The 72,089-nt window shown below is 39.4% G+C and overlaps 2 protein-coding genes across 2 annotated transcripts; both read right to left on the reverse strand.

The window, feature by feature from the left end:
* Positions 1-1,728: 1,728 nt before the first annotated feature.
* On the reverse strand, positions 1,729-12,768 carry LOC128468615 (transient receptor potential cation channel subfamily V member 6-like). Its single transcript, XM_053450364.1, has 15 exons — positions 12,629-12,768; positions 10,306-10,403; positions 8,622-8,744; positions 8,034-8,174; positions 7,441-7,539; positions 7,036-7,208; positions 6,770-6,916; positions 6,467-6,679; positions 5,707-5,793; positions 5,093-5,169; positions 4,324-4,489; positions 3,902-3,968; positions 3,125-3,393; positions 2,554-2,654; positions 1,729-2,007 (listed from the first exon to the last, which is right to left on the reverse strand). Exons 1-15 carry the CDS (start codon positions 12,718-12,720, stop codon positions 1,782-1,784), a joined length of 2,079 nt encoding a protein of 692 aa, XP_053306339.1. The 5' UTR covers positions 12,721-12,768; the 3' UTR covers positions 1,729-1,781.
* An 8,914-nt stretch (positions 12,769-21,682) lies between these two features.
* LOC128468714 (transient receptor potential cation channel subfamily V member 6-like) lies at positions 21,683-31,361 on the reverse strand. The gene is made up of 15 exons (XM_053450475.1): positions 31,231-31,361; positions 27,552-27,649; positions 26,990-27,112; positions 26,714-26,854; positions 26,148-26,246; positions 25,721-25,893; positions 24,734-24,880; positions 24,435-24,647; positions 24,266-24,352; positions 24,102-24,178; positions 23,552-23,717; positions 23,388-23,454; positions 22,989-23,257; positions 22,354-22,460; positions 21,683-21,989 (listed from the first exon to the last, which is right to left on the reverse strand). The coding sequence occupies exons 1-15, from the start codon at positions 31,359-31,361 to the stop codon at positions 21,683-21,685; spliced, it is 2,205 nt and encodes a 734-aa protein (XP_053306450.1).
* Positions 31,362-72,089: the final 40,728 nt, after the last annotated feature.

Genomic DNA, 72,089 nt, shown 5'->3' on the forward strand with positions numbered 1-72,089 from the left:
ATACCTCTTTTCTGTAATGTTTCGTGTTTCTGCTTACTACACGCTTTGCGTGAAACATGTTTCTTCACCCTTTCTCTGCAATGCCTCATTTCATTAAACCTACCACAGCAAAGTATTTTTAATTGAAACATTTCCCAGCATGCATTGCTTTGCGTTTAACCCCTTCTCTGCAGCACGACGCTGAACATACACCCGCTTCAGAATTCTTTATTTAGCAAGAAATAGGTTTCTAAGATGTGATACTTTATGTTAATAAGTCAAAGGTTAAGCATTTTGAAATTCCCGTCATCATTATGATGATCTTGCGTTCCTTTTAAGGATTACTTTTGTGGAAATAAAGAATTCTGGGAATTGGCTGCGTACCTCGGCCCTGGGCCTCGACTCTAAAATGTTGTTATTTTGGGTATAATAATGATTCTTAAGGAGACGGTGCATACATTTTGTCTCATTAGTCATTTTTTGATTCTAGGAATATTTCGTTACCTTAGCATAAAACAAATGTGATAACCATGTGGTAAAACTGGATGCTGCTTTATGGCTTTCCCGTGTGGCCACAATACCTTAAAGGACATCTCCCTCCATTTTATTTTTATCAGGTTAAAAAGAAGTTTTCAAAAAAAATGGGCTTTTCTTTGCCCCATAATATAATGTTTTCAGGCAGCTGAATATCAGCCATTTGTATGATTCTCGCTCTGTTATCTGATCCCCGATCTACTAAACACCCACCCGACTCCTTATCATACTGCCTGTGGGGAACAATAGAATGCCTCAGTCTTAATCACCCAGACCAATGAAAGTCTATGGAGGAACGGACTTCATTAGCATCGCCATAAAGCATCAGCTCTGTGTGGTGATTAAGCCGGAAAAGTCCTATATACTATATACAGCGCTGGGGGTTATATTACTGTATACAGCGCTGGGGGTTATATTACTGTATACAGCGCTGGGGGTTATATTACTATATACAGCGCTGGGGGTTATTACTGTATACAGCGCTGGGGGTTATATTACTGTATACAGCACTGGGGGTTATTACTGTATACAGCGCTGGGGGTTATATTACTGTATACAGCACTGGGTGGTTATATTACTGTATACAGCACTGGGGGTTATATTACTGTATACAGCACTGGGGGTTATATTACTGTATACAGCGCTGGGGGTTATATTACTGTATACAGTGCTGGGGGTTATATTACTGTATACAGCGCTGGGGGTTATATTACTGTATACAGTGCTGGTGGGTTATATTACTGTATACAGCACTGGGGGTTATATTACTGTATACAGCGCTGGGGTTATATTACTGTATACAGTGCTGGGGGTTATTACTGTATACAGCACTGGGGGTTATTACTATATATAGGGCTGAGGGTTATTACTAAATACAGGGCTGGGGGTTATTACTGTATACAGCGCTGGGGGTTATTACTGTATACAGCGCTGGGGGTTATTACTCCTTATAGTGCTGGGGGCTATTACTGTATATAGTATGACGTAGAGAAAAAGCTTTTAGTATCTCAAAATACACTTCAGATGGAAGAGACCTACAAGGTCTTGAAAGCTAAGCTTTCCCTGCTTTATGTCGGCCCAATAAAATGTATCAACTTTGGCCAAAGAAGACTCCATCTTCTCTATGACTGATAGGACGATATCCAATTTCTTGAGAGCAATTTATTTCACCTATGGATCATTTAAATGCGCTCCCCAAATGGACGCACATCGTACTATGATAAAAAGATTGGAATGTGAAGAGCGCTTGTGCAATTTCTAACAGAACTCTATAAGTGGAATATCTCTTCTTCCGTTGTCGTATCATTTATTGGATTCTCGCTGTTCCCGTCCTGAATGATAACAGCTGGTATTCTGCGATCGTCACTGATTGTGTTACAATTATTATTATCCGTTCCCTTTTCTTTCGGCAAATCTGTGACATCATCATCTGATTCTTCGCTAGAATCACTTCCATCCATTGATGGGAGAGGATGCCATTTTCTCTCCTCAACACTGCAACAGCAGAAGAAAGACTTCCATGAATTAGACTCTACTGTAAGCACATACTTAAAACGTAACAGTGGTGGTGCCACCTGCTCTGAGCCGACTACCTAGGCTACCTTTAGAGTAGGAACGGCTCCGCCACGTCCGTGTAGCAAGATTTAGGGCGAGGTGGGAAGGACTGAGGTATGGCCACCTGCCTGGTCGTGTCAAATGGCGGCCATTTGGGAGGTTCAATTGGAAAATCAATCAATTAGGCCGGTCAGGGGAGACCAGATGATCTCCATAACAGGTCCATGCTCCCATTGCTTTAAAATTGGGACAGTGGAACAGCTACCCAGGACAACGGGACAGAGCCTAAAAATCAGGACTGTTGGGAGATATGCTGCTGGTACCTCTGTTTAATTCAGAGTTCAGCCAACTGGGATATGTGTGTCAGTGGGATCAGGAGTTTTTACTCATGTATTTGTGCCTGTATATTTTTTTCATATATTTACGTGATCAGTGTTGAGGAAGCCACAATGGCCGCCACTCTATGTTTTAACCTTCTATACAGACCTGAGATATTGCTTTCCTTCCAATTCTTCCTCAATGGATCTGGAGCCGAACATCAAACCCCTTGGGAACTTTTGTTCCATGGTTACTGTAGCACTGGTGATCTAAGAGGCAGAGGTGGGAATGAAGAATGAGATGAAAGAATGAGGTGAAATGGTATTTGCCCCTTACCGATTTCTGCTTATTTGTCACATTTAAATGTTTCAGATCATCCAATTAATTATCGTTTTATTTATTGTAGATAAAGAGTTCATCAAAATCTATTTCAACCATGTGAAAAAGTAATTGCGCCCCCCTAAGCCTTTGACCTGATTGTGTCATCCTTGGCATTCTTTTACATCGCTGTGGAGGAATTCTATTCATTTTTCTTGGCAGAATTATTTTTTTTCGGTTTGCAAGTATTTAGGTGTGACAAATACGCAAAAATAGGGAAAATCAGGCAGTGTAGATCTTTTGGGTGGATCTGATGGGCTCGTGTTTTCCTTTAAACCTAAAATACTATGTTACTATGTAAAGTATACAAAGTGTAGTTAGGAAACATCTAGGACGGGCCATGGATTTCTGGAGGTCTCACCTGCGCCATCCATAACTCCTCTTTCTTCTTAGTCATGGCTGCCTGTGTGTCTCCCATCATGGCGATGAGCAAATTGAACATGAGCAAGAAGGCAATGACACAGAAGGACGCGTAAAGGAAGCTGTACATGTCGGGGAGGTCAACGTCATAGTTGTCAGGTCCATTGAGAACATTCAGGAAAAGCTGGTAGGTGCTGATCAATGATATTGGGTATGGACTGAACGCTCCCAGGGCTTCTGGATTCACTGTCTGGAAGACGATATAGAGAGCTGGAACGGAAATAAAGAAGGAGATGGATAGGACAAAGGAGGACAATGATTGGCTTTCGCCCTTCAATAGAGAGTAAGAAGTCCCACACTGTAAGGTGAGTATATTTCTATAACCATTAAAACACATTAAAATTACTTAAACTTAATTCCTTTTTACTCTTTTTGACCCCCCAGAAAAAGTTTTTCCTGGAATTGTTTGGAATTGCAAAAATTTCACTGTAAATTGTTGGTGCTCTATAAATAAAAGATAATAATAATAATAATAATAATAGTAATAATAATAACAATAATAATAATAATAATATTTTTATTAATAAGTGTAGCCAACAGTAAAAAAAAAAAAAAAAAAAATAGAATGTATTTAAAGGTATAAAAAATATCCTTAATTCCAAAAAGTGAGAGGTGGTGTAATAGGTTTTTGGTCTGCACAGAGGTTACAGTTAGGAAGGTTCTATAGGTTACGTTGTAAGATCGTCGAGTTCCAAACCCTTTTTTCCCCCCCACATACCTGTGCTGTACCCAAACACAACCACAGCCATCAGCCAAACAAATTTGAGCAGATCACTTGCTGCCATCTGGAATGAAGAGAGACTCGGTGTCAGAAATAAGGATAACAGTTAACAATCACACGACATTAGATTTAGAATAAGAATGATGTAGACTTGGACTAGAGCTGGTAGTAGCTTCCAAATTAACTATTTTTTTTTCATCCCTTTACTGTTTATTCTTTAAAATAAAGTAGAAAAGACTTTGAGTGAAAGGGAAGATTAGTAACAAAGTAACATTGTAGTAACATAGTAACATTGTAGTAACATTGTAGTAACATAGTAACATTGTAGTAACATAGTAATTTGGGTTGAAAGAAGTCCCATTGAGTCCATCCCGTCTTCCTATCCCGCCTGCTTTTCATCCAAAAGATTGTCACTGTACCTTTTGGATAATGATGGTGAAAGGTCCGAGCATCTGGAAACCTCGGGCAAAGTACATGACGTAGCACCATCCGAGAACCAACGCCATGGACATGGGGACCACCTCTCCGTCTGTGTTAGTGAGTCTCAGAATAAGGGTCACCAGGATCAGGATGGAGAAAGAAAACCTAAAAGGACACATATTAGGATAATAGTACATATTCTTACATTATTATATCGCATTTCTACATTTAATTTATATATATTTGTTAAATTAAAATACATTACATTGTTTTCCATATTTTTAGGAACTCCATTCTAATACTATTGTGCAGGAAATTGTAAGAAATAATAATAATAAAGTTATAATAATATCTGGAATCATGTGCTTTAATTACAGTGATCGTTGGCAGATATGTTCATATTTTACTCCAAAAAAAAAAAAAGAAAAACATTTTAAGCTGCTCCTATAAAACATTATAATAAGCATGATTAATCCATTTTATTTTTAACTCTGAAAGTTAAATTGCATGAAAAAAATGCAGGCTTCTAAGAATTTTTTTGTTGGAAACAACATATCGGTTGCCGCTTAGATGTCATGTGACAATTAATATTTTCTGGCAAAAATTACAAATTACCAGGCAAAATTTGACTTTTTTAAAATAATTTTTGGGACTGGTTCGTGTCTCCTGCATTACTAGAGGAGATGTTCTAATGCCGCGATTAGTTATAAAAGAGTAGGTGTTTTGTGTTACAGAATAGTTTAAGGAGTTTAAAAGTTACAATCTCACCTGATGACATGAAAAGGCTCCTCCCAAATCTTGTAGGTTACAAAACACCTGAGTCCTGCTTTCCACATCTGTACGATCTGAAGAAATATCCGGGTTACAGCATTTTTGAAACTTGCCAAATTCCGAATATATATATATTTGCGGTCTAAATTTCTGCAGAATTTTATGCTTTTTATCGCGGTATTTATTGAAATGTAACTTTATGGCGTGGACCTCACGCAGAGATAGCTACGCAGAATGTCTCAAATGTATCTGTGCATTTTCTAGTAATTTGTTTTGTCTAAAGAACGTTAACCATTTGGCTTCTATCTTTTTTAAAATGAAGTTTTTTTGTAGGCACCGTTGATATATTGTTGCTTTTAGTGACTGTGCAGTCATGTTTAGGGGTTGGTTTTACCCCCTGCCGAGGCTTTAGTGGGAAAGAACTTGGGGACAAGAAGAGGAGAGTGGGGGGGGGGATCTGGGTTGGCCAAACAGCACTTTCATGGCCGGAAAAAGAAGAAACTTACCCCGGAGACCCAGGTGAGCAGCGATTCTCCCGGAGACTCCAGGTCGTACCCGGCAGTCCCTAGGTCTTTCCTCCAAGGCTTTGGTTCAGCCCAGGGAATCCTTACCTCTATCACTATGAATAAGATGGCTCCGATCACAGATATGATCTCCCCACACAGTCGCAGAAGATCCTCGGATGTCACGTATGATTCCTACAAAAATGTATTAAACCTTGTAACGAGAAACATATTGTACTCTCAGCTTATATACCGTGTGCGCAAAACCAATTTAGAACGTATACGGTACATGGTATGTATGAATTTGGAGATACATTGTCTTTTAACTTGTTGTGCGATGGCGGCTCACTGATTTTGGGTAGTGAGTAGGGTGAAGGTCTGGTCAGACCCAGTAAGGTATTCTGGTGGGCTGTATTTAAGAGCAATGTCCCTGGAAATGGTTATTTAACTAAACAAGTGAGTTTCGAAGGATTGGCCCTTATTAAAATTATTTTCCAGGAGGGTGTAGTTGGAGACGCAGTCCTCTTTTCTAATGTTTGCTATTAGACCCTTTTGCCCTTGTTATCCTTGCTTTTCTCTACGTGTACCAGACTCCAGCTATCCTTGGCGTGTTCTCTCTGTGTACCAGACCCCGGCTATCCTTGGCGTGTCCTCTCCTTGTACCAGACCCCGGCTATCCTTGGCGTGTCCTCTCCTTGTACCAGACCCCGGCTATCCCTGGCGTGTTCTCTGTGTGTTCCTGTGCTCGGCTATTCATTTACTGCCGCATTGCCTGCTTTTTTGGGTTAGTTTACACCAGTTCCCCTTGCGGAATAACTCTGTGGTTCTGTTAATGGCATTATTTTTGTTATAAGGGATTTTATCGCACCTGTAGCGATTTCTTCACATACTGAGTGATGTCTCTGGAGCTGGTCGTGTTGTCTTCTCGCGGTTTAAGAGGTCTGTTGGCACAACATAAGGACACGCAGATCATATACAGCACGTAGGCAGCCGTCAGGATCCAGAAACACGGCCTCCCTCTGTGACGCCATTTCTTTTTTAGCAAGCTTTTAACTGGGGGGAAGTTCAGGATTTTTCGAGCCTTTTCGTAAAGGAAAATAAACAAACTTAGTTTTTTGGGGGTTCAGAAATGATATTTTTGGGGTACGTCGCTCTCTGTAAACCCCCTCACCTGACTTTTGTTGGAGGACACTATGAGTTCCAGAAGAGATTTCTCTTTTTCCACAGAGTCGATTTCTGACAAATCATAAAACATGGACGTAACGGGACCGAATGCCCTCTGTAGTTTCCCCTTCTTCTGTACCAAGTGCTGAAACATCTAATAGAAGGGAGGGATATTTTTTTGTATTTCATTATCATTGTATCCATGGTCAAAGTCAATCTTTCAAGTTTTCCACCAAAAAAAAAAAAAGCCTATGGATGGTCTAAGGATCTCACCGTGACATTCCCCTCGATAGCAGCCATCTTCAATGGTGTGAGCCCCTCTGCGTTCGGAATCTGGCACAGGGATGGTCCGGTTAATCGAACTTCCCGGGAGAGCAAGAAGTCCAACATCTGGCAGGAGAGGACCTTGTTTGGTTGGAGAACCAGGATGTGCAGAACGGTATTCCCTGGGGAGTAGAAGACATACATTGCAGCTCGTTTAGAAAAAACTACTATAAAGTGGTGGATTTTCATAATATAAACATTTATTAGATACCGTTAAATCCTTAAACCTTTACAGTTCCATGAGGCTACTAGAGGAAGAGATCACTTTGTCCCACATCTCAAAGTCTTCCATAGGAATTTAGAATTGAATCTGTAATAAGTCATCCTTGTGGAACCTCGGTTGACCCTCCTTACCCCAGCTGTCTTGCGCTCGTGGGTCAGCGCCATTATCCATGAGTAACTCGGCAATGTCGGTGTTTCCCACACAAGCAGCGAAGGTCAAAATGTGTTCCCCTGCAGAGTAAAGAATAATATTAAGCCAGGGTTAATATATATAATATATTTATTTTATATATTATATATAATATCTTTTATATTATATATAATATATATAAAATATTATATATAATATATATATTATATATAATATATTTATATTATATATAATATTAATATATAATATATAATATATATATATATATATATATATATATATATATATATATATATTAATATATATATATATATTATATATAATATATTTATTATATATAATATATTTTTTAGGTTTCCATACAGTATGGAACCTTTACCCATGTTTTTTTTTTTTTTATTAAAAATTATGATTTATCTTTCGTAATTGACTAGAAGGCTTTTTTTTTTTACATTTAGTTTTTTGCGCATTGTGAATTTGCTTCTAGATTCTCTTTGTGAATGTTGACGAAAGTATTTGTTACATATATCTTGTTTCTTGTTTCGGGGCATCTGCCTGATCTGAGTTTACTGACCAAAGTAAAAGATGTTTGTGGACCTTAGAGCAAAAAAAGTCCCCGTAGCGCGAGGCGAGGAGACATCAGCGTTTCCGTCTATCAGGAGCCGGACCAGATTGATGTTCTGATTTACACTCGCGATATGCAAAGCGGTTTGTCCTGGGAGGGAAGACAAAGGGAAAGAATCTTCTCTTGGTTCATGTTATTCGTCATAAGCAATGTAGAAATGTGTAACATCTAGAGATGGAAGATTTCTGGAAATTTTGAAGCCGTGGTAAAAATGCAGAGTGGAGCAAATAAAAAAGTTACACATTCTGGAGCGAATGTTCCGTATTCTATTCTGATTTATCTAGTGATATCTAAGCATTTGTTCACGTGTATATCACAGTTGAAATCCCTGCTTTAATACAGAATATTTAATTCACAATATCTTGACCTCTTAGCTTTTTCCAAAGCCTATTATTAGACCTTTTGTGATGGTCTAATAAAGAGTTAAAGTTATTCAGCAACCTTAGTAAATTCCTCAACATAAAGATTAAGGGATAAATGAGAAGTAGAAGCCAGGACCGGTACATTTAAGGAAAGGAATTCAGTTAACGGTCTTACCCTGATAGAGGTCCGAGGTCATGGGTTGGTTTACAAGATCAGGAGCTCTTTCTATGAGAATCTTGGCCGCTTCCAGGTGATTGTGCTGGACGGCAACATGAAGAGCCGTTTCTCCCACAGCCCCTAATGATACAATTTAGCCAAATAAACATTACAACAACAGAGAACATATCCTTACTATACGCATAATGCGAAGGACCACAGAAACCAGGGCCGGACTCGGAATGAAATCCTGTCCTTATAACCCGTTATATCCCTGTATATTCCTCATATTATATATTATATACTCTCCGACCCGTATAACTAATCCTGTCCTTATAACCCGTTATATCCCTGTATATTCCTCATATTATATATTATATACTCTCCGACCCGTATAACTAATCCTGTCCTTATAACCCGTTATATCCCTGTATATTCCTCATATTATATATTATATACTCTCCGACCGTATAACTAATCCCGTCCTTATAACCCGTTATATCCCTGTATATTCCTCATATTATATATTATATACTCTCCAACCCGAAATAACTAATCCCGTCCTTATAACCCGTTATATCCTGTATATTCCTCATATTATATATTATATACTCTCCAACCCGTATAACTAATCCCGTCCTTATAACCTGTTATATACCTGTATATTCCTCATATTATATATTATATACTCTCCGGCCGTATAACTAATCCCGTCCTTATAACCCGTTATATCCTGTATATTCCTCATATTATATATTATATACTCTCCGGCCGTATAACTAATCCCTCCTTATAACCCGTTATATCCTGTATATTCCTCATATTATATATTATATACTCTCCGGCCGTATAACTAATCCCATCCTTATAACCCGTTATATCCTGTATATTCCTCATATTATATATTATATACTCTCCGGCCGTATAACTAATCCCGTCTTCATAACCCGTTATATCCCTGTATATTCCTCATATTATATATTATATACTCTCCCCCGTATAACTAATCCCGTCCTTATAACCCGTTATATCGTGTATAATCCTCATATTATATATTATATACTCTCCGGCCGTATAACTAATCCCGTCCTTATAACCCGTTATATCCTGTATATTCCTCATATTATATATTATATACTCTCCGACCCGTATAACTAATCCCGCCCTTATAACCCGTTATATCCTGTATATTCCTCATATTATATATTATATACTCTCCGGCCGTATAACTAATCCCGTCCTTATAACCCGTTATATCGCTGTATATTCCTTTTATTATATATTATATACTCTCCAGCCCATATTTAAAGGCATCTATTGGATCTGATAGCACAGCCTCTGTGGGGAGCGGATTCCACATCTTTACTGCTCTTACTGTAAAGAACCTTTTTCACTGATTTACGTGAAAATACTCTTTTTCTTTTCTGAATGGGTGACGTTTCGTTCTTTGTACTGGCCTTTTAACGAGTGCCTTTCACTTAGCTGTTTTTGCCTCATGCCAAAAAATGTCAGCCGACCTCTGCCCACAGAATACATCGTGTACATGCCATTCACACACGATTCACTGCATATCCTATGTTGCCTCTCAAACTGATCGATCCCCCCATATTCCCGATCTCCTGGAATTGCAGTTTTCACCATTAGACCCCAGGGTTTCCGTCCCTCTGACCTCGTATTTGGCAGGAGCTGCTTCAGTACCGACCTCTTTGAAGTTTATCACACGTCTCATCCTCTAGAAGTTCCCGTAGAAGAACAACATTATTTTCCTTGGCAGCCAGAAGAAGCGGCAGCTCCTGAACCCTGTTCCAAAAGCCCAGAAACAATTGTCAGCTGCTAACGGATCATTCCGAGTAATATTCATGGGATAGACGCCTCGCAGGCACTCAGATTTTTTAAATAAAAATGTAAATAAATTTAAATAAAAAAAAAAATATTATTATAATTATTCTTATTATTTTCTGGTCCTTCATTGTTGGAAGCATCTAGTGTATATGAGAAACACTTATATTTTTATTATTATTATTATTATTATTATTATTATTATTATTATTATCATTATTTTCTGGTCCTTCATTGTTGGAAGCATCTAGTGTATATGAGAAACACTTATATTATTATTTTTATTATTATTATTATTATTTTCTGGTCCTTCATTGTTGGAAGCATCTAGTGCATATGAGAAACACTTATATTTTTATTATTATTATTGTTTTATTATTATTATTATTATTTTATTATTATTTTATTATTATTATTTTCTGGTCCTTCATTGTTGGAAGCATCTAGTGTATATTAGAAACACTTATATTATTATTATTATTATTTTATTATTATTATTATTATTATTATTTTCTGGTCCTTCATTGTTGGAAGCATCTAGTGTATATGAGAAACACTTATATTATTATTTTTATTATTATTATTTTTATTATTATTATTATTATTATTATTATTTTCTGGTCCTTCATTGTTGGAAGCATCTAGTGTGTATGAGAAACACTTATCACAATAGACCTAGGTTTATTTATCTAATTGTTAGCGAGGTCACTTTCATCCTGTATCTGTTGTCTATATACAGGGTGATCATTGCTATAAGTGAAATCTCTGTTTAGACAACACTTCACCGCTAATGTTTTTACCTGTCTGTCACTTGAGATGAGAGCGTTTCAAGTTCAGCTCAAACCGGGCCAGGAAACCAGTGCGGCTGCTTCCATCATAGCCAATATATATAATTTATTTTATGATATGGCGCCATCATATTCCACAGCGATGTGCAATGATGTATATCTTACTTTTAATGGTTAAATCCCCATTATGTTTGAAAGATGATGATTATAGCTGGAAGAGCAGGCACTGGATCTGGCTCGGGTTGAGGGAAGTGGCAGCCAAAGTAGAGTCGGCTCCAATTCTTCTTCATCTAAAGGATTTTATGTTGGTGGACGTGGAAGGTGGGACTCGTGGCTTGGTGCCACACATGGAGCCAAGCCAGTCAACAAGCAGACTCATCCGCCATTACAGAAAGTGATACACAGTATGTGACCACGCAGAGATTTAATTTATTATAAGGACATGATGAACCTCCGATGATGACATTTTAGATTACGATTAATATTATTTAATAAATTAATAAATAAATTCATTTTGTGAATGGGTTCCGCTAATTACTAATCCGTAAATTATTATGTGCAGAAATTAGATTGCCAAATAGTTACATTCTTCTTCTTCCAAACTGCCTTGCTAATCTGAGATATTGGGGGGTATCTGTACGTTGGCGGCTCATAGAACAATTATCTGGCACGGAACACAGGAGAATATATAACAAAATTCTACAGACGTATAGAGGAACAAAAGTCTTTTTTTAAAATCTGGATACATTTAAAAACAAACAATAAATCAAAAATTAGTCATGTGGTCCAACTAACACGATCTGTGTTATTTTTAAGGTAATTGTAGTGGCCAAAGCAGGATAAGATTACTGTATGTCCACCTTTTGAGGAACCTCGTCGACCTAAATCTGGGACGTTTTGCCCTAGAAGCAACTTTTTCATTTGGAGTCCAATTGGAAGCATAATTTTTAATTTTAAAATGGCATTGTATTTAACATAAAAACCCATTAGTAACGCAGCATTTAAGGTGCGTAAAGAGATAAAAGCGGATTTAACGTTCTGCCATTGGAAAAAAAACAACAATATAGCCATTTTAGCCCAAGAGAAAATCCCGTCTTTTATCGAAGTAGACCTTTTATTCGGCCAACATGGAAAATGAGATAAAGTTTTCAGGACCTCAGAAGTCTGTTCTCTGAGATCCTTTTTAACTTTTTTTCCATTTTGGCCCCATAAAAAATATCAGCTTTGACCGAGGACGCCAACGTTTTGCCATCAAAGAATGGAACACAATATTACATTACTATCATGATTAATGATAACGATTGTTTTATTGTATATATTCTATTTTTGTGTAATTATTGTGATATTATGGCGACGGGGCCCCGCATAAAGCCATTGCCGCCACTGATTTTACTCTACCTTCTGTGCCGTACGAGTTCTGTGGTTTCATCTTCCAGTGACTGACCCTGTCCTATCCAGGAGTTCAGTCCATGGATCACTTGGGCGAACATCTCAACGTCTCCCCGCAGTCGCCATATTCCAGGATAGTGTCTCCACTCGTCAATACGCTTCATGGTTTGTCTGACTGTGTCACCGAGACCTGTATTTCTCCATCCCACCCCCTCTCATTCTCGCCGTACCTGTTCCTCTACTGCACGCCTTCACCCATTGTGTCCCGGAGAGGTTCTTTGCCCTAAACCGAAGCGATGTAGAATGAGATCACATGCAATTTAACGCTGACTCCTTGTGGTTGTGAAAATTATGTTTAATTGTGTTTATTTTAAGTAAGGGATTTCAAATCCCATATCATATTTTTTTTTTTTTAAATCGAATAACGTTCATTTATAATTAAATATAATAATATATTATAATAATAGAAATTAAATAATATAAATAATATATATATTAAATATTAATAATAATAATATATTTCTAAATTTTTTATGTTATAGATGATAGTTTTTTTTTAGATAAAAACATATGCAAAATCATATGTGATGTGAAAATTGCTGAATTGTTGCGCAATCCTAGCAAACCTGTTCATCTGGTTCTCGGTAATAAAATCAGTGGTCCGATGCTGACGTCTCTTTATCGGACGCACACGCGGTTCTGCTTAACAAAAGACAACCATTCCGGTTATTATAAAAGAGGCCGCAAGGTGTCACTGCTTCCCTTTCTTACAAAAGTCATCCCAAAATGGAAAAACAAATATATATATATAAAAAAAGATTTTATCAAATTCTGTTGATTTCTTTTTTCTTTTTTTCTTACTCTGATTAAGTATGTTTTTATGATAATGCACTAGTAATTTTTGTGTATATGTATCTCTAAAAAAATTCTTATGAGGCACAAGTTACCAAAATTTTACACACTTGTATTTATGATTCTTGGTCCACTTTTTTTTTCCATCAGTGTCATCTTATTGCTGCCGTGGACATTTTCCTGACAGTAAACAGTCTTTGTAATGCCTCCCAAGTGGTAGCTCCAGTTTTTAGGGCAATGTCCCACCAAAATGCCCTACTGTCTGTGGTGATCATGGGGAACTTAAATAATCTTTTACAACCACCCACTGGGCTGTAAAATCGACCACGGTCGGGGGTTTTTGAACCTCAGACCTCAAACGCAGCTCCAACGTGACCACTTTGCGATGAAATCACAGTGGTTTGCTTTAATACATCACAAGGTAGGTGGACATGTATGGTTGGATACCGTTCTTTCCTCAAATCCCTTCTCGTCCCGTGTCTGACCGTACCCCCAATGGAGCTATCCATCTTTGGGCTCCTGTTCGGGGTACGGATAAGGATGCTTCTTGGACCTGGATTAAGCTCTTGGCCAAGAACCCATGAAAATCCACCCATTTCTTCTAATAAGACTCCCGTACCTGTCCCTCTCATATATTAGACAGCTTTACCTCCTTCTCTAAGCCTGTCCAATATCTTCTCTCCCCATCATCTACTACAAAAATGGCATTGTTTATCTGGCGTTAACTACTCTGACACCCATTAGTGTGGGAGTGGGACATGTCTAAACTCCGCTCCCATGACCCCAGGATTTTAGGCTGTGACCCGGAAGCGGAACTAAGCTATGAAGAACGGCCCTCCATAATGTTAATGGGCAAAGGCTGATTGGCAGCTTGTTATGTGGCAAAAGGGCTACCACCTATTGGAGCTGCCACTCTAGGCCAAGGCTTAGTTGGCCCAACTCCAGAAAACACCACTACTTTTGGACAAACACCGCTATTTCCCTATGTTATTAAATTCAAACAATCTGGAGTGACCTCTATAGGGAGACCAGACGGTAACCGCCACAACTGGGAGATACTTCCACCGCCTCATTCTGTTTGTGTCGCACGATCGTATAATTAAGAGTGATATAATAGCGTAGAGATATAAGAGGGAGCTATAAATAAATCCAGGTGTAGCCGGTGATTCACCAAAATGTGCGAATACTTTTGGTATTTTTAAACCGTCCCTTTAAAGTTTTTTTATCAACAAAATAGCCCAAATAATTATTATTATGGTGCGATACGTTCGTTATTGTTAAAATTAAGAATGCAACAAAATAATAAAAAAATTAAAATTACTGTTAATAATCTTAAAATAACATTCGATGTTGATTTTGTTTGTTAGATATTAGATATACATTTAAAGATTAACCCATGGCTATACTAAATATTAAAGTATTCTTAATCTACATAGATAAAAAATCTTTAGTAGAGGCTGCAGCTCCTGAGCTGCAGCGCAAACCATCCTCGCTCTGAACTGGTTTTCTTACCACTTAGTAGCCATAAGATAGCAGGAACGCATGCGCGCCGGGGGTCCTATTAGACCCCCAGAAACTCTCGCAAGAGACAGCGCTGGAGCTGGCTGCCGGTGAGTATGGCACACGCGGGCAAGCAGGACATCTCTTCGGCCAGATATACCTCCTGCAAGCCCAGGAGCTTTGGGGTGGAGAAAGAGACAGATTTGGAATTTCCAATGGGATGGAGGTTTAAAAATTAACCAAATACCCTGAGGTCTATGGTAGGGTATGGTGAGGGTAGTTAAAGGGCACAAGTATATACATACCCCAAACTCTCCAAATAAAATAGATGCTCTTCCAATCACTCAACTCAATCGGCGGAACCTCAAGCAGAGACGTCTTGGGAATTACTCACTAAGTGACGTTCTGTACAGTTTAGTCTTATAAATCCCTGTGGCGTGTTATTGCATGTGCCTTGCATGTTCTCTTCACGCTATATCTAAATGTCAGCCTTTTCAACGACTTACAGAACTCGATGAAATATATGCTACTTTAGTATTAGTAACACACGCGCGCACACGCATATACCGGCAATATACACAGAGACATTACAGGCGCGGTTAAACTACGGCTTAGGTTTTGTTGAGTTGTAATCACCGAGGTAGACTGATTTACAGAAGGTCACATGAGGATCCCCACTACATATTAAACGAGCCACGCCACGGCTCATGCTAGGATAAGGGCCAATGTAACCAAAGTATCCCATGCGTCATCATATTATACAGCAATGTTATAAAGTGAAAGTCCAAAGAAAGGTATTTTTTCAAATATTTAGTTATTTTTCATAGTTTTATTTGCGCTGTGTGGATGGTTATATAGATGTGTATGTGTAAGCATGCGCGTATGTGTGTGTATGTGTATATACTGGCGATTGGCTCTCTGTTATGCGGCAAAGGGGCTGCCGCTCATCTGGACCTGTTTCCCTAGGCCCAGACTGACACAAACTGACACAAACTAACACAAACTCCTCCTCTCTTTACCCTTTATGTATACGGTGTTATAATGTATACAGTTTATTATTTTATATTATTATATATATATGTATTATAGAGCATATAACATATAACCCACCGTGTTATAACCAGGTGACCTTTGTTTTGGATGTCTATGTATTTGCAGCTGGGGAAGGACACATTCCCTGATTCCACGCGAGTGACGGTGAAGCCAAGAGATTAATTGGTAATTATGTAACTTAATAAAAAGAACACACATACAAAAAATATCGGACATTAGGTCCAAACTGGAACCAGTCTGCATGAATTCGATGCACGCCATGTCTCCTGCATTTGTGTACACTGCGCGTTTTAACCAGCTTAATGAAAAGTCAGGTCCCATGAAGATCGTTCCTGGACGCCCATCGATTCAAAGCCAAGATGGAACAAAAAAAAATCTTCTAAATACCGTATTGGCTCGGATATAGGCCGCCCCCGTATATAGGCCGCACCCTAAAAGTTTGGTGCTTTTTTAAAGAAAAAGTTTTTTTCTTTAAAAGAGCACCAAAAAACATGCTGCCACTCTGTCCTCTCCACCCCCCCACCGAGATATGCTGCCACTCTGTCCTCCCCCCCCCGAGATATGCTGCCACTCTGTCCTCCCCCCCCCGAGATATGCTGCCACTCTGTCCCCCCCCCGGGATATGCTGCCACTCTGTCCCCCCCCCCGGGATATGCTGCCACTCTGTCCTCCCCCCCGAGATATGCTGCCACTCTGTCCCCCCCCCCGACTTACCAGAGTAGACTCCCGGGTGTCTTGCGGGGCCGGAGGGGGACATCTATGCACATCGTGTATACAACTCCCGGTGCCGGCACTCAGCCCTGCAAGACACCCGGGAGTCATGCGGACGTTCGGACGATGCGCTTAGACCACCTCCCGTGCCGGTACTCCCCCCCCCGTGGGAAGTGCTGGTACGGGAGGCTGCCTGAGCGTATCAGACAGTAGGATGCAGGTCCCCTGCACCGCTGCGGGGGATCTGTATCCTAACCCCGCTGCCTGCCCGGCGCCCGGGACTGCATGTCCCGGGCGTCGGGCGCTAGACCCCGAATATAGGCCGCACCCCCACTTTAAAGACTTAAAGTGGGGGAAAAAAGTGCGGCCTATATTCGGGCCAATACGGTATTCATAAAGAAAGTGTGGAGGTCAAGGGAGCAGACCGAGAATGCATCTGGCTGAGAGCCCCGCACACTCGCCCCGTGCCCTGCTCCGGCAGTTGGATGTGCCCGGCCCTGGTCATGGGTCTGACCTTCATGGGAGCTGAAAAAGTGCGGAAAGTAGAATTTTTTATTCTCTGGGAAATCTTGCAAAAAAAAAAAAAAAAAATACAGGAAAAACTTTTTGGGTTCGTCGCTGTCTGCCAGCCGACAGTCGCAGAATAATGATTTAAGTCCGGCATCATTTATCATCTTCAGGCTTTGTAAATCAGGTCTTGACTCAATTATGAAACGATGTCTAATAAAATTCTTCTTGCAGCCTTTGGACGGATCGGCACGATGTTCACAAGATGTGACGGGGAGAATATTTTGAAACCCAACGCTGGAAAAAGTTACCAGATCAGTTATGTTACTGTACTGACAATAGATTCTTCATGATTGATACAATATGTATATTAAGATCTGGTGGGTCTCATTCTTTCATTTAGAATGTTCTAAGCCAGGGCCGGCCCTACAATGGAGCCGACTGGGGCAATTGCCCCAGGTGGCACTTTAGAAGGGGCGGCACTTTGCCGCCCCAAGCATTTTTTTTTTGTTGCTCGTTTTGAAGCGGAGGAGAGAGAGAGGGGCGCCAAGTGGTTTTCGCTTACCCGCTCGGCGCCCCTCTCTCTCCTCTGCGGCGAGTCTCCCTGTTCGGTCCCGGTGCCGGCTCGTAATGATGAGCGCCGGAAGTGGCGTCAATTTCCGGCGCTCAGCATTACAAACCGGCACCGTGGCAGAGCAGGGAGACTCGCCGCAGGACTCTTTAAAGGTAAGTACCGGGGGGGGGGTAAATAATGGCGTCGGCGAAGTTTAAACTTCGCCCCAGGCGGCGTTAAGTCTTCGACCGGCCCTGTTCTAAGCATTCTAATAGATATTAAAGTTAGCGACAGCCCTGTATAGTTTTTTTTTTCATACTAAAAGATAGAGTAAATATAACCGTCAAGACAATTATAGAATATTGTAACATATGTAAAACCGTAGCTCATGTGCCCTGAGATGCCACCAGTGCCCGCAGGGACAGTATCAACGAGCAGCTGGTTCCAGAAGCCAATGAACCAGAAACTCATTACACAACAGGACGGTAAGATGCTATTTTACTAAGATTCAACGCTGTCAAAACAAATCCCAGCGAAATGCCTGCGTGTCAACACCGACTTAAAGCTTCACGAGACCGCAGATGGGCAGAACGCGGGTAGCTGGGGGAGGTTTAGAACTCCGATGACGGCACAGAATAAATATTTAAAGAACGTTCGCTGGGATTGGGCACCCCAGCTCGGTCAGCGCACACAGCTGAGGTTGTGTGTATACACGGAGACGGAGGGATATAAGCGAATAAGATCCTATGGGGGCACATTTTCGGTAGGATTTTATTCGGAAAAAATATTCATTTGAGACACGAGTTAAAACTTGATTGGCTGGGTTCCCAAGGTGTGATATGGGTAATCAGATTCTAATCTACTGACATTAGGACCCCCAAATCATAATAGTAAATGTACATATACTTGTACACCCCTTATCTTAATTTACAGATAAAGACTTTAAGTATCAAATAAAGGGACTTTTCCATCATTTGGCAGGGTATTCCATGATGACCGCCATCCAAATGTCCATACAAGCCAAAACTCCCCCGATTTCCCAATATAAAGTGCGTAAGAAGTATGTATGTATCTACATGATCTCCAGCAGAGTCAATGTTCAACCAGTCTCTGGGCCATCACTCGGCATTATGTTGGTTTCGGCCTTGCTCAGTTATATCTCATGGGCACTATCGTCTGATGAATACTAAGGAGCATCCATGATCCTCTAGCTTTAATCGTAGGGAAGGGCTATGATGTCGAGGAACCCTTGAAGACAACTTCTTGGTGGCCAATGACTCCACACTATACTCCGTTCAACGAATGCACCCACAAAGCAGATCAGTCCATGATATTTCATAACACGGACTCCTATTGTGGACTCATTCAATCAATGGGAGTAACATTCAGCCACCTCATTGATGAAGTTTCCTGAAGCACAACATCCATGACCCACAGACCACCAATTCACCAATAGGTTTACAGCCATCAGGGTGGTTCAGCAACATAAAAGTAGCCACTTTCCCTGCCGTGGCCGCATTCGACGCAATAATCACAGAAAGTAGTTTTCATCTACTTTATTTCAGGTGTTCAGGTATCTACCACCATGAATACATTCCTCTCTGGCGGCTTTCATTCATACATGCGGAAATCGCCAATCACTTAGATGGAGACCCGTTTATTTTTACATTTTAGAATGTACCGTATTTGCTCGATTATAAGACGAGTTTTTTTCAAAGCAAATGCATAAGGCATATAGGGGTATAAAGCATTTCGGGAGGTAGAGTGGCATATAGGGGGTTAAAAGGCATTTCTGGGGGCAGAGTGGCATATAGGAGGGTATAAGGCATTTCTGGGGGCAGAGTGGCGTATAGGAGGGTATAAGGCATTTCTGGAGGCAAAGTGGCATATAGGGGGGTTAAAAGGCATATCATGGGGCACAGTGGCATATATGGGGTATAAGGCATTTCTGGGGGCAGAGGTGCAAGCCTGGGGGCAGATTGGCAAATAAAAGGAAATAAAGACAAAAAAATATTTTTCTCGATCACAGCTTTTATTAAATATAAAAAGTTAATTAATATTTACTAGTAAAAACGTTTTTTTCCTATAGGGTTGTCTTCTATTCAGGCTTTTTCTTTTTTCCCCCTAATATTCAGATTTTGGGGGTTGTCTTATAATCGAGCAAATACAGTATTTATAAAAAGTAGAATTACGTTACCAGCTTCTGTCTAGAAACATCTACAAGTTGGCCATCTTATTAGATGCAGGTCATCCAAAACAGAAATTATCACGTCGACAGATCCAACGGGACACGCGGAGCCGACAAGATGTTTTGGCAGATAGAAAATAAAATAATAAATAAAGAGCTTAAAGTAAGGAACGATTTTTGAGACTGTTTTAGTGAATATAGATATTCCCTAAAAAACAAAAACGATCACAAACGTTACTCATACGCAAAATTCTCAACAAGGGACATCGGCCAACCCCTCCCATAATGAAAAGAAGCGTTATACAAAGTAAAACCTTTATTAATAGACATCAGATCAATGATTTCGTACAACAGCTACACGGCACCGGGAAATCAGCAGCATCTGTTAAACATTCATAAGAGAACATCGATAACCGATAGTTTGGGTACAACGATAAAAAGCTTATGTGTTCGGCACACGGGTGCATTTATTTTAGCTAATGCAAAACATATAGTCAGGCACTGGATATTAACATTGTATATAGCCCTGAGTTTGTAACACGCAATAGCCATCTATTTTTATTTATTTATTTTTTATTTTGAATAAAGTGCTAAAAGCAATTTTGAGTTACATTATGGCATTATAGAAGAAAAAAAAAAAAAAAAAAAAAAACTAATACAATATCATTATTCTAAATTTGCATTAAAGCAGAGCCATGTTTTTTCTAGTTTTTCTATTTTTTTTTTTTGTAAATTAAAAACAAAGTTCCGAAACCTCATAACATTTTATATTAAAAACGAGAATGAAATTAGAAAATCGGCATTACATCTGAAAGCACCATAAATCTGGAACAATGATTACTGTAACTATTACTTCTTAATGAAGCGATACAATGTTCCTATAAGATTACCCCAAATATCCACCTTATTTGAATACAGAACAAAAAGACAGTGGTTTATTAGATTACCGGATAAAAAAAAAAACAAAAAAAAAACAGTTTTTTTTTGAAAATGCGGCGTAGCTAAGCTTACATAGAAAACAGAATGCCGAGTTTAAATTTTATATATAAAACAAAAAAAAAAAAAAAAAAAAAAAAACACACAAAAACAGGGACACACAAAATACGATACACTCTTAAGCGGTCTTTTCATAGATTGAGCCACCGCTTCCATGAAGTTGAAGATGATTTCTATATTGTTTATATAAAGTGCTAACGCGGTACCGCAACTGGTTGCAAGCGCCGTCCAGAGGGCAAACGTCCCAAATGTTGCAGTATTCATTCTTCGGCATTTAAATCTCTTCAAGCGTGTAAAATGTTTATTTTAGCGATGAATTAGACATTGTGTCCCTGGCTCTTGTAAAAAAGGAGAATACTCCATAGAGTACAAGGTTGCTCGAAAGCCATCGTTAAATATACACGTCAGTATAGGATTAAAAGACTAAATTAGAGGTTTGGAAGGGATTAGCAGATTCTCCCTGGGGATTCTCCGTTCTGACTGCTCGTGTATAGGAAGGAGCTGGCGGAATTTCAATATGATAAAAAGGAGATTCCCTCCCATAGGTTCGGCTTCCACAGGTCTCTGAAGGCACCTCCATTGCGCAGCTTCGGCACTCGACTGGGAGGTCAGGGACGGCAAACCCGAGACACCCCTGTGGTGTTTAATAAATACAATGGCAGTTGGGAATGACTTTCCACCAACGGCAGGTTGGGTTCAGAACTCACACATCATGCACGTCCTCATCGATGTCTAGGGCGTAATTAATTTTGCCTTGTAGTTGGTCAACAGAGGCCTTTCGGAGAAGGCTCCATCCTTTACTTGATCTCCTGCTGGATACTTTGCGGTCTAGAGGAGGGGTCATCGATGACTGTGGATTCGCGCCACGCGGGTGATAGGATTCTTCTTTGTCTTCTGTGGCATCTGGCTTTAGAGATTTCCGGTCTCCGCCTTCATCTTCGTCGGTGGCCTGGAAAGCATCAACGTAGCTTTTGATCTTTCTCTTGTCCAAGTCCCTGCGTTCTTCAACTCTGGAGAACAAACATAAATAAATAAATAATGAATTTAGGAAGATTTCATTGAATATTATCAGGCCAACAGGCACTAAATATGAAGCAATGATAGGAAGGTTGGGGGTCTTCTGATTTTTTGTTCCCATCCATCTTCAGAGGGGGCGAGCTGTTTGGACCCCAGCTTCACCCATCTCTGGAAGAATTGGCATGGCTGCTCCTTAAAAAGTTCTTGACCATGAAAGAAGAAAATATATATCTTGGAATACCCCAGTTATTTATATGCCACGCTTAATACGTCAAATCTTTTGTCTACGATCCGTCTACTACAAGTAATATGTTAGATATCAGCCGATTAGGAATGTATTATGGTCTAAACTCTTACCGGAGGAACCAGCAGTCTCCAAGTCCATAATTCTTCCCACAAATCCCCAAACGTGGCCACAGGGCTTTTGGCATCTTCCTCTCGAGCATTATAGTAGTTGCTACCACCTGTCAAGAACAAATAAATGTATTAGAAGAAGAAGTCACAGTCCCAGCAAACTCTTTAAAAATTTACTTTAAAACTGACAATATACAAAAATCGACAATAAAAATGAATGCACAGTGAGACCTACCGGCACCGAAGGATAAGTGGGAACCCCTCGTTATTTTATAATCTATTAAGACATTGAAGGGAAATGAGACGGAGGAATAATAAACTTTGAGAACCTCAAAAAGGAGTTACCCTACCGAGCCGTGGGCAGATTATCTCATTCATCGATAAGGTCCAGCCAGCCGACAAAGATAATGGAGATTCACCAACATTCCAGTGTAGAATTTAGTTAAAAACACAAATTCTATGCCAAATATTTGCTCAATAATATGTGCGGTGTAGAATTGTTAGTCCATTCCATGCCAGCAGTGCCTTTAAGCCATGCCTTATCACAATTAATAAGCAAAAACCTTTGTGCAGATCTCATTGTGGGCAAGAAAACCATAACATGCATGATCAATAAATAAATAAATAAATAAATTCACCTGTGCCCGCCACAGCTCGTCTCGCTCATGCGCCACCCGCCAGTGAGTGTCTCCCATCATGGCGATCAGCAGGTTCAGCATCAACAAAGCTGCTATTATAGCAAACGCAGAGTACATAAAACTGTACATGAACGGCAGGTCCACGTCGTAATTCGCGGGTCCATCGATGATTGTAAGGAAGAGCTCGAAAGTGCTGAACAGGGACATGGGGTAAGTCATGAAATGGCCCAGCTGATCGGGATCCTCCATCTGGAAGATCACATAGAATGCTAGAGGAGAAAAACCAAAAAAAAACCGTGAGTATTATAGAAAATATAGAGTTTGAAATCAGATACTTATTTTTAATAATTGTTTGTTATTTTATAAGACATTTTACAGAGAAGAGAGGCAGCCGCTTACCCGCTCCAAAACCAAGAATGACAACAGCCATGAGCCAACAAAACCGCATGAGATCCCCAAAAATCATCTAAATAAAGGAAAAAAAAAAAAAATGCAAATATAAAATGTTAGTAACTTTAAGAAATGCATCGGATTAAAACGCGACACAGTTTAGGTTTTCTTACCTTCTGAATCATGATGGTAAAAGGCCCGAGCATCTGGAAGCCTCTTGTGAAATACATGACATAGCACCAGCCAAGCACGAGGGCAATAGACATGGGGGCAACTTCTCCATCGCTGTTTGTTACCCTCATCACCAACGCAGCCATCACCATGCAGGCAAAAACAATTCTGTGCAGAGACGTAAGGAGCTGGTTACAATGTGGCACTGGATTTAGCAACCCCAACTAGAAGCCACAGGAGAAACCTTGAGCTTTGCGCAGCTCCATAATAACATCCGCTGGAGTAAAACGGGTGCGAAGGTTTGTGGAAATTGTTACCCGTAGAATTGTGTCACTACTTTTGTGATTACGAGTGCAATTTACCATCCCTCATTAACTATGAGTAAAGATATATTGGCTATGAGGTGCATTGACCATACGAGGTGGATCTCCTGCTACATACTAGATCGAGGAGAGAATGTCAAGAAGTACAATATATACTCATGGAGATACAGAAATTTAACAATGAGACGATGGGCAGTTTGGCCCCAAGACGGAGAAGTTAAGGACTCACATGATTATATGAAAAGGTCCTCCAAGAACAGTCTGCCCAAAATATCTAGTGGCGCCAACACGAAGGAGGTCTGGGATCTAAGAAACCATAAAAGCATAATTAATTAATGGAAGAAAGACAAATTATGCCAAAACAAGCAAAATAAATTGGAAAATACTGCTTACAAGGAGAAGCAAGATAACGATGGCTCCAATGACGCTGATTAGCTCTCCAACCAGCCGCAGTTCGTCTTCGTACTCCGTATACGCCTCCTATGAAAGACACACAATATGGCGGATGACAAAATTGCCACTTTGCAACAAAACCTGAACGGGTTTCTTTTTGATCGCTTACATTTAGAGGCCTCTGCATGAGGATGGTGATGTGACGCGAGTTGTTTGACTTGTCAGAGACCGGCTTGAGGGGTCTGTAGATACAGCACATGGTCACGCAGATCATGTACATCACGTACAAGGCCGCCAGGAACCAGAAGTACGGGCGGCCGCAGCTTCGCCACTTCAGACTGACGAGCTCCTTCACGGGGGTCAGGTCAAGGATTTGCCGAGCCTGGAAAGGAGAGAATGCGGGTGTAAGAAATTTTACAAACATTTTGGAACAGAGAAGAAAATAAAATAAATAAACGGAACACACACCGCTCTTTTTTTGGAAGACACCACAAGCTCCAGTATAGATTGCTCCTCGCCCCACGAGTCAATTCCCGACAGGTCGTACAAAGTCGAGCAAATGGGACCAAACGTCCATTGGATCCTTTTGCGCTTCTGTATCAGATGCTGGAACATCTTCATGTGAAGATACACCAGAAGAAAGAAGGATTAACGTGTGTACACACACACACACAAAAATACACAATAATTAAAGGGGAAGTCCCACCTTTGTTTATTACTAGTATCAGATAATTATAGATATATAATTGCTATATAAATAATATATTGGCCATGTGTTCTTGCGCAATATACTAGACAATCACCCTAACTGCTTGTTATACTGTCTGTGGTGAAACAATAGAATGGCTTAGTCTTAATCACCAAGTCTGACCACCGGACTTATGAAAGTCTATGAAGGTACAGACTTCATTAGCATTTCCATAAAGCATCAGCTCAGTGTGGTGATTGAGCCGGGAAAGTCACCCAAAATATCACATGACTGACAGCAATGGCCGCCTCCAGGTCTGCAGATATAGGGAGTTTATTGGAACAAAATGAGGTAAAACCAGGTGGTTTGTGGGGTTTGTGCTCATGGAGACCCTCCCCCCAATAACTGAAGTCTGATTTGCTTTGAAAACGTTGGAAAATTACCAGGCGGTTATCGCTGTGAGTGATATATGGAGTGTGCTGGATGGCATGACGCTAGATTGCAAAACTTGCTCTTCATGGAAGCCGTATTAGAGCAGAAAACCGATGAAAGGTAATAATTACCAAAACTGGATTACGAGTTACGAATCAGGTCTAGAACGTCTCGCCAACTAATAACTACCGTGTCAAGATAAAATATAACCGGCAGCGTCAGGCTACCCGGTCTAAAGAACGATCTCAGCGCCTCGGCTCCAGAACAAATTTCAGAATCGGCACCACTGGAGGCGAACGAAATGCCGGTGGGTCGTGCGGGGATCGAGAACTCACCACGGCGTTCCCTTGGGCAGCGGCCAGTTTGAAGGCGGTGAGCCCCACGTGATTCGGGACCATCTCAAGACTTTCCTCGCCTTCTCCTTGGTCGTAGGACACGATGAGGTCAAACATCTGGCAGGAGTAGGTCTGGTTAGGCTGGAGGGCAAGAATATGGAGTACTGTGTTGCCTGTAAGCGGGAAAAATGAGAAAGATAAACATTTGACGGCCAAATGCGTTTTGTGCGACAACATGGCCGGCTCTCTTGGATCCCATTTGGCTGCCAAGGTTGAGAGGAAGCTCCCTGCACCGGGACAGGTAGTGGGACATATTTTAGCTTTCGTTTTGGGACATAATAGTACATTCTAACCATTTAATGAGGTAAATGCTATTTAGGGCGGTCATTATATCGAATTTATGTATATTTTTTCTCCCATAACACACCGTAGGAGTCCTGGGCTCGAATATCGGCACCGCTTGCTATGAGAAGCCGAACGATCCCCTCGTTCCCTACACACGCAGCAAAGGTCAGGACGTGTTCACCTGTGAGAGAAGATGACAGGCTAAATACACGAGTAAAAAGTAGGAGAGAAGAGAGGGGGCTCTGATCAAATACATAAAGGGGCTCAATAAGGTACAGGGGGAAAGTTTATTTAAAAAGGAGGAGAAATATTACAACAAAAGACCGGAATCTCACACTAGAGGGTCAGAGATTTCGATGGAATGGAAGGAAATTTTACTTTTCTGAGAGGGTGGTAGATAAGTGGAACGGCCTCCCAGCAGAGGTGGTAGAGGGTAATGCAGTGAGGGGATTAAGCATGCGCGGGATAGACATACGGCTCCTGAATCGAGACCAACGACTGATTAAGGTTTGAGTCGTTACAGTAAAAGCAGGCAAGATGGGATGAATAGTTTGTTACCGTAATACTTAGTTTTATAAAGAATTATGACAAATAGGATCATGGCGACATTTTGTTTCCTCGCCTTTGGAGCAAGCAGCGGGCACTCACCGAAGTAAAAGAGATTGTCTTCACTGTAGGCAAAGAAGCTTCCGGTGGCCCGAGGAGAGCAGACGTCGGCGCCTTCTTCGATCAGCAGCTTCACCAGATTCATGTTCTGATTGACGGCTGCGATGTGAAGCGCTGTCTGCCCTATAAAAAGTCGAGACAATGCATTAAAAAAGGACGAGAATGGAGAGCGGGAGGTTTCGAAAGGTTTACGGAATAGGAGAATAAAATCCTACAGCCAGGGTCTTCAACTTACTGAAAATAAAGACCAGGCCTCACCTTCATAAAGATCAGAGGTGATCGGCTGATTGATGAGATCAGGGGCTTCTTCGATCAAGATCTGCGCTACCTCCAAATTATCATACAACGCGGCCACGTGTAGGGCGGTCTCTCCCACCGCACCTGAAGACACATTGGATTAATACAGAAGATCAAACACGCCGATACACGCCATTCATATACGATTATACATCTAGCTGACCCTACTCGTGACCTCGTTACGTTCCGTTAATTATATTAAAATGTGCACGTCATGACTTTTATTTATACAAAATATAATGGAATCGCACAAAAAAACTCAGCAAGATTCTTGTAGGACAAGAATGGTGGTTAAAAATGTTCTTCTTTGTGTTGAGCTTTGTATCGTTACGTAGCAGCTGCTTTTGCTCTTCTTAACTATGATGTCATCATTAAGTCAAAATGTAAAGAAAGTTTCCCTTAGATCTATCAGTTTTTCTAGAACCGACTCCTTGAATATCTTTCGAGTAACACTTTTTGTGTTGAAAGCCTAGGATCTCAAATGCATCACGTTCTTCTGCGTGGCCTTCAAAGAAGATCATACCTCGCATGTGTAGGTCAGTAGATGGACAATCCAACAGTTTCCTGATCGCGCCAACGTCGTTCTCTTTGGCAGCGAGAAGTAGGGGAGAGTCATCAATTCTGCAAGGAACATAATTCTTATCAATAAGTATAGATACAATTAAGACTTCTCTACGTAGGGTATGCTCCATGTTGAGGTTTTACTCGTTGGCTCCTGGGGTAATAACGCAGGCTTTATCAAAGTTCCGATCTTTTCCGGTTGCTTAATTCAGATGGGGAATGGAATTATAATATACAGAAGAGAATATTTACATAGAATTCTCTATCATTAATAATATTCTGTTCACGGCTCCAACTTCTGACGACAGAAGAACGTATGTCACTAGGTTTGGAAAGATTTAAATACTACACCGATCGGCAGGCCGCACCCTCCCGCTAGAGTATGGAAAAGTTATTCATGTAATAAATTATTTAATTAGAGGTCAGTGTGTTACAGAAGAGATTATAGGTTGAGGTAATGAGTAGAGTAAAGTTTGGAACTAGTTTAAAATCTCTCTCCGTGACTAAAACATACAAATGTACATAGCAGCTACCATGATAAGACCCCTCCAAACCCTCTTTGTTCGCCCACCATTTTTGGTCCAAGAGAAGACCTCAGAGGTCTCATATCTTTTTCAAAGGTCCTGAAAGTCTTTGTAAGTAAAGCTAAGCTCCGCACTTTCAAGTCTAAATTGAGGACTTTCCATGCGGGTGGAATAAAAGCCATCACTTTCGACCCTTTACAGATCGGAGGCCACGTTGAAGCCGAGAAGCTCAGCTTTAGGTACAAAGATTTTTGAAGCATCTGGAGGCGTCTTCTTCGGATGGAATGAAGACATTTTCCTTTTGGTCATCTAAAAAAAGGAACTCTGGGGTTGCAAAGCTTGCAGCTTCACATCTTTATCAATGTCGGCCCAATAAAAGCCATCACCTTTGGCTAAAGACGCCATCGTCTCTTGGACCAAATTGAAATCGAATTGAAATAGATTAAGTTACTTAACAACCAGGAGTTATATATACTAAATGAATACAGTAAAAAAGGCATCAGGAAATGAAAGGAAGACAGAAGGATTTGGGTCCTAAAAATGAAAACTAAAAAGTTCTATATTAGAACTTAAGGAAAGGTTTTAGACTTTTTTTTTTTTTTATATTTCTTAAGAACAGCATTGCTGTTATATATAGTGGTCCCTTAACAATCCTCTGCTCCTGTATTCTTCGAGTTACCTGTCTTCTATTAAATCTTGCTAGGCCTGGGAATAGCAGCCCAGTGGTGGTGGTTGGGGGTCCAGAAATTGATAGTATCCTGGACAAAGCAAGCGATTGCCAGGACTGGAGAGTAGAGGACTTCTCAAGTTACGCTCAATGGAACCAACATGACATGTAAATTAGGAGAGGAGGACGGGCTCTGCCTTCTACAGAATTTTTTAAAGCAAGTTAAGGAAATCAAAAGGAAAGTTTAAAAAAAATAAATAAATAAAGTCAGATATGACCAAAGAGAAGGGAATAAGAAAACTTGGGTTTGGCGCAGAACCACCAAAAACCTAAACCATTAAATCTTACGAACCGGTTCAGAGCAGTGAGGAATTTTATCACCTACCCTCCATAAATTATGAACCATAGTCTTCTGTAATCCTTCACATAAAACCAACACCAACAACAACATCATCATCAACAACAACAACAAGCTTGTGATACTTTTAAAGAGAGCGGGTCCAGAGAACCATTTTCTCTCGATTCTTTTCAGAACATCCACAAAGTACGATGGTTTGACATGTGATCAACGATGCCAAGTTCCCAAACCAAGGATTTTAGAGAATTAACCCTTGACATTAGGTGACAACCAGGTGGTGAATAACGAACCAAATTTTTGTTTGGACGGCCAATGAAAAAGTACCGCAGACTTCTGCATTGCCTTCTGCCTTAAGTGTCACAATTTACTTAAATACAAAGTAACTTCTTACAGGAAGCCCAACTAAGTGACCGGGATGCTCGCTGCCTTTGGCGTATCCCACTCCTAGACTGTAAGCTCTGCAGCGCAGGAAGAAAACAACAAGTACGCTCTTCCACATAGCCCAACGCGTAAGGTCGGAAAGGTTAGCGATTGTCACTTGGCTCTCATAGCCGTGTCCTCAAAAAGCCTGGGTTTCCTCCGGAGACTCCTTATTGCTCTCTCGCACACACAGATACAGGTAATTGCTTCTGTGCAGAGCTCTTTAAACTTTCACGTTTCCTAACTTCGCACGCTTATCTTTACAGCCATCTGAATAACTGGAGGCAATCAACCCATAACTTTTATTATATTCTAGGATCCATAAAATAGCGCCATCCCTTCACAGCGATAGCAGCTTGCCATCGCAGCAGGAATGCGAGTCTCTCTACGTGAACAACAAGAGGAGTTCTTTCGTTGTCTCAGGTGGGTGATAAGAGGACTATTAAGGTCTATAACAATGGTTCAAAATCCCAGTCCACAAACAGTTTTAGGATATCCCAGAAATCACAGAATTCCTGGATTTTCGGTGGTGCTCGAGGACCGGAGGTGTCCACCAGTGGTCTATAATATATAGGGCCATTGTTGGACGGGAGAGGCAGAACATTATACGCGGCAGAAACACACAACTTTTTTCCATTCTATGTCACCTAATGAGACCGAGCACCTAGCTTGTTGAGTTAGGACCCGACTTTCAAAACCAAAGACACGGCAAAAGATGACCGATCGTGGAATCGTCATTATTCCTCTCCAATGAAATTAAATTTATGGTTCCATCCGATGACGTCTCAGGTCTCCATTGCAGTCTACAACTATGTAACAAATGAGTGTTTATAGTAGATAGAATCTTGTTCCACAATCATATTTTGTTGCTGTATCAATTATTATTTGGTGGACTTAAGACCAGGGTGGAAGAAGAACATGAGAAATCTGGTGAAGGTCAATACCCCATGCAGAAGAAAAAAAAAATGTCATGTAGGTGAGAAGACCCTCTCATTGCAAACCCCCAAACAATTTCATACCTCCAAAAAGGTCTAACTCTATACACAGTCCTCCTACCACACGCATCGGCTCTCTAGTCCTGGTCCTAGTGACCACGAGATGAGTCCGAGTACCATAAGATCAAGCAGTTACTTGACAGTAGAGGGGCCATCAGAGGAACCCAAATTATTTTGGGGGAAGAGTGCCCCTTCTCTGCTTTATTAAGGTGCTTCCTCACGATGAGCCCAGCATTAACCCATTCTAAAAGCATCTCAAAGAACGGCAGGTCACCCAATTTCCCCAAAACCGCTCTGTTGAGCACCGAGTACGCGTTCGCAAACCAAGAGCCGCGATGCTATCTTTAAGAGGCAGATACAAAAACTTTTCACAACATTCCAGGAACACCTTCGCTCTTCCTTCAGCGACACAATAGGCTGGCCGGCGCCCCAAGGCAAACGCATCCAGAGCACAATGCATGGCATAGCTTAGGGATTCACACAAAAGTATCTTCTCAGTTCACGAGACAGACAACGCTGACATATACATTATATATATAACACCCATACATATATATATATATATATATAACACCCATACATAATATATATAAACACCCATACATACACATATATATATATATATATATATATATATATATATATAATAAAACACCTATATGAATAAATGCGCTCACCTCTTCTGCTGCAGCATGTGGATTTCATCCAGTTCCAGGCAATCCGGCGCATGGCTCTGAATTTGGCTTTTAATGCCGTTCCAGACATTATTTGGACCGCCGCTACCCTTATTGCAGTAAAAAAGCCCCATAGCCGCAGCCAAACAAAAACTCTAAAATTAAATTAAATTACGAATCCTTAAAAATATATATATTCTAAAAAAGTACAGAAGCTCTAAACACAAATTCTAAGCCAGAATCATAATAATAATAAAAAAATACTCTGATTAAAAAAAAAAATCTCTAGACCAGTCTCTAAAAATCCATCGCTGTATTTAAAATCCTCGGAAAACTCTGCAAAAAAACTTATTTTTTAATTCAAATTCTCGCTCGGTCTAAAAAAAAAGTGAGGCAAAAATCTATAAATAAATGTTTTAAAAAAAAAATCTATTGCATTTTAAATAGGACGTTAAATCGGGGGAAAATAGCGTTAAAAAGTTCTGGCCGTGCCAATTTTTCATTTAATCCGGGAAAATAAAGTCTATAAAGGGCTCCGCTCTACGCTGCACTTGCTTTTGAGACTGGCACGCCAGCGAATGAACGAGAAAAACATCCACGCTCGCTTCTTATATTCACGAGGATCTATGCCCTAAATATAACCCTTTAAAAGCGAGTTTCTTCCAATGGTATAATTACCTGGAGAGGCTGGGATCTCGTACCTGAGAAAGAACACCTCCTACCTGAATTAAAGAGATAGGAGGTCTGTTTAGAAGCAAACACAAGGTGGGGGTAAATATTAAATGGTCAGGTGATAGAGTGGTCTGTTTAGCTGGAGGGCAGTTGGGGGTGGGGTAGAAAGAAAAAAAAAAAAACACAAAAAAAGGGCGAGAAAGTAAAAAAAAAAGGGCTAAACTGCAAATTTATACTCCCCCCCCCCACCACCCATTCTCTTCTCTGTACTCTTAGTGCCAGAATTTTTTTTGAAAAAAATTCAATGTTTAAAAAGAAACACATCATTAAAAAAAAAACATAATAAAAATGCAGACAAAAATGTGTAGTCCCAAAATGATTTTATCACCATTCTTCTTCATATTAACAAGGATAATACGTTTCAAATCAATATATTTAAATCGTTCTAAATTTTTTAAAAAATGGAAATATTTTTTATTAGAAATATATTATTTTTATATTTTTTTTTTTGCAGGTGCTGATTTCACATTTAAAAAAAAAAAATAAAAAATTTAAAAAATGGAGAATTAAAGCCTAGATAATTGTGGTTTACAATAATTTTTTCAGGTTAGGCTATAAATGGGAGCAAGATGTAAAAGTTTCACAAGTGTCAAAAATGTTAAAATATTAGTTAACGTTACTAATTTGTAATAAATTCAAAAGGAGGCTGCGGGAGGAGAATCTGTGCGTGTGAATGAACGCTGCTGACCCTTTTTAAACCATAAAGTGATTTATTATACATACCGTACATTGTAGCTCCCTCTTGACCATCTTGCGATTCTTGCATTGACTCTCTGGTGCTGAAAGTGTTAATTTAAAAAGATCTAGCATGCTATCTCACAATAGGGATATATATATATATCTCTTTCAGGTCTTAGTTGTTTTGGGGTGTACCTGCTTGCGCACAGGTGAAACAGGCAGCATGAATGAACGTCTCATGCCTTGAGAAGTTGCTGACTTTTTTTTGTGCCCTTAACCCAGTAATAGCGGTTTATTTTTTTTATGTTGATTTTACAATTAAAGTCCAAGTTTGCAATGAAGAAAAGTGTGGGGGGGGGATGGGGAAACATCAGGCCCCCTCAATCTTCATCTTCTGGGGTTGCACTCCCTTAAGGGACATGACGAGATCTCTTCCTTCCCTCCTCGGCCAAAAGACCCGTGGGAGAGCTGGATCTTCAGGAGACCACTGGAGTTTTCAAGGGTCTTCAGAAGCCCTTAAAGAAAAACCTACCCCCCCCCCCAAAAAACAAAAAACAAATCTCCATTGTGGCCATTTTCATATAAAAAAAAAATAAAACTCATGTTGTGCTGTTTTTATACACAAATAGGGGCTGCTAGAAAAGAGGAAAGAAAAAACAGATTTGAGGGACTTAGAAGGATTTAGGTTCCCAATAGGGACTGTCCCTCTTAAATGGGGACACATAGGAGCTATGCTGGTGTCTCGTTGATGAATTAAGCTGATGTATGCACCTGTACTGCACCTGAATGAAATAAATAATCCAGTTGAGATTGTGTAGTGAATACATAATAATATATTTTACAGAAGCCGTATCCCATTCTGCATTACATAGAATAGAATCATAGAATCTGCCGGCAGATCGGCCCCATTCGGCCCCCGTCTAGTCGCCTGTTTCTCCTGCTGTAAAGACTCAAACCTTAATCAGTCGTTGGTCTCGTCTTAGATTCAGGAGCCGTATGTCTATCCCATGCGTGTTTAAATCCCCTCACTGTATTACCCTCTACCACCTCTGCTGGGAGTCTGCTCCACTTATCTACCACCCTCTCAGTAAAGTAAAACTTCCTTACATTCCATCTAAATCTCTGACCCACAAGTTTTAGATTCCGGTCTCTTGTTGTAACATTTCTCCTCTTAGAAATAAACTTCCCTCCTGTACTTTGTTAAATCACTTTATGTATTTAAATGTTTCTGTCTCACCCTGACTCTTCTCTTCTCCCCCAAGCCAGACATTTTAAGATCCCAAAAAGCAATGGTTGGTTCCACCAAGAATTTCCATGGATTCCATGGTTTGTGGGACATCTAAAAGTCAGAATCCCACCAAGACTGAAGAAGAAGTCGGGAGAACTTTGGGTATCTGGTGTTCAATTATGAAGCAAGAGCTTTGGCTCTTCAAGGTAAGCAGCACATGCTCATGTCACTCTCAGCCAAAAGAACCCACATTAAGTGGCCAGAGCTGGAGTTGGCGCTTTTAAGATGAGAACTTTGGTGACAATGTCCAAGGAGCAGCCAATCGAACACAAAAGGAGGAAATGCGGACGATCGGTATTAGAATCTAGACATGAAGGACAAGTCTAAACTTGATAAGCATCTTGGAAACCTCTGAAGTAGCCACCGGCCGGTGTTAGTGAAGCATTCATTAAAACCTTTGTTTTCCCGGAACCGGTGTGGTCTGAACCCGTTTGTTAAGAATACTTTTGGCTCCGTCTCATCCCCGCTTCATGAGCAAACACACAAAATGTTTCTTTTCTGAAATGTTACTTTTATGGTCGGCTTGTACAGTTTGTCCAAGCAACGTATGGATGGAGATGGCATCGTCATGATGGTGGCAACCAAATGGGTTTCATAAAGATCCTTAAAACGACGACTCGTGAACGGGGCCATCATAATGAAAATATCATAAGGCTAGATTGCAAGCTCATGGGGCGGGTCCTCCTGTTACATCTGTATGTGTCTTTTATTATTTCCTATCTATACATCGATATATCGTACGGCAATTCATAAATCATAGTAATAATTTCATTATGAGACAGCACGGTCATACTGCCGGTGTACACTAGATGGCGCCCTACTCTGAGGACGACCCTGTTAACCATTTGCTGCCATATTAAATGATATCAGAAAAGGTAATGCAACTCCAACAGCTGATACTTTTTATTGTAATGTAATTCAAATCTGGGTGTCAAAATCCAGGCCCCGAGGGCCACAAACAGACCAGGGTTTCGGTAAATCCTTGCTTTGAGCGAGCGATTCAATCTGTTTAAGACGTTTTTTGTTGAGCAGCCAGTGTTCAAGTTGGGATATCCAGAAAACCTGGCCTGATTCCGGCCCTCGAGGCCTGGAGTTTGACACCCGTGGTTTTCTCCAAAATTATTTGAGCGCATTTCTGTCATTACGCCATGCGAAGCTTTTATTTATTTGTTGGTTTCACTCATCTTGCACACATTTGGCTCGGAATCTGGCACACCTCTGTAACTACCTGATAATCAACAGCCTCGTTACTGTGTGGCCCGCGGCCAGAACATTGAACGCGCTGACCCTGGCAGAGAGATTACTCTGACTCTCCACTAGAGGGCGCAACGCAACAACCACTCCATGGAGTTTCTGCCTCAGCCCGGTGACCTCTCCCACTACTAAGCCATTCGCACGTACAGACAGTGACGGCAATTAAAAACAGTCATTTTTTCCCCAGAATTAATATTGTTTTTTTTTTTTTTTTTTTTTTTTTTTTTTATTAATTAGTAGAACTCAAATTAGTAGAATTATTACTTGGAAGTTGATATAAAGCAGATCCCTGGTTATTCTGCCCCATTTAATTATCATACATAGATATAACACTTAAAAAAAATTACTTTTCCAACTGCAATTTGGGCAGATTTATATAAAATTGAAGATTTGAAAATAATTTAGGAGCCAGCTTGAGTTTATAAGAAAAAATGCAAAATAGCTCAAAAAGTTGGATAAAAACGTTTCTAAATTTAAGTTAATGTAAAAAAAAAATCGAACAAAATTTAGATATAAGACTACGTAAGAAGATTTTTCCAGAAAGTATCAATAAGTAGGATAATGATAAATTATTTTGTTCGTAGAATTTTAATAAGTGAAGGGGCGCAGAGATTTAAAACGAACTCGAAGCAGGATCGTTTCACTTTTATTTTTTTGTGACTGTATGCTACGTATAAACATATAAATCAGAATAAAAAAATATTATTAAAAGGAAATTATTTATTTTCATTTTTTTCTACTTTTTTTTTGTGAAATTTAGCACTCTAACATTTTTATATGTTTGTTTACTATTTTATTTGCATTATTCTAATAGAAATGACCTTTTTTTCATAGTCCCCCCCCCCCTTTTATTACATTACAGAATTAATCCTTCTGGGAACAGTAATTATAAAATAACTAAATTCTATTCATATCTCAAGATAAATATAAATTCTTTAAAATTCAAAAGCTTTATTACTCTATAAAATATTAGTAAATAATGAATTAAAATCTGAAGACCAGGCACAAGAACCTCTCACTAAATATAAAGATAAAAAAGCTTATATATTCAAAAAACAAAATTAGTATTGTTTAGCTTCTTTACTTTTTTGTAAAACATTTTTCATGTATAAAAGATTAAATATACTGGAATATGCAGATTTTTAACATATTTTTCAAAAAAAAAACATCTATTTTTGTAAATATTGGGCTATTTAAAAAAAAAATAAAAAAAAATATATATATATATATATATATATATATATACATTTTTTAGACCTAGATAAATATTGCAGCTAACTATTACTAATACTATTCTTTATTTATTAAGTGCTAAAATATTCCGCAATTCCATGGATTTTCTAGTTTTTAAATGATTTAAGAATAAATTAATAATACAGTTAAGAATATTTGCATGAACATCAGCGGAAAGTGGACACATATTTTGTCCATAAAAAGGATTTTTATAAAATGCATTTAATCTTAAAAAATAAAGAGAATAAAAAAATATGACAAAAGCCAGTATTGACCAAAATTATTGGAAGTGAAATATTAAATATTAGGCTGTATTCAATCCTGGAGATAAATCTATCACGAGCCATTGAAAATGAATTCTTTAGATTGTAAGCTCCTGGGAGCAGGGCCCTCCAATTGTTGTTCTGTAAGTCAAATTGTTATGTTATATACTACTTGTAATGTCCTGTGTACCCATTGTACAGCGCTACGGAATATGATAGCGCTATATAAAACAATAATTAATAATAATATAGATTGTACAGGGAAAACACAAAGATTGTTAATCAGGGTCAATATATTACTTTTTTATCTAATTTATCTGAAATGTATGCAAGGATTGCTGTTCGATCTTTCGCAACGTTAAATTTTTTTTTTTTTTTCAAATTAAAACAAACTTCCCCCACCAAATTATTGCTTTCCATGGAAAAAAAAAGTTAATAAATGTAATTTTGTCGATGTTTATTTTGTTGGCATATAATATTTTATGGCTGAAATGACTATTAATAGATTATTTTATGCTGAACGGATATATCCCAGAAATTACTGATTTTCTTCTTTTTAATCACGGTAAAATAATCAATAAATAGATTATAGATTTAAATCACATTATACTGATTATTTAGGGAAAAATATTTAAAATAATAGTTTTATAATCAGGACCCTCATGAGACCTCCAGAATACTGGAAAATTAAATATTTGGAAAAATCAAACATTGGCAAAACATATTTTTTAAAATCGCATGAAAAAACTCTCCATTATCTTCACCGCTTTTACTTCTATTCACCACCCTCTCAATTCCACGTTCATTCCACTGAATCGGAGTCTAGAACCCTCTAACTGTAGACTTTAACACGTAACAACCCCCAGAGCTGTATACAGTAATATAACCCCCAGCGCTGTATACAGTAATATAACCCCCAGCGCTGTATACAGTAATATAACCCCCAGCGCTGTATACAGTAATATAACCCCCAGCGCTGTATACAGTAATATAACCCCAAGCGCTGTATACAGTAATATAACCCCCAGCGCTGTATACAGTAATATAACCCCCAGCACTGTATACAGTAATATAACCCCAAGCGCTGTATACAGTAATATAACCCCCAGCGCTGTATACAGTAATATAACCCCCCCAGCACTGTATACAGTAATATAACCCCCAGCACTGTATACAGTAATAACCCCCAGCGCTGTATACAGTAATATAACCCCCAGCGCTGTATAATACAGTAATATAACCCCCAGCGCTGTATACAGTAATATAACCCCCCAGCACTGTATACAGTAATATAACCCCCAGCGCTGTATACAGTAATAACCCCCAGCGCTGTATACAGTAATATAACCCCCAGCGCTGTATACAGTTATATAACCCCCAGCGCTGTATACAGTAATATAACCCCCAGCACTGTATACAGTAATATAACCCCCAGCGCTGTATACAGTAATATAACCCCCAGCGTTGTATACAGTAATATAACCCCCAGCGCTGTATACAGTAATATAACCCCCAGCGCTGTATACAGTAATATAACCCCCAGCGCTGTATACAGTAATATAACTCCCAGCGCTGTATACAGTAATATATCCCCCAGCGCTGTATACAGTGATATAACCATCAGCGCTGTATACAGTAATATAACCCCCAGCGCTGTATACAGTAATATAACCCCCAGCGCTGTATACAGTAATATAACCCCCCAGCGCTGTATACAGTAATATAACCCCCAGCGCTGTATACAGTAATATAGCCCCCAGCACTGTATACAGTAATATAACCCCCAGCACTGTATACAGTAATATAACCCCAGCACTGTATACAGTAATATAACCCTCAGCGCTGTATACAGTAATAACCCCCAGCGCTGTATACAGTAATAATCCCCAGCGCTGTATACAGTAATAACCGCCAGCGCTGTATACAGTAATACAACCCCCAGTGCTGTATACAGTAATATCACCCCCAGTGCTGTATACAGTAATATAACCCCCAGCGCTGTATACAGTAATAACCCCCAGCACTGTATACAGTAATATAACCCCCAGCGCTGTATACAGTAATAACCCCCAGCACTGTATACAGTAATATAACCTTCAGCGCTGTATACAGTAATAACCCCAGCGCTGTATACAGTAATAATCCCCAGCGCTGTATACAGTAATAACCCCCAGCGCTGTATACAGTAATAACCCCCAGCACTGTATACAGTAATATCATCCCCAGCGCTGTATACAGTAATATAACCCCCAGCGCTGCATACATTAATATAACCCCCAGCGCTGTATACATTAATATAACCCTCCCAGCGCTGTATACAGTAATATAACCCCCAGTGCTGTATACAGTAATATAACCACCAGCGCTGTATACAGTAATATAACCCCCAGCGCTGTATACAGTAATATAACCCCCAGTGCTGTATACAGTTATATAACCCCCAGCGCTGTATACATTAATATAACCCCCAGCGCTGTATACAGTAATATAACCCCCAGCGCTGTATACATTAATATAACCCCCAGCGCTGTATACAGTAATATAACCCCCAGCGCTGTATACAGTAATATAACCCCCAGCGCTGTATACAGTAATATAACCCCCAGCGCTGTATACAGTAATATAACCCCCAGCGCTGTATACAGTAATAACCCCCAGCGCTGTATACAGTAATATAACCCCCAGGGATGTATACAGTAATATAACCCCCAGCGCTGGATAGAGTAATAACCCCCAGCGCTGTATACAGTAATATAACCCCCAGCGCTGTATACAGTAATATAACCTCCCAGCGCTGTATACAGTAATAATCCCCAGCACTGTATACAGTAATATAACCCCCAGCGCTGTATACAGTAATATAACCCCCAGCGCTGTATACAGTAATATAACCCCCAGCGCTGTATACAGTAATATAACCCCAGCGCTGTATACAGTAATATAACCTCCAGTGCTGTATACAGTAATAATCCCCAGCGCTATATACAGTAATAACCCCAGCGCTGTATACAGTAATATAACCCCCAGCGCTGTATACAGTAATATAACCCCCAGTGCTGTATACAGTAATATAACCCCCCAGCGCTGTATACAGTAATATAACCCCCCAGCGCTGTATACAGTAATATAACCCCCAGCGCTGTATACAGGAATATAACCCCCAGCGCTGTATACAGTAATAACCCCAGCGCTGTATACAGTAATATAACCCCCAGTGTTGTATACAGTAATATAACCCCCAGCACTGTATACAGTAATATAACCCCCAGCGCTGTATACAGTAATATAACCCCCCAGCACTGTATACAGTAATATAACCCCCAGCGCTGTATACAGTAATATAACCCCCAGCGCTGTATACAGTAATATAACCCCCCAGCACTGTATACAGTAATATAACCCCCAGCGCTGTATACAGTAATATAACCCCCCAGCACTGTATACAGTAATATAACCCCCAGCGCTGTATACAGTAATATAACCCCCAGCGCTGTATACAGTAATATAACCCCCAGCGCTGTATTAATAACTGAGGACATCTGCTCAGCACTTACCAGTTTTCACTACATTCTGCTCCATAAATCGTTGCTTATGTGAGATATTCAGGGGGTTAACCCAGACCCCACTGAACATGCGCATTTCGTGCTCCTATTGATTTCAATTAGCTAATCAATGGCAAGAATTGTTGGACCGGAGAGGAGGAGAGCAGCTGCTGCAGCAGGGCTGCAGCTACACCGCCAGTGTTTTTTGGGTTTTATAAGAATACATATTACTGAGTACTTTAATGTTTAGAGACTTTAGAACGCCCCTTTAAGTAGGCACCAAGGACAATTTATATTTTGTTCTCCTGTTTCCATGGTAACTCTCATAAGACCATCAATGAACGCAAAAATGTGCAGAAACTCCACTCTTTTCCAAACCGCTCACCATCGCTGGCGGCCATTAGAAAAAAAGGCAAAGAATTGTAAACGTCGTATTCTGGGTTAGATCGAGCGTTTTCTCGTTGACCTCTCTCCAGGAAAGGGTGTATGTTTCTGGAGCGTTTAGTCCTCCCCTCTTAATTACGGGAATTGGCAGCCGCTGCTCCGTGAACCCGGTGAACCCGGTGACAGTCACGTCAAGAAAGCCCAAGGAAGAGACTGGAAAATTACTGCTGCCGCCGACGATATCTGGCCATTAAAATATAAATCCCAGGCGTGCGCGTGGACCGTTCCGAGAACTCATGATTTATTCGTTACGTTTCAGTCCGATGCGACGATCGACACGCAGAGGAAGCATTAGACTCGTTTACTCGTCATTACTCATCAGATCCTACATTCTTCTATCCGATACAAAGTAACCCTATTTATGATGTTTATTAGTTGACATAAACAACCGACAGCACATAGTCGATCCACGGGCCTATCTATGCCTTAAAAACCCCCCGACCCGTCCCCCCCCAATAAGACACAGACACCAAAATGATTTTAGAAAGTCATTGTCATACAAAACTTTACCAAGAATTCCCCGGCACCACCCGACACATGACAATGACCCCCATTCTATTCCCCTTACTTGCCTATCCACCCCACGCCGCTCCTTCTATTCCCCCAACTTGGCTATCCACCCCCCGCAGCCCATTCTATTCCCCCAACTTGGCTATCCACCCCAGCTGCCCATTCTATTCCCCCAACTTGGCTATCCACCCCAGCTGCCCATTCTATTCCCCCAACTTGGCTATCCACCCCTGCCGCCCATTCTATTCCCCCAACTTGGCTATCCACCCCCCGCAGCCCATTCTATTCCCCCAACTTGGCTATACACCTCCCAACACCCATTCTATTCCCCCAACTTGGCTATCCACCTCCCATTCTACTCCCCCAACTTGCTTATCGACCCCCTGCCACCCAATTTACTCCCCCAACTTGCCTATCAACCCCCGCTGCTGTGACAAAATGGGGACCCCCCTTTTTACATAGGGAGGGTGGGACAACAATAGGTCTGAAAAACTTGTTAAAATGTGCTTAAACAAAATAGATACCCCTTCTTTATACAACCCAGCCCCCTCAAATCAAATAAAATCCCCCCATGGGCCCACGTTCTAGCTCCGTCAGGGATACAATACTTATATTAGAATATATATATTTCTCCGGAATAATTCTTTATTTAGAATGTTTTTTTTTATTTTCCATTTAAAGGGTTAAGATTCATCACGCCGATGATATAAAAAAAAACTAGCACTTCTTTAAAAAAAAAAAAGGTTAGATTTTGGAATTCTCAGACTGCGTTAAATACTTTTCCACCCCGATCTCGAGCTTCTTATAAGGAACTCTTAAGTCTTAATGAACGTTTTGTGAATCGGTCTGAAAGACACAATGGATGAGGACTTTGGGCACACAATGTGTGCGTTTTGTGTACGCACATCTCGTAGTGTTATTGGAGGTTACGGAGTACACACTTTATTGTCAAGTAGTTGTTTTTTTTTTTTGCCCCAAACTTTAGAGAAATACGAACGTTCTGCGGTCATCGGGTTCAATATACTCAGACTCAGTTTAAATGAAGCCAATTAGGAATCGGGAGCGGTAGTGATATCTTTCTTACTTCCAACTTGCTGCTAATTAGGTTTTTTTTGTAAAAAAAAAATATTATTTAATTAAAAATGTTCAATTCATTTATTATAATAAAGTTGAGTGCCGTAAGTTGTGGCTCCTAGTGGCCGTGGTCGCTTGTTTCGTGACTGTGGATTGGTTGGGAAGATGAGATGGGCACCGCCCACTGACATCAGCTGGACCACCCACCGTTGTCAGTGCGACCAACATTTCCTTCCTGGATTCTGGAACAAAGGGGGTGGATCTTAAAAAGGGGGCGGGGCCACACCCTCTGCATGACCCTGCAGCATTGAGCTCTAGGCTACGCGGTACAGATTCTGGGTCGTTTGAAGCTCATTTACAAGCGTTTAGGCCGCGTGTGTCTCAGACATACAGCGTCGGAATGATTTATTTCAATAAAGATTATTTTTCAGCAAAGGACAATAAATGATATCAGATAATTATCGTCCGCTCGCCATAACTTAAGCTCTAAGTTTCTGAGGGCACATTGAGTGCTCCTTGAGTCCTCTGCAAGGGTGACCAGATCTCCTCCATCACACTCACCTTAGTAGGTTCTTCATAATCATCGCACGGAGACCTCTTGATGCCTCTCCATAGATTTATTGGGGGTTTTTTGTGTTATTTTTTAAAAAATCTTTGTAAGTATTCTACTTTTTATTTATTTAATTACAATGTATTTTTTTGGCATTTAAAGATGTGGAACACGGAACCTACAGTCGTTCCATCGATGGGGTGCTGCAGCGCCATCCCAAAATGTGAATCACTATAGGCAAGTCATTCATCCTGTCTAAACGCACAATGCTTATTAGGCACCTGAAGCAAAGCAGGGGAACCAAAAGCCAGGAAGCTTACCTCCATGGTGAAACTAAGCAGCTGGCTGCGGCAGGGTGAAGGAGCTTTGCCAAACCGTTAATTTATATTTATATTTATATATATTAAACAATAAACTTTTCTTATATTCTTCTACGCCAGACTTTATTTGCTGGACAGTGACGAGAGGGCGATGACTGGAACAGCACCTTTAACTACGAGGAGGACTGGCTGAATAGAACACAAAGTAACAAAGCATTGCAGCAGAATATAGCGCGGCCCGCACAGCCCTGACGCGTCACCTGATGCCCCCGGGGCCAGGGGCGGGCTGGGCCGGGGGGGCAGGGGGGCAATAGCCCCCCAGGCCACCCGAAATCTAATCTAAACGGCCGCTGGGTGCTGATGCCGCCAGCGGGATCGGCTATTAAATGAAAAAATAAATAGTTTTAAAGCAGCGCCGGCCGGCGGCATCAGCACCCAGCGGCCGTATGCGATGGCCGCCAAGTGATGGGAGCAGCGTGAGGGGTGAAAGCTCCGCCCCCTCGCACTCACCTTTCACCCCTCACGCTGCTCCCATCACTATGCGGCCATTAGATTGTTGGAAAGCGAATCTAAACGGCCGCTGGGTGCTGATGCTGCCGGCCGGCGCTACTTTAATACTTTATTTATTTATTTTTAATATGGCAAGCCGATCCGGAATATTAAATAAATAAAAAAAAGGATTAAAGTAGCTCCGGCCGGTGGCATCAACACCCAGCGGCCGTTTAGATCAGTTTTCCAGCAGTCTGATGGCCGCATAGTGATGGGAGCAGCGTGAGGGGTGAAAGGTGAGTGCGAGGGGGCGGAGCCACTTCACTTGACTTGCCCCCCCAGGCCTTAGGCTGCCAGCCCTCCCCTGCCCCGGGCCATGGATGGCATCGACTTTATGACTTTATGACCCAACTTTCCCTGAATAATAAATCAGAAACAATCCCTGTGCGTCCAGCCTGCTAACATCCACAGAGCCGGAAGGTTCTCGATCACAGCGGCTTTCGGGTTCCATTAACTCATTTCATTGTTCCGATCGCGTTCCGTGGCGGTCCGGCCGCCGTGCCTCTGCCCTGCCGAGTCTGTAAACTAAAACTGCTTTTTTTTTCCCTCCCTAACATTTAGTTAGTGAATAAGCCCAAACATGTTATATATAAAAAAAAAACATTTAAAATGGAAAAAAGCCAATCAGCGAAATCCGAGGGCGTGCGGCTGAGAAACCGCCAAACGCATCTGGTTTAACAGCAATCGAGCGCTGGATCGAAGCCACGCTTCCAATTACATATTGTTATCTCACACAGTCCTGCTGTATCGTAATGTGAGAAAGATTTACTTTACTGAGAGGGTGGTATGTAAGTGGAACAGCCTCCCAGCAGAAGTGGTAGAGGGTAATACAGTGCCCCGGGCTGGGGGTTTTGTGGCAGTCAGCTGACCTTTGTGCTGTTTTTTTTTTTTTTTTTTTTAAGGATTCGTTATAGAGACACAATTTATTTTTTTCCTGTTTTTCGCCGGGATTTGGTTGTCAGGGTTTTATAGAGCAATAAACAATAATAAAAACATAGATTTCTCTTTGGCATCTGATTTCGTTAGAACTCTTACTCTGGTTACATTTTGCGGGGTTTTAGAAATAATGAAAGCAAAATCAGTTTGTGATCCAAAAATAGCAAGTTTATTAATAAAACACTGAGACGCTGAATGAGACGATTTAACATCTAAACTACATAAATACAACTACATCATCTGATATATATTTATAAAATAATACCCTACTCACCCTAATCACAATGGCTGCCCACACAAATGGGTATACAGCGCTGGGGGGGGTTATATTACTGTATACAGCGCTGGGGGGTTATATTACTGTATACAGTGCTGGGGGTTATATTACTGTATACAGCGCTTGGGGGTTATATTACTGTATACAGCGCTGGGGGTTATATTACTGTATACAGCGCTGGGGGTTATATTACTGTATACAGCGCTGGGGGGTTATATTACTGTATACAGTGCTGGGGGTTATATTACTGTATACAGCGCTGGGGGTTATATTACTGTATACAGCGCTGGGGGTTATATTACTGTATACAGCGCTGGGGGGTTATATTACTGTATACAGCGCTGGAGGTTATTACTGTATACAGCGCTGGGGGTTATATTACTGTATATAGCGCTGGGAGTTATATTACTGTATACAGTGCTGGGGGATTATATTACTGTATACAGCGCTGGGGGATATATTACTGTATACAGCGCTGGGGGGTTATATTACTGTATACAGCGCTGGGGGTTATATTACTGTATACAGCGCTGGGGGATATATTACTGTATACAGTGCTGGGGGGTTATAATACTGTATACAGTGCTGGGGGTTATATTGCTGTATACAGCGCTGGGGGGTTATATTACTGTATACAGCGCTGGGGGTTACATTACTGTATACAGCACTGGGGGGTTATATTACTGTATATAGCGCTGGGAGTTATATTACTGTATACAGCGCTGGGGGGTTATATTACTGTATACAGCGCTGGGGGTTGTTACTGTATACAGCGCTGGGGGTTATATTACTGTATACAGCGCTGGGGGTATATTACTGTATACAGTGCTGGGGGTTATATTACTGTATACAGCTCTGGGGGTTATATTACTATATACAGCGCTGGGGGTTATATTACTGTATACAGCGCTGGGGGGTTATATTACTGTATACAGCGCTGGGGGGTTATATTACTGGATACAGTGCTGGGGGTTATTACTGTATACAGCGCTGGGGGTTATATTACTGTATACAGCGCTGGGGGATATATTACTGTATACAGCGCCGGGGGGTTATATTACTGTATACAGCGCTGGGGGATTATATTACTGTATATAGCGCTGGGAGTTATATTACTGTATACAGTGCTGGGGGATTATATTACTGTATACAGCGCTGGGGGATATATTACTGTATACAGCGCTGGGGGGTTATATTACTGGATACAGTGCTGGGGGTTATTACTGTATACAGCGCTGGGGGTTATATTACTGTATACAGCGCTGGGGGATATATTACTGTATACAGCGCCGGGGGGTTATATTACTGTATACAGCGCTGGGGGATTATATTACTGTATATAGCGCTGGGAGTTATATTACTGTATACAGTGCTGGGGGATTATATTACTGTATACAGCGCTGGGGGATATATTACTGTATACAGTGCTGGGGGGTTATAATACTGTATACAGCGCTGGGGGTTATATTACTGTATACAGTGCTGGGGGTTATATTGCTGTATACAGCGCTGGGGGGTTATATTACTGTATACAGCGCTGGGGGTTACATTACTGTATACAGCACTGGGGGGTTATATTACTGTATATAGCGCTGGGAGTTATATTACTGTATACAGCGCTGGGGGGTTATATTACTGTATACAGCGCTGGGGGTTGTTACTGTATACAGCGCTGGGGGTTATATTACTGTATACAGCGCTGGGGGTATATTACTGTATACAGTGCTGGGGGTTATATTACTGTATACAGCTCTGGGGGTTACATTACTATATACAGCGCTGGGGGTTATATTACTGTATACAGCGCTGGGGGTTATATTACTGTATACAGCGCTGGGGGGTTATATCACTGTATACAGTGTGGGGGTTTATATTACTGTATACAGCGCTGGGGGGTTATATTACTGTATACAGCGCTGGGGGTTATATTACTGTATACAGCGCTGGGGGTTATATTACTGTATACAGCGCTGGGGGTTATATTACTGTATACAGCACTGTGGGGTTATATTACTGTATATAGCGCTGGGGGTTATATTACTGTATACAGTGCTGGGGGGTTATATTACTGTATACAGCGCTGGGGGTTATATTACTGTATACAGCGCTGGGGGTTATATTTCTGTATACAGCACTGGGGGTATATTACTGCATACAGCGCTGGGGGGTTATATTACTGTATACAGTGCTGGGGGGTTATATTACTGTATACAGCGCTGGGGGTTATATTACTGTATGCAGTGCTGGGGGTTATATTACTGTATACAGCTCTGGGGGTTATATTACTGTATACAGTGCTGGGGGTTATATTACTGTATACAGCGCAGAGATAATTGGGTTATTGGATGGGAAGCGGGTAATAAGGTTAGATAATTAGATTTTCCGTGCAGTTTGCGTTACATTTAATGAGTGCTTTCAGCAGGTGAACGCCTTCTGCTGCCGATGAACCCAGTGAGACTTTTACATTCCACATCTGATAACATGAAATTCCAGCAGACAAACCCAGTGACGTTTATGGATTAATGATTTTTGTGTGTAAGGATAATATTTTTATCACCGATTTGTAAACGCAGGTAATGTTTTTTTATGCGAATGTCTCGCACAGCCAATCAGGACCAAAAGGGACGACGTAGAATCTTCATCTCTCGACACTTCCTGGCAAAGACCCAAAGAGACCCAAATCCAGACCTGTGCAATGTCTTCGAAGCTTGTCTTCTTTTATAATGTACAAAAATAGGGAAAATGGAAAAACCTGTAAATTTATGAACGTCGAGATATGGGTGAAAAGAACAACTTATTCCACAATCAACAAAGTGTGAAGACGTGAATCGCGTGGAATGCAGAGTTGAAGGACTTGAAGTAACCTCCACTCCCATCAGGTCATCCGATGGAATGACGGCCCGATCAGCCAGATATCATGGCGCTAAATCACAGCAACGATGTTGGAAGACGTTCAAATCACAGAGTAACATGTAATTCACATTGAAACGTACAGAATAATTGTCTCCGAAGAGGGCGTGGAATGGACAGAGAAGAATGTGAAATAACAACAACAACACATGGATGCTAATCGGAGAAGAATGTGGAATTTTGTCTTTATCCTCAAGCTAAAGTGGATGTTTTTTTTATTGGATTGATTGTAGAACGCAGACATATTGTATATAGGGAGAGGAAAGCCCCCCCTTTTTTTTAGTTGGAGCTGCCTACTAAGGGTTAAATAGCCGAGATGGCCCTCTTCAATAAGCTGTCTGAGATCCAGATTAATGAAGAATAAATAAGAACAAACACTCAAAGCTAAACTCACTAGGAAGATATTCGGCCCCAAAACAAGTGTTAACCGCCCGCGCGCACACATTTAGGGAATATAACTGAGAACAGCGAACACTCAGATCAACGAAAAGCTCCGAGACGCCAACCGAGATCCAGATAATGGAACAAATACGTTTCATTAACATCTTAATGACAAAGCCCGTATATGTACGGGCTCAAAATGCATTGTTTTCAATGGGTTTAGGGACCGCCCATTGTCCTTAAGGGGTTAAGTAGCTGTAAACGTGTGTCCATATCCCCTTGATACAAAATGAAACTGAAATGTGACCTTTCCATGGCACGACATATCGCTAGTATGTTGTTAGAACTGTTTTGCATGCAAGTGCGACTAGTAATTGAAATCGGTATATATACAATTTGTAAATTAACCCCTTAAGGACAATCGGCGGTCCCTAAACCCATTGAAAACAATGCATTTTGAGCCCGTACACGTACGGGCTTTGTCATTAAGGGGTTAAATAAATAAAAATAATAGTAATACAATTAATAACTGAAAATGTGCATATTAAGCCAAAAACAGACACCAGCATTATTTTTAACCCCTTAAGGACAATGGGCAGTCCCTAAACCCATTGAAAACAATGCATTTTGAGCCCATACATGTACGGGCTTTGTCATTAAGGGGTTAAAACCATTTTTTTTTTATTATTAGAAGTTTTTTTAAACACGTTCGCCCAACCTTACCTTGTTTCAATGCATATAAGACTGAGCTCAAATTAATCTCCTACACCTCTCATCCTTATTACCGCAACCTAACTTGGCCGGCGGGCTCATGTTCTGCCTTACCTAGTTGGCCATGAACCCCTTGCTTCATGACACTTATTGAAATGTTATCGTCACGTTTTTTTTGTAAAACAACAAACAAAAATCAGAAATAAAAAAAATTTAAAAAAAAAAACCTTTCTCCCATAAATGATTTCTGGAAGGAATGCCAGCAACTTGGTACAATGTATCCATGTAAAGTACCGGAGAGTTTCCACTAATTATGTCAATTGACTTGAAATGGAAATAGCCAAATTATTTCAAGAGAAAATAATAGGAAGTTGATAGATAATTTATAGGAAGTTGATAGATTGTATTAGCCTAACATAGAAAAAAATAATTTTCTTTGTTGACCCAATAAAAGTTATCAACTTGACCAAAGGCTCGGATGTCTAAGATCAGCCATCCTGATTTTATCTGCTGAAAGGGCAATTTGGTATCGGCTGACCTATTAAAATATAGGCTTCATTTCTATCGAGCCAGATCTACCCTCTCAAGCGCCCTTGAGGGTAACTTTTGTGTGTCATGTTGCTGCGCGTTGACCGTTAGTGGCTTTTGTGCTCGCAGTGATTGGAGCAGGCGTGGGTCGGTAGGACTGGAATGTGAGGTCACAGCGTTCATTACGATAATAATTATACCTCATTAACACTATATTTAAACGGGTGCAAAAAAAAAAGTAAACAGCTGTTAATTTTTCCAGTATTTGCTCCAGATGAATGAGAAATATTTTGTGATGGAAAATCCACGCGTTGAGAGATTTAGGTGTGGGGTTCCTGCGCATGCACTCCATGACTTCAAACATTAAATATCTGGGAGGCAGAGTGGCATACAGGGGGGTATGAGGCATATCTGGGGGACAGAGTTGCATTAAGGGGGTATAAGGCATATCTGGGGGGGCAGAGTGGCATGTAGGGGGTATGAGTCATATCTGGGGGGGCAGAGTGGAATATAGGGGGGTGTAAGGAATATCTGGGAGGCAGAGTGGCATACAGGGGGGGTATGAGGCATATCTGGGGAACAGAGTTGCATTAAGGGGGTATAAGGCATATCTGGGGGGGCAGAGTGGCATGTAGGGGGTATGAGTCATATCTGGGGGGGCAGAGTGGAATATAGGGGGGTATAAGGAATATCTGGGAGGCAGAGTGGCATACAGGGGGGTATGAGGCATATCTGGGGGGCAGAGTGGCATTAAGGGGATATAAGGCATATTTGGGGGGGCAGAGTGGCATATGGGGGTATAAGGAATATCTGGAGTGGCATATATGGGGGTATAAGACATATCTTGGGGGCAGAGTGGCATATAGGGGGTGCACAGTGGCAAGCCTGGGGGCAGATGTGCATAAATGGGGGGCAGGTTGGCAAATAAAAAGAAATGAAAACAAAAAAGCATTTTTCTCGGTTCTAGTTTTTATTAAATACGAAAAAAATAGTTTACATGTGAATTAATATTTACTAGGAAAACATTTGTTTTCTATTTTTCCTGTAGGGTCGTCTCATATTTGCTGCTGAGCAGAAGGTAACGTTCTAGAAATCAAAGAAATACATTTAAGTATGAATATTTGACGGCAGTGAGATTTTCCATGTATACAGAGAAACCGGAAAGTCTGAAAGGCCATCATGTGTTCGGGGTACATTGCTACGTTTTATACCAAACTATAAATATTTTATCCAAAGAATATCTCAATCTAAAAAAAAAACTTGCTAATACCTATTCAAAAATAAATTTATTATACTTAAAGAAGTCAAACTAAGTCTTGGATTTTCATTTAATTCAGAAAAACTTCATTCCCACCGCTAGAAAAACCATCAGCAAAATGTATGAATTAGTCGACATTTTGATCATTTAAAAATAAACAACCTGTGTATCCTCATTTTCTGTGATCGACACAAATTCAGGCCTGACGGCCCCAAAATCAGTGTAAATTACATTAAATTATATATTTGAACAGCGGTGGTCAAAAAGACACATTGCAGATTTCAAAAACGAATTTATTTATCCGTATATTTCTTTGTTCTGAAGTCTTTATATTTGATGTCAATAAATACATACCTTTGTTTCTAGAATTGCTTTGAAATTTTAACCAAACTCACTCAGTTTTAATTAACATTTTAAAAAATTTTGATATTTAAAAGTAAAATAAACCAGTGATTTTTATTTTTTTTTTTTATCATTCCACCAAAGAGATGGAAAAGTCAACATGAGATGTTTATTACGCAAGGCCGTTTAAATCTTTTTTTCTTAACTTAGTATAAATAGAACTTTTTAAATATGCCAACATTCTTTCTTTATTCTTTATGAAGTTATTCATTTGAAATGAATCTGAATATTCCAGAATTAAATTTAAAATTCTGAATATTATAATTTTACAAATTAGAAATACTTGATTTGTTGCAAAAACATATTTATCTTTTTAATTTATTCCGTGATGATTTAACACAATGTATTCTAAAAATAAGAATTAATGACACATTTTTGACAAAGTAAATTTTTTGCAATATGCTGTTAACACGTAAAAAAAAAATGATTGAACGGTGCTGTCTGTGAATTTCAATGCAATAATCAATCATTTACTTGACATGCATATCATACGTTACGTTAATATATTTGCCAATGTTTTCATTTTGATCAGACTTTTTAGTTTTATTGTATTTTATTGTAATTAAGTGCTATTAACAGAAACACGGAAATCAAGTTTCCTGAAATAGAATACAAATAATAGCATTCATATAATAATTAATATATATAAATATATATAATAAATAAAATAATAATAATAAAAAAAATAATATATATAATATATAATATATAAATATATATACATATATATACATATATATAAATATTTAAGCGAAAAGCTGTCCTTATAAGGAACTATTTTAAGCGACCATGAGTCTCTGTGATAGATACATGGATTTATACATTTTTTTATTAAGACGGCTAAATCCAAAGGTTTTTGCATATTCCCTTTTTTCCACTATTTCACTCCATTTTCTTACTTTCACCCTCTATATTCGCAAAAAATTTACTTTGTCAAAAATGTGTCATTAATTCTTATTTTTAGAATACATTGTGTTAAATCATCACGGAATAAATTAAAAAGATAAATATGTTTTTGCAACAAATCAAGTATTTCTAATTTGTAAAATTATAATATTCAGAATTTTAAATTTAATTCTGGAATATTCAGATTCATTTCAAATGAATAACTTCATAAAGAATAAAGAAAGAATGTTGGCATATTTAAAAAGTTCTATTTATACTAAGTTAAGAAAAAAAGATTTAAACGGCCTTGCGTAATAAACATCTCATGTTGACTTTTCCATCTCTTTGGTGGAATGATAAAAAAAAATAAATAAAAATCACTGGTTTATTTTACTTTTAAATATCAAAATTTATTGTGCTTATTGTGCTTAAATACTGACTTCGAAGAAGGTAAATGAGCTGTTTTCATTTTATTGCGCTATTAATGCTGGTAAGTAGCACAGTTAAAAATAATTCTCCGCATAGTACTTGAAATAGAAATCATATTAATTATATAGAACGTGTCGAGGCTTCTCCCAGAGGCTGCTCTGCCACAGCCCGGTAACTGAGTTCATAATGTATATAATATTTTAATGACTTGTCTAATTAGCACGTCGCTTGCAATTCCAATGATATACCGCGCATGGCGCAAGCTAATTACCCAGAGTTCTTTGGATGGTTTGTGGTCCAGTGGTTTCCGACTCTCTCGGAATGAAACTTTTAGAAATCTTTATGAAATATTTACGTTAGAAAAGCCAATTTCTGGTAATTAAAACGAAGAATCATTTTAGGGTTAGACAATATGCAGTCCTGGAAACTCTTCAAATCAAATTACTATTATTTCTGATTATTCTTTATTTTTATTTCATATTTAATATATTATTATTATTATTTACTCTTGATTTTGTTATTTATTTTTTATTGATATAGCGCACCATGTATGCTCAACTGGTTTAATCCTGATCTGAAATGTCTGTATGGGTCCATTCAGTTAATTGGGCCAATGCCAGCACTTTGGACTACAATTCCCATCATCCCTAGGTCATTTAAATTCATCAAAGAATGATTGTTGTGGTCGAAAAGTGTATTCTTTCTCTAGACAGACACCAACGACACATCAATGACAAGACCCAGGAGAGGTCGAAACATACATTTGGGGTTGTTCAGTGGAAATTCACCTCGCATTTCAGTTCTAGACCGTCCTTATGAGTGGGGCTAGTCTGATATGTTAAAAGGTATTGAGTAATATATGTAAAAAGATAGACATTGGAGACTCTCCTGAGCAGGGACTCACTGGAGTCTATTGTCTGTTACTTGGCCCAGCTAGTCTCACCCTTCTGCGCATGTAGAAAAGTTTTTCCATATCACTAACCCATATGGCATGCTGCTTATTCATAAATTACATCGCTAAGACAATTGAGTCCTTATCCTGCATTGTTTTGTGAAATTGAATACAAATCTTCAGTATGTCTGGTGGACTTCGTGTTTTTTTAACAGTCCATATTTTGCCGCTATTGGGCAGCCCGGTGGGAAGGGGTAAGACTAGGTGGGTGGTGGTATATTATTTTTAATTTTGTAGTATTGCTGCCTTTTTTGCTGATTCAATTTGGGGTTCAATTTAATAAAAAAATGTTTGCCCTAATTTCATTCAAGGTCAGATTGGCAGAGCCCTAAATAAAATATATAATTATTAATTGAAAGAAAAGCTAATTTTGGCCATTAAAATAATGAAATGGATCAGAAATCCAGCACAGACGGGGTTAATGTTGTAAATGACTATTTTAGCTGGAAACGGCTGATTTTTAATGGAATCTCTTCATAGGTGCACAGAGGCCATTTATCACTCCCATCACTCCTGTGTTCCAATGGCCCTTTATCACTCCCATCACTCCTGGGTTCCAATGGCCCTTTATCACTCCCATCACTCCTGTGTTCCAACATCCCTTTATCACTCTCATCACTCCTGTGTTCCAATGGCCCTTTATCACTCCCATCACTCCTGTGTTCCAATGGCCCTTTATCACTCCCATCACTCCTGTGTCCCAATGGCCCGTTATCTCTCCCATCACTCCTGTGTTCCATATAAAATAGATAACTGTTTACAGATTACATACCAATTTATATTTGGATAGAGAAGACTAAAGATATCAATAAGGCCTTCCAGCCTACAGAATAAATTGCCAGTCTATCGGGAGGATGTTAATAGTCCGCATGATTTTATCAATATGGAAAACATTTAACTTGGGCTCAAGTGTCACAACGAGTGAACTAATGGAAAATTCCAGCCCTGGAGATGTGCACATTGTTTATATATTATTGCGAAAAATTTCAGACACATTTCCCTGGATTTTTATTTCTTTAATTTAAGGTTTGAAATGTTCCAAGTGAAATATATCAGGTATAATTAACTATAAAGTCTGAAGAGGGTCCAGCCCTTATAGTCGCAAACGAAACTGAAAGAGAACTGAAGGAAGCTGTAAACAAAGCAATCTGTCAAGTGCTGTAAATAAGGGAAAGGTAAGAAAACATATATCTAAGTACGTTAACATTTTTATTAAAACAAGACTTACCGGGCTATCTAGAAAATTAACTTTAGGACTGTAATCAGTAACATTTGCAGAGTTTAAACATTGAAATAATTTGATTTAACAAATGGTACGTATTCCTGGGCTGCAATTATTTAATCACAAAATACGAAAACATAAGCTTTTTTCAGAATTCACATAAAATCAATTCATATGTTTGTTTTTGGAAATAAGTTTGGCGTAAGATCAACCAGAATGATATCCATACAAATGTAGTAAAGTTATTGCATTAATACAAGGTCTGGAAAACTGGCAAAATAATGTAAAAGAAGAAATTATGAAGTGTTTTATTTATGTATTTTCTATTATTATTATTTTTATTTTTATTATTATTAATACGGTATTATTATTTTGTGTTGATAGTGGTGACATCTAGTGGTAGAGGAAAGACAGTGCAGGTCAGATTTGCACACTTAAATATTTGTGCAGATTATTACTATTATTATCAGTATAATTCGGTCTTTTTGGTCTGTGACATGGGCAAAAACCATGAACCGTGTAATGACCACAACCTCCTACTTTTCACAATTTTCTTAATTTTCTAGTTATCATCGTAATGCAGTCCATGGAATTTGGAATACAAGGAGTGCAAAGCCTTTGTTGTACGCCGCTAAGTTCTTGATCTGAAGTAGTTCCTCCATTGGCATATTTTGACATATTTTGTATGTGACCGGGCAATGATGGTTGATTATGGTTCATTCATTGAACTGGACTTTGTACAAACAATTCCACGATAGAATCTTTGCCATGAGCTATTAATGGGTTACGATTCTGAAAAAAGTTAAATGCTCAAGAAAAGATCCCATACGGAGTGATTTAAGTGCAGAAATCAGATAGATTCAGCCAGGAGCTGGTTGATGCCCTACATATGAGCATCAAAATTACTCCCCAATCCAAGTTGTAAACAACGTCCGGGACATTTGTTTCCATCACAAACTATATTAGCAAAGTCTTAGAGTCTAATCTAGATCTTAATTACCAGGGGAGGAAATTGTTCGCTGGGTAATTATCTCCGTTGCCCGATGGCGCGAGTGCACGGCCCATATTAATGATAAAGGAAATTATTTACTAATGTGGAATTTCTCCGCGGTTTTATGATTTTATTGTCCCGTTCTGTCTGTCTGACATTCCGCGCGGCGTTCTCCTATGAGCTCGCGTATAAATTCCTCTCCTACTTCTCCAGCGACTTTGATGGCCAGTAGCTTCTGATACATCGTGACAATAGAGAGAAACCTATCCGATTCCCATGTGATTCCAAAAAAGCTCAGGCTATTAAACAACCCACAGCACAAAAGCGGTGTCTCTGAACCATTCGGATAGTTAAAGATGTGTTCTGGTCTAGGGCGACTGGGGACGCGGCGAACCTGTTGGCATATTCCATTCTTGGCAAATTTGCACTATGAAGGACTATGCTATGTCCGCATAGCCTCCATAGTATGCAGCAAAAAGTGTTGTGTGTCTTTAGAAGACAGATCGCCGTAATATAAAGTCGTGTGGCAGCCATTTATGTAAGTGGTAGGAGGTGCTGCCTTGGATCAGGCCTAGGGCAGCGCCATACCTGAGTACTCTCTAGATTTTGCCTGGAGACTCCGGGTGAAGTGCAGCATCTCCAGGGTCTCGGGTCACCAAGTGGAATCCAACCTCAGAAAGGGGCCACCCAATGATGTCAACGGACCTGCAGTCAGACGTCAGCGGGACCCCCTGTCATGTCAGCGAGGCTGCCCATCAATGTCAGTGGGAGCTTCTACCTGCATCACGCAAAGGGGGTTCCCTGGTACGGTTGACACGCAAGGTAAACACGCCACTGCCCAGGTTAGCTCCTTTGATCTAGGGACTGTCCAGGGTATTTCAGGACACATGGCCACCATGCCAGCACTGTGCGGTTTTGTATCTGTACTAGCACATATCCCAACCTTCATATTATATTCCGGTCTAATAGTGACCAGAAATATCTTCCTCCTTAACCCGTGACGAACCCAAATATATATAGTTTATATAGTGTTTATTGGGGGCTCCATTCATATGTAATACAAAGAATAATTATGCAATAAATATGGGACACAACTTGTATCACTGCATATTTTTAAGGAAATAACATGATATTCTGAGGATTCTGTGTCGTATGTTTGCCCGCCTCGCTCCTTCAACCTCTAAGGAGCCCGTGAGATAAATAATAAATTAATATTCTTATACGGTAGGACCCCCCCCTCTGCAAATGACTTTTTAAGGGTCTTCTCAGAGGAGGATCAGTGATTGTCTGTGTTTGTTCTCTAAAAACACAAATATTGTGAAAATTTGGGATCCCTGTCTTCCATTAGTAAATATCTTGATAAACCTCCTCCCTAAGAAAGTAAAACCCTTGGGTTTGCCTTAAGATCTTTATATTAAATTGCGTGCGTCTGGATGTATCCGACTGACTTCTTCATTGTAAAATGTATTAATTCTCCCTTTATAATAATTTTTAATAATCCCCCCCCCCTCGCAGGCAGTGCCAGGACAGGGGAGGAAATACAGAATTTCCATTGGCAAAATCCGACTGTCAGGATCGCGCTTTCACAATCGCTTTGTAAGGCGTCCCGGGCAAAAGCTGGGTGTGTTGAGTTATAAACTGAAAGTGCCCTCACAGTGCTGTAATACATTGTATGGCTGAGAGAAGTATAAATAAAGTTTTTGTTGTTGTCTCCTCCTTCCTCCTGAACAGGAAGTGAAGCAGTTGATATGTTTCAATAGACACAGAAGCAAGAAGTACATGTGTTTCCTCCATCTTATATATATATATATATATATATATATATATAATTTATATCCAGTTATCCTATCCTAATAATTGAAATGGCAACAAGGTGAAAGACAATCAGTGACCTGACACATGATGCCAGCAATGGCACCTATACCCATCACCCAGCATGCTCAGCATTCGTAGCATATAACCCAATTTAGGTTATTAGGGGGGCTGGGACTGGCATTAATTTCTCCATAATTTTACTATATATTTATATATATTTATATTATTCACCTTACGTTCCCTAGAAATAAAACGAATCTAAAAATATGACTGCCGTGCTTTGGATACAGTATTATATCTTAATAATCGATAATGAGTAACACGGACTAAGAAACGGCACCACTGGACAGAGAGAAATTCGTATCCCAATTTATAAATAAATGTTCATTATAACATGAAAACATTAACTTGGTTCGACAAACTGGGCAAATGAAAAAAGGACTCGTTGGTCCTACAAAACGGGAGGACATCTAAGAAGCTGCGTGGTAGTGGTATCACTATGACATCATGAGATTCTTTGTAACATCACATTCCGGGTAACCGAGAAACACCAGAAAGATTACATTCAGTAGAAAGAGACAAACGGGAGGTGAAACAAAGTGACAGCCAAGAGCCAAATTGTGGAAGAAGCAGGAGATCCCAAGGAAGGGAGAGTTTCAGAACCCCAATGACACTAAAGCCACAATGAATATCACAATCCTGCTCATTATCTGTTCCATCCTACTACCAACGGAGGTCACTCAGGCCCCTCAAGGGCCACGGGTGAAAAGAGCTGAAGAAGGTAAATCCAGAGGCTTTTCAGCTCCAATAAACCAGTCCTGAGCTGAATAAGAGTCTATGTACAGGAGGCATAAATCATAACGTCACGGCTCTTATGTCTGATGCGGTTTGTTGCCGCATTATTATAATGACACTTTTGAGCATTTTTATTTCTGACTTTCTGCGCATGTGACCCCCGGACCCCCCAGTTGTAAAATATATATATATATATACGGCTTATAATATAATGTTAATTGTTTTAGTGTATTTTTATATTTTGTTCTGAGAGGTAGTTGTGCTTGGATAGATCCATACACCAGTTACGGTTACGGGGTATACTATGGCTCATGTCCCCCCGATGTCCGCCATAGAAAATAGCTGGCGAGACACCTGTAAGAGACCCCTGTGATAGAATGAGACATACGAGGTGGAATTGTAGTTATTCTCTAATGAACATGGATTGCAAACAGTTCACTTTAAGCATTATTGGGACTCATCTCCTGGGAACTTGTAGTATCTGTGGCCCCTGAGGCCTAAAAACATCATTTATGAGCTGAAGATAGAGTTGATTTATCTCTTCGCAGGATGGGAGACCATGGAAGAAGTCTTCTTCATTGAGTCCGTGGGAGAGGGAACCGAGGAAGTCGATATGATCGTCCACAGCTCGGGGGATAAAGGACAAGACTTCTTCTTCTGCCCATTATTAGTGAGCATTCGGCTTCTGTTATGAGGATTTTGTCAACGTTGACCTCAATAAACACGATGCAAACAAAGTGAATAGAAGCTCCTTGTACCTCTTTTCTGCTTGGTTTTCTGCCGTGCTTTGGATACAGTTTTATATCTTAACAACAGACTTAGAATGAGTAACACGGACTAAGAAACGGCACCACTGGACAGAGAGAGAAACACCTAAAAATATGTATTCCGATAAAATATTTATTTTAGTAATATTTTCTATAGGAGAATTTTACTATATATATATCATATCTTTCCCGATGGTCATAGCAGGAGACCAATAACCAGACCTTCGTCATTCATTGAGTTTATTGTTCTTGGGATAGGTTAATGTGTGATGACATCATTCCAAAATGAATAATCGGAATACTTAATCCAGGAAGTAGGATTAATGGAAACCCAACGCGACTTGGCTCCGAGTTGCTTTCTTCCGTTACCAAGAATCCTAAAGATTAAGACCACCAAAAAAAGGATGGATTTTGGTTAAATTGGAGGCCATCTTGTCTGGGTGTTTCTGTGTTAGAAATCAGTAGTGAATTAGTAGTGAAAATGGTTACCTAATGTAATTAAATTCACCCGATAGATAATAGAGTAATAATTATGTACGACTATCTCAACACCCTGAGGGAAAGGGATCGAATAACTACAAAGAAGGAAATTATTTAATGAGGCGCAATGATGGAATTAGCTCATACTGAGAACAAGTGTCCTGAGGATATGGAGCATAATCTATGCGGCTGGCTTCGCAATGCGGTTCCAAACAATAACTACAGCTGATTCTAGCTTTTTTTTAATCTGTAAAGTCAAGAAAATTATGAAAAACATGGAAAACATGGCGCACATCCCTCTGTAGTTCATATTTTTGTTCACCAGACCAAAATGTTGCATTAATGTCATTTGTTTCAGAGCCGCTGCTCTACGTAAAATCAATTAAAAAATATATATTTCTGTGATTATTATTTTTAGTATTTTAGTTTTTCAGTATTGTGCCGGTTTGTTGAGTGTAAATAACTGTAAAATGAAGAATTAGGCAAGAAAATGAAAGTTTTACTTTACACTAAACCTGTGTCGTCCGCTCATCCCACCTCTGTCTGCCCGTCCTTATCTTGGCTCAACTACAATTCTCAGGACTCTTCCAGAGATTGTTGGGGATCTTAGTTGCTAAGCAACAAAATCAAATCCAAGGCAAAATCACGGCTGATATAGACGCCGGCAGTAATGACGCTTTTTCTGATATATTTCTGATATGGAACTTATTTATTATTAATAATTATTAATTTTGAAATCCACAGTTTGCAGCCAGGTTCTGGATAATATTAGTTTGTGCTCATGAGATAAAAAAAAATGTTTCTGTGAATCTACAAAAACAGTGGAATTATGGAATTAAATTGTGTGTATATATACACCGTATTTGCGTGATTATAAGACGACCCCCCCCAAAATTTGAATAGTAATTTAGGAAAAAAAGAAAAAGCCTGAATATAAGACTACTCTATAAAAACATTTTTTTTTGTAGTAAATATTAATTCATGTAAACTATTTTTTCATATTTAATAAAAACTGTGATTGAGAAAAATTCATTTTTTTGTTTTTATTTTCTTTTATTTGCCAACCTGCCCCCAGTTATGCAAATCTTCCCCCCAGAAATGCCTTATACCCCCTATATGCCACTCTGCCTCCGTGATAATCCTTTAACCCTCTATATGCCACTCTGCCTCCCTGATAATCCTTTAACCCTCTATATGCCACTCTGCCTCCGTGATATTCCTTTTAACCTCCTATATGCCACTCTGCCTCCAGAAAGCCCTTACACCCCCCCCATATGCCACTCTTACCCTCCCCCGACTTACCAGTGCTTCCCTAGACTCCCCGTGCATTTGCTCTTAAAAAAAACCTTGTCTTATAATCGAGCAGATACGGTGTATATATATATATATATATAAATGTTGTTTTTTTAAACAGCAAACATCTATAGAGAAAGTGGTCAGGAATGATTTTAAAGTTTTGGGACAGCTTGTGGTGATAACTTTTCAACTAACCCTTTACCTGGTTTTACGCCGTGGCCGCTGCGCATGCTGGGTGATGGGTACGGGTGCCATTGTTGGCATCCTGTGTCAGGTCACTGAGTGCTCCCGGTCAATGATTGTTTTTCACCCGGCTGGAGCCCGGGACGTCTTCCAAAGCGATTGTGAAATCGTGATTCTGACAGTGGGATTTTGCCAACGGCAATTCTGTGTCTGGCACTGCTGGCGGGGGGCGGGGGGGGGGTTATTAAATCTAGTTAAACTGCAAGATAAAGGGAGCATTAATTAATATTTGAAGAAAGCAGAAGAGATCAGGAAGTTCCAACCCAAGTACCACCGGCCCCCCATCCCGTTTGGGGGATCGCAGAAAACATTAGACCTCACTATGAGATATATTGTGGGATACATTTAACTCTTGCAAGAAATTCCATTAGTCGGATACATTTTAAGGAAGAGTTTCTAAATATATGTCATGTTTTAGGGTCTTAAAAGAGACCCCCAAAAAGTCATTCGCTGGGTGATGCTAAGCTGTATATATGACATCATTCATTATTAATCACATCATTTGTCATGGGATAAAATGGTGAGACGGAGATATTTCTGCTCGTAACAGTCCCTATTAGAAGGTGACAATGATTTGAAAGAAAAGAAGACAAGACAAAAGAAATGGAATTAAAAGAAGTAAAATAGTCAGTTGTATGAAAAAAGGCGAGACATCTGCTAAAATACGGATTTTTCCCCAAAATGGTTAAGAGAAACGTCTTCCGCTCTCGTGCTGTGGGTTGGAAATAATGTTTAACAGGCCGAGCTTTTTAGAATCGCGTGGGAACTGGACGGGTTCCTCTCGGCGGACTGGTAACTTTGTATATTGTCACGATGTATCAGGAGCTGCTGTCCTTCAAAGTCGCTGGAGAAGTGGGAGAGGAATTTATTCGCGAGCTCATAGGAGAACTCCGCGCGGAATGTCAGACAGACAGAACGGGACCATAAAATCATAAAACCGCGGAGAAATTCCACATTAGTAAATAATTTCCTTTATTATTAATATGGGCCGTGCACACGCGCCATCGGGCAACGGAGATAATTACCCAGCGAACAATTTCCTCCCCCGGTAATTAAGATCTAGATTAGACTCTAAGACTTTGCTAAAATAATGTGTGATGGAAAAAAATGTCCAGGACGTTGGTTACAACTTGGATTCGTTTGTAATCCATGCGCTGGTCTGTAATTCTGATGCTTATATGTCTGTATCATCCAGGGGGTCCAGGGGGTATGTGCTGTCTGTATCATCCAGGGGGTCCAGGGGGTATGTACTGTCTGTATCATCCAGGGGGTCCAGGGGTATGTACTGTCTGTATCATCCAGGGGGTCCAGGGGCTATGTGCTCTATTCTGGTCTTGTCACACCGCTGCATTTTTAGTATTTTTTTTTTTAATTCTGCAAACATTGAATTCACAACAGATCTAACGCAAAGCAAACTTCCCTCTTCTGTAGTTATATCCAGCCTGCGAACGATGCACACCCAAGGCTTTAAGACCGTGGACATTTAATTTTGCGGTAAATTTCCATTCAGTTGTTGCTTCACTTTTAATCCGTATGACTGAGCCATCCCTGCACGGAGGGAGCAGTTAAGAGAATTGTAAAGGATAAGAAGGAGGTTGTGGTCATTACACGGTTCATTGTTTTTGTCCATGTCACAGAACAAACGACCGTCAGATAGCGATTGAATAATCTGCACAAATATTTAAGTGTGCAAATATGATCTGCACTTGCTTTCCTCTACCACTAGATGTCACCACCACCAACACAAAATAATAATAATCACATTATTATTATTATTATTATTATTATTAATAATGTACAGCAGTCTCTCTTTTTTAGCTTGTTTTCCTCATTTCTAAGACCTTATATTATTGCAATAACTTTACTGCATTTCTATGTATTTCAGTCTCCTTGGTCTTGGAAAAAACACAACACGTATTATCCCTTTTTTTCACAAGCATATGGATTGATTTTGTGAAGTTTTCCATTTTTTTAAACTATCAATTAATTTACATTTTTATGATGTTATATGGAGTTTCAAAAACTAAACACGTACCGGGTTTAAGTGCAGCCTAGGAATATGTAGAATTTATAAAATTAAAATATTTTTATTTTAAAGTCCTTAAACGGTGCTCATTATAGTGCTTAAAGTTGTTTTTTCTCTAGAGAACCTGTTTTAAATAAAAAAAATTACCTTTCTCTCTTGTCTACAATAATAGAAACATTTATTTGTTTACAAGTTTGGCTCTCTTCTTAAATTCTCTTTCAGTTTCATGTACGATTGCAAGGGCCGGCCGCTCTTCAGACTTTAATGACAAAGCTTGTACATGTACGGGCTCAAAATGCATTGTTTTCAATGGGTTTAGGGACCACCCATTGTCCTTAAGGGGTTAATTATACCCAATATATTTTTGTTGGAACCTTCCAAACCTCAAGTCTCTGAAATTTTTCATAATAATATATAAACAGTGTGTACATCTGGAAAATTCAATTAGTTCACTCGCTTATTGTGTCACTTGAGCCATTCTAGGCCAACTAATAAAGTCGAGAGGCTGGAAGGCATCGGTGATATTTTCCGTCTTCTATATCTAACTTTTAAGTGGTATGCAGCCTGTAAGTAATTATCTATTCATATTTTATGTAGAGCCTTGCAAATCTCACATTATGGACCAAATCGAACATTTCATCAAATCAGAGCAAACATTTTTTATTCAAATTAAATCTCAAATCAAGGGGAAAAAAAGCAAAAAACACAACAAAATATAAAAAAACCAATATACCGCCACACACTCAGTGCTACCTTATAACCCATGGTCCCCCAATGGTAACACAAACTGTTTTAAAAAGCCATTGATATACCATACAATACACACACACACCCTTTCCCCATTTACTCTGAAAATGGGGGGGGGGACTTTTCACAAAAAATATATCACCTATGCAGATTTGGATTCCGTTTGAGAAGCCAAGCCCTAATTGCATTATAATTCCATTCCACATGTGTTTGTGGTGGGAGAAACGCGTGGTTGGTATCTCTCGAGACCCAGGGAGCAAGGAGAAACTTTTGTGCCGTAACAATTATTCTTTGAAGAGGTTAAACGATCTCGGGATGATGGGCATTGTAGTCCAAAGCTCTGCCATTGCATCAGGCCTTTTAACTGACCTACTTAATCCAATGGGCTAACACAGACATTTCAGATCTGGATTAAGTTTATTGGTTATGAATGATGGGAGTTGCATTTTGGAGAGAATGTTCATCAAATGACTGAAGCTTTATGTCGATTCCCAGACGCAGACCACCCTACCGTGAATATTTGATCATTAAAATACAAAACATCCAAAGAACTCTGGGTAATTAGCTTGCGCCATGCGCGGTATATCATTGGATTTGCAAGCGACGTGCTAATTAGACAAGTCATTAAAATATTATATACATTATGAACTCAGTTACCGGGCTGTGGCAGAGCAGCCTCTGGGAGAAGCCTCGACACGTTCTATATAATTAATATGATTTCTCCTCCAAATATTATACGGCAAATTATTTTTAACTGTGCTACTTATCAGCATAAATAATGCCATAAAATTAAAACAGCTCATTTATCGTCTTATAAGTCAGTATTAACGCACTATACACTCCCGTAAACAAGCGTAAACATAAGCAATAGAATGATTAATATTAATATGAAATTTTTGTTATTTTAGTTCTTTATTGTTAAACTTGTGGTTCGCAGGTCTTATAATTTTGGGATGTTGTTCGTGTTACTGTTTCCCTGTAAACTTTTTGCAGAAATAATGCAATATAATTAAAAACCCCTTGTTTATTTTGTCAGTCAGTATTAAATACACACTCCCGTAAACTAGGGTTAACATAAGCTAGAGGTTGATTAATATTAATGATTTTATGAAATATATTATTTTTTATTGTTTCTTGTAAAAATTGTGGTTCACAGATCATATAGTTTTGTAATGTTGTTCGTGTTACTTTTTTCCTGTAAATTATACGCAATATTATAATATTATAAAACTAAAATTTCTGATAAAATTAAAGTAAACAAATGGAATTAGAATTAATTAATATATATACGGTATATATATTTACATTTTATAGAGAAACTACATGAAATATATCTTTACAATTATGTTAATGTAAAGAAAGAATTTACTTTCCCAATTAACATTTATATGGATAAAAAAAAGTAAACTAATAGATTAACGGAAATATAGCAAAGTATTATACAGTATATGTGAAGTAAATGATCAACAGTGTGTGACAATTTTTAACACTTTTGATAAAGTGTGAACATTTTACTATATTCTTTATTTTTTTATTATTATTTAGGGCAAATAAATACTCAAAATGTTTTTTTTCTTCGTTTTTTTATGCTAATTTTTACAGTGTATTTTTAGATCATAATATGTTAAATCATCATAAAATAACTTATTGTATATTTGAATTACTGCTTTTTAATGATTAATTCTTTTAAATAATCACTGAAGTTTTCAAATAAAAATGCTCATTTTTCCTCCATATAAACTGCTCTATAATCTTTAAAACTGCTTTATATAACTGGTTTTATAACATTTGCAGAGCAAAAATTACAGAGAGAACTAAAATTACTAAAAACAGAAACAATGAACTCTGTTATAAATAATGCATTATTATAAAATAAGGTTTTTGGATTCATGTAAATAAAGAGATTTTATAAAGAAACACATATTCAATTTTATGATGTAGAATGCTGGCATAATTCAAATGTAATAAGTAATTGACTACATTTCATGTTGTAGAATTAAAAATCAAAAACATTTTGCTTTTAAACATCAAAACCCCACAAAAACGTTAATTTAAACTTAGAGTTTTGGTTGAAAGTTCAATTAGAATTTAAAAATAAAGCGAATTAAAAAAAGTAAAATAAAAATAAAAATGACTGCAAATGTATAGATTCCACAGCAAAGCAAACAGACATAGATAAATAAGATTATAAACAGGAAATCAGGTAATTCAATTAATTCAAATTACTACGTTAATAGATTGTATGCGGTACAATTACAGTTGGCTCATAGGATCTTTGGATCAGTCCCAGTTTTTTTTTATACTTTTTTTTAATACAGCAGCAATGATATGAAACGCAGGTTAAAGGGAAATTCACTTATTTTTTTAATGCGGGGGTATCGGTCGTTATCAAGCTGTCCATTTGTGAAAGAATACCAAAATAATTGTTTTTTTTTCAATTTTTCATAATTTTTTATAGAAAGTTAGCATCTTATCCTGAAAAAAAGATTCATAACTTGTGGGTTCACTAAACAGGAGAGAAACAAATTACAGCTAAACAAGAGCACCGCAAAAGGGTTAAAACTAGACTTGGTCACAAAGGGTACAAAAAATCAAAAACAGCCTGGTCCTTAAGGGGTTAAGATGGCCCCGTGAATACTTTTACGCAGGAATCATGTCTATGGCGTTGAGTCTTCTGTGACGTTCCAATATATCAAGCTGTGACAATCACCATCTGGGACGCCGCGGTTTGGTTGGGTAATTTCCGGGCCCCCAAAGCTCCCCTTTGGATGGGTCGAACTTTTACAATAAATAAACACCCAACCTAGCATGAAGATGATGACAAAATAGCCCGTTCTTCTCGGACCGATATGGACCCTTTCACTTCTATACGTCTTCTCCACGCCCACATTGTAGACAATTATGCGGCACTAAGTCCTTATAATTAATTTCCATGTGAATGACGTGTTACTTTGTAATTTGAACGTCATCAAACATTTTTGCCGTGATTTAGCGACACGATATCTGTCTGGCCGACCCATAATTCCATCTAATGACCTGATGGCAAGTGGAGGTTACTTCAAGTTCAGCAACGCGTTCCAAGCCGCTCACTTCCTAACGCTTTACGTTTCTGGCCCTGTTAATTGGTTCTCAGGTGTTTTGGAATAAATTGTTTCTTTTTCACCCCTATTTCTATATATTTTCTGTTGCTTACAAGAGACGGCGGCAAGATCCTCTTCAAAGACGTTGCATGGGTCTCTCGGGCCTCTTTGGGTTTTAGGGGTAAGGTAAGCCAAGACGTGTCCTGAGATGAAGAATCGGGACAAACTTGGACAAATTGGGTGAATTCTTTTGTTAAAAAAATAGCAGTGAGTGCAACTTGCACAAACTTGCCTGCAGGAGACTCGAGCGTACCCGTGAGTGGCCCTCGAGCTGGAACTCACCTTGTAACCCCAGATATAGGGAAGCAAAAATAAATAAATTGCTTCCCAGACAGCTTTATACATAGCAAACCTGCATTGCTGCCCTTTGGCTGGGGCAAGCGCGGCTGACACCCCAAGCTGTGCACTTAGGGGGGCCCTGCGATGGCACAACTTATCGCACCTCCCTCTGCGTCACATTTGGGGTCTCTGGATGATGTCATATCCCAGCGCTCTGCTTTCTCAGTGACCACAAGCACAAACGAGAGCAGGATCCCCGCTTGCCCCTACCTAAAAATGGAAACAAAGGGGCCACACAAACCGTCCTTGCCCCCCACAGACCTCTGGGGGTCGCTCCGCATGCAGTCACAGAATAATGTTACATTGTATTCTTTTTGATTGACATCTAATGCATTTCACTTTTGGTTCAGATTGTTGTAAATATCCATGTATTTTTCTGTATTTCTATTCAATGTCCCAGGGGAATCAGTATTTATGTTTTGTTTTTAACCTGAATCTGATTATATTAATGATTATACATTATTTAACCCTTGCGTGAGCCCTCCGACACAGCAGTTAATTGATTTCAAGAAGCGCAATTATCCTTGGGGCGTAAGGTTCTACGATATAGAGAGCGATTGCTGCTAAAATGTATTATTATTTATTATTTATTATTTTGTGTTTTTCTTCAGGCTCCAAAAAATCAAGCCGGCTCCTAAAATATCTTAAATTCTACATAAATCTGCTCAAACCGCAGCTGGAAAAAGGCACTTGTTTAAAAAAGGGGACATAATCTCCCAAGATCTGCTTTATATCAGGTTCCAAATAGTAATTTAATTTCTAGTACTTTATAAAATAAAAATGAAATCTGAGCACTAATTTCCTTTTTTTGCGTAAATTGTAAACGGCGATTATTGTTGCGGTCACTGTCTGTACGTGCGAATGGCTTAGTATTGGGAGAGGTCACCGGGCTGAGGCTGAAACTCCATGGAGTGGTTATTGCGTCGCGCCCTCTAGTGGAGAGTCAGCGTAATCTCTCTGCCAGGGTCAGCGCGTTCAATGTTCTGGCCGCGGGCCACACAGTAACGAGGCTGTTGATTATCAAGTAGTTACAGAGGTGATGAAAGAGGCATCTTTGATTCGGTGCCAGGCGGAATCCGAGCCAAATGTGTGCAAGATGAGACGGCAAGCGATGGCAAGGCTGGGGCATTGAGTGAAATCAACAAATGAATAAAAAAAAAATTCACACGGCGAAATGAAAGAAATGCGCTTAAATAATTTTGGAGCACAAGCGATGGATTTTCAGTGCATTCCTTTACAAAGAAATGACAGCTATTAAAACTATAATCTAATATCGTTGAAATTAACTCTTTAGATAAATCACAATTGTGAAAGGAAATGGTTAACAGGCTTGGGTTTCCTTATGATTACAATAGACGAGGGCGCCCTCTAGTGTACACTGATAGTATGACCAAACAGTTTTATTATTAATCTTATTTTTAAGAACTAACATATCCACAGCGCATCCAAGTTCAATGGGAATCGACATGTCCTCACCTGAAACATGCAAGATTTCCATTCCTAATAATAAATTTAAAAACCCAAAATGAGAAGCCCAAGAGCCCTTATTAACCAAGGTGGGGCTGCGGGATGGAAGGTTAAAGTAATAAAACATGACTCTTGGGGGGTATCTTTGTCCCCTCATCACCAGAAGAATGTTTGAAGAATACACATTAACCCCTTAATGGCAAAGCCCCACATGTATAAAATTGTTTTCAATGGTTTTAAGGACCGCCCATTGTCCTTAAGGGGTTAAAATGCTCACAGGGGGCTAAGGTTACTCACAGTACTTCAATATGCATTTTTCAACAGTGGGGCTGACAGAGACACTAAACAAAATCAACTATAATTATTGCTTTAAACAACTATACAAAAGCAGTCGCATACATTATGCTCCGCATCCTCGTGATTCTTGTTCCCAGCCTAAACTAACTCCTTTAATGCGTCTCGTTAAATAACTTCCTCGTCTGTCGATATCCGATCCCTTTCCCTCGGGGTGGCGAGATACTTGCACGTAATTATTACCTCTGCTATCTCTCAATCGGGCGAATTTAATTACATTACATAACAAGTTACCGCTGATCTCAAACACAAGATAAAGACCTCTCCGATCTCCGCAACAAAAGAAATGGAGAGTTGGAATTGAGCATTTTTGGGAAAATAATCCAAAAATGCTTTTCTACAGTATATATATATAAGCCAATGAGTATTTATTCAAGTGGAAACATTAAATATGCTTTATGTCCTTTCAAAGACTTGAGAAACGGAAGGGACTCTCCGGTTGAGCCGGATTTATCTCCCTGGTGGAAAAAATGACCGATAATTCCGCTAAAATCCATGATTAAGAACCAGTGGTGTTGTCAGGGGACATCATTCTCTTTCTGTCCTTTAGGAGATAATTGTATAAACTAACATTATTAGTCCAGCCTGTGGCTAGCCATGGATGAGGAGATCCAATAAATGGATTATATAATCCTTACGATCATCCAGCGCTTAATGCAAGCTGCGTAATTCAAGAGTCCAGCTCAGGGCCAAGTCGAGTTTGGTTTCCAGTAATCTCACGTCCTGGATTAAGTATTTCGGATATTCCTTTTGGGACGATTTCCTCACGCGTTAACCCTTTCTAGGAATAATGGATTCAAGGGCTGATATATGTCTATCGGCCTCATTCCATGACGCGCGGGAAACATTATACATACTGGTCGTTGTCTGTACAACCTTGCTTGTTTAGAAGACTTCTTATGACCCGAGATGGGACGAAGGATAGTTTTTGGATAGGGGTCTTGTAAAGAGCTACCAGGTCATGTGACTTCACTTTTCAGCTTGTCCCACGAACAGTTAAGTTTGATGAGTGTTGAGGAACATTCAATCTGGGGTCCATGAAAATTAACGAATGTTCTTCAAACTTTGCCAGGTTGTTCCTAAACTTGCTGAAAAATTACCCAGGTTTTTTTATTTTTTTTTCATCAGGTATTAAAATTATTAACAAATAAATAAAAACGTGGTGGTTAAAAATTCAACAGGAAATATTCCATGCAATCAGAGAGATGAATGGGAATTGATACATTCCAGGAAACGCGAATTCTATAATAATAATATTTATGTTAATGTTTTATATTAAAGTTACATAATAGTTACATTGTTTCTTATCTACTGTATACTTCTTTTTTTTTTAATATGGAACTAAATCTTTATTTCCTGGTGGAAAGAAAAGAACCCAAAACATTTTGCCTATCGATTTCCAGCTAATCTTGTAATCAGGACTTTCGAATTACTTGCCTTATCTGAGATTAATAAACTCAAGAGTTCAAGAACGCAAAACAGGCAATTGTCCTGACTTAGATACCCCCGCGTAAGAAGGTTATAAAGATACCGCTCTGCCGCCGAGAGATTATTCCAAGAGTAGATGCTCCAGGAGGTCCTCGATAGCCAGGGCCAGATGCGCTCACCATGAAAGCTAAGCAGAGCTCCGTGTGGCGTGTGTGGTGGCTGCTAGCCGCGGGCTGTTGTATTGTGGCGTCTAGGAATGATATAAAACTAGAATACTCGGAAGTGGTGAAGCCGCGAGGAAGTGGAAACGTGGAGGAGACGGCTTTTCTGGTTTGGGGGTATGACCGGGAGAACCAAGAGATCCTCATTGAGGTTCAGGTCCGGAAGGCATCGTGGATAGGATTGGGACTGAACTCAGACGGATCGATGAACGGATCGGATTTTGCGATCGGTGGTTGGGATGAAGAAAATCAGCCTTTTTTTTACGTAAGTTTTTGAATTAAGTTTGTGGGATTGATAATCGCCAAAATCCATTAAAAAAAGAAATTTTCCAAATATTCCCCATTCAGATGGAATAAAAAAAAATAATAAAAAAAAAAAATAACAACATGAATTCTGATTACAACAGTACTCATTTATCGACCTCTCACCTCAGCTCCATTTCCAAAATCTACACTACTTTATTTATTTTTTGTTTTGTTTTTTATTGTATAGCTTGTATTTGTTTGTATGGTACATGTAAACTTTTATTTTTTACTCTTTTATAAAAGAAAATAAATATGAATTTAAAAAAAAAAAAAAAGAGATGGATTTTGTTTTTTCACGGCAACAGAAACCATTCAAAAATAAAAGAATTTGAGTCCAAAGAAATAATCCATTGGCTTCAGGGGGAATCGGCATCTTTGATAAATATGGCACATGTGCAATTTGTAGACCCAGTTTTAACATGGATTTCAGTCTTTAGGGACCCATTGATCAGGGTAAAACTCGTGCAATTTGGCACAAAAAAAAAATTCAACATGGCAACCAGTTCATTGATTCTTCTAAGTGCTTCAAATTTAACCCTTTATTTCACAATTGCCAACCTTTTAATTTGATAACTGGCAACAATCTTAAAATCAGTTATTCCCAATAGTGCTTTGTAGGAATTTTCAGATGCTCTTTACTGAAAACTTAAGTTAATTTCCACCCAATGGAGACCACAATAATTCCTGGACAGAAAAAGCGCATTTCCCTATTTGCTTTTACATGATAAAAAAATGACCTATGCCTAAAAAACAATTACTTCTAATAGAAAATGGAAGGTTCTATTTTCAGAAGGTTCTATGTTAATTCAGTGTTTCCCAAAATTCCATGTACTAACAAGAATTCTTTTCCAAGGGAATAAGATGCATTCTGTCCCCCTTACAGGATGCCCACGTGGTGGGAGAATGGCCCCCGGTCAAGGACGAGTCTCAGGACTATGAGCTAGTAGCGTTGACGAATAACGAAACCCACAGCTTTCTCCGAGTTTGGCGCAAGTTTTTCACATGTGACCCCTTTGACCTGGAGATCGAGGTGAATGAGAATATATTCATTCATTCATTTTATTAGTTTATTAGTGACACCAATAAGAGATTCTGGATTGATAGTGGTTGACCCTTCAT

This window comes from Spea bombifrons, chromosome 11, assembly GCF_027358695.1.
Source record: "Spea bombifrons isolate aSpeBom1 chromosome 11, aSpeBom1.2.pri, whole genome shotgun sequence".
Taxonomy (NCBI): Eukaryota; Metazoa; Chordata; class Amphibia; order Anura; family Pelobatidae; genus Spea; species Spea bombifrons.

Excerpts from the sequence above, each read along its gene's own strand:
- LOC128468714 (XM_053450475.1), bottom strand. The coding sequence starts at position 31,361 with ATGGGGCTTTTTTACTGCAATAAGGGTAGCGGCGGTCCAAATAATGTC. Across the intron at positions 24,353-24,434 it reads TCATGCAGAGGCCTCTAAAT|GAGGCGTATACGGAGTACGA; the intron begins GTAAGCGATCAA and ends TGTCTTTCATAG. Across the intron at positions 23,718-24,101 it reads GGACCTTTTCATATAATCAT|AATTGTTTTTGCCTGCATGG; the intron begins GTGAGTCCTTAA and ends GTCTCTGCACAG.
- LOC128468615 (XM_053450364.1), bottom strand. The coding sequence starts at position 12,720 with ATGTTCGCCCAAGTGATCCATGGACTGAACTCCTGGATAGGACAGGGT. Across the intron at positions 3,969-4,323 it reads TCACCATCATTATCCAAAAG|ATGGCAGCAAGTGATCTGCT; the intron begins GTACAGTGACAA and ends TCTTCATTCCAG. Across the intron at positions 3,394-3,901 it reads TGTGTTTGGGTACAGCACAG|CTCTCTATATCGTCTTCCAG; the intron begins GTATGTGGGGGG and ends TTTCCGTTCCAG.